Source organism: Pollachius pollachius (assembly GCF_949987615.1).
Source record: "Pollachius pollachius genome assembly, chromosome: 3".
Classification (NCBI taxonomy): domain Eukaryota; kingdom Metazoa; phylum Chordata; class Actinopteri; order Gadiformes; family Gadidae; genus Pollachius; species Pollachius pollachius.
The window spans coordinates 24,948,336-25,020,424 of record NC_136936.1 but is presented as its reverse complement, the minus strand read 5'-3'; the positions used below and the strand labels follow the sequence as shown (position 1 = coordinate 25,020,424).

The following is a 72,089-nucleotide window of genomic DNA, read 5'->3' as shown; positions in this document are numbered from 1 at the left end:
TTTGTTTGGACCCCGTTAATCACTGCTTGCGGTTATATTTTATCTTTATTTTTTGTACTTGATGGAAGCATGTTTTCTTTCCCTATGAGAGTTTTGCACTATGTTATTGCATAATAATTAAAAAATATTTATTAAAAAGCATATATATATTTTTTTTTTTTATACATTGGTAGCCAAGGCGGGGCCCTACTGTTGTTAAGGCCTTAACCATACAGTACTGGGGGAAACACTGAGCAGTATACGGTGAATAATTAGCAGAATTATAAAAAGTATCCAACATATTAAATTCCAGTTGTAAATACCGTCCGTAAGAAGAGGAAAGAGGGACTGAAAAAGTCTTTCAGTGATGATGGGTAAAGCTAAACATGGAAGCGGTAGGATGGGTGTGTTTGTTTCAGTGGTCTAGACTCACAGCCAGAGGAAGAGCGAGAAGCCAGAGATGTAAAGGTTCCGCTGGGCTCCGAAAAGCTTCATGTACACGTGGTCGTACCGGACCGCGCTGACCTTTGGATCTCTGCTAGGCTCCATGTTGGAGTACTTCCTAACTTCTCGCACGGCGTCTGAAGGGACAAATAATGGGAATATACAACTTTAACATAACGTAATGCAACATTTGTTTGTACAGGAACGTTTTCTCAAAGCAATACCAGTAGTAAAACGAATTACAACAAAACGGCAACATTCAAAGAACAAGATTTGTCAAGACCATCCGGTACATTTCCATTGAACGTCAGTGGTTAGGACATGGCAACCAACAACTGGATATAAACCAACAAGGTTAACTGTTCCTTGATGTCAACCAATCTGATGCAACGGTATAGTACCGTGCAAAAAAGGCAGAGTTACCATGCTCTCCAAAGAGGTGAAATGAACCATGGTGTTGATGACAGATTTAGTGAACAATGCTAAGGGGACATGGCATCTCTGATTACCACACATCACTCTTTGCCGAGCACGATGGACTGAAGTTGTAGCAGCGGTGGCTAGAAATGCCTTGGCTGACATATGTATACATTTTAAGAATGGATTTTAACCTGAGAATATATGCAGTTATACAACCAATCCCAAAAAACAGTGACAAAGCACTCCCACTCGCAGTTCATTCAGAGAACTGGGGACCTATGAAAAATCGGATTGGTTTCTTACCAAGGAAGAGAACAATAAGAAAGATGATCATGGCCAAAAACCCCTTGTTCCAGAACCTTGCCACACCGTTCCAAATGTTCAGCTTGAGTATTCTCTGCCATCTGTAACATATGATAACCACACAATAAGATTCATAACCAACTGATAACTCATACACAATTGATCAAACTAAGACAAACACACACACACACACACACCTTACCTTGTAGCAGAAATAAAGGGCAAACATAGCAGGATAACAATGCCAATCTCCCCATAAAGGAACAGGGCCACGGCTTTCCACTGTAGAGTCATATCTCTAGTGGCAGATTCTGAAGAAAGGGGAAAAACAAGTCTATTAGAGCCACAACGCTAAACACGACAACATTATAATTAAAGGTCAGCTCCCACCGTTAACGTTTGCTGTTGACACAGAAACCCAAGTTATTCATGTAATACTCAATTACAGCCAGGTGTACAAGGCACTCATGTAATACTCTATGAGAGCCAGGTGTACAAGGCGTACATGTAACACTCAATGAGAGCCAGGTGTACAAGGCGTACATGTAACACTCAATGAGAGCCAGGTGTACAAGGCGTACATGTAACACTCAATGAGAGCCAGTTGTACAAGGCGTACATGTAACACTCAATGAGAGCCAGGTGTACAAGGCATACAAGTAACACTCAGTTAGAGCCAGGTGTACAAGGCACTCATGTAATACTCAGTTAGAGCCAGGTGTACAAGGCATACAAGTAACACTCATTTAGAGCCAGGTGTACAAGGCACTCATGTAATACTCTATGAGAGCCAGGTGTACAAGGTGTACATGTAACACTCAATGAGAGCCAGGTGTACAAGGCATACAAGTAACACTCAATTAGAGCCAGGTGTACAAGGCATACATGTAACACTCAATAGCCAATTCTACAAGCCAGGTGTACGTCCAGAATCAGAATTACTTTTAATACATCTTATTGTACACAACAGGAAAATTCTTAGGCTTGGTTCCTCAACAGCCATAGCAGCAACAATACAAGATAAAGTCAAAATATTTGTATATATCATTTTGATAAGTCAAAATAAAAATATGTAAAAAAATAAGTGGCAGCATAGATCACAATAATATATATTTATAATGAAATAAAGTAATTCATAAAAAGAGAAACTAAAACAGTGGAAGTTAATAATAAAAAATAAAAATAAAAATTAAAGCTGCAAGCAGCATTTTACGGGGGCCAAGCCTAAAGCCGACCAATAAGACCCCGTCATTAAGACCCTAACAGACCATTAAGACGCAGACCATGAAGACCCTGTCAGACCATTAAGACTGTGACGCAGACCATTAAGACCCTGACAAAGACAATTAAGACCTTTTTTGTTTGCATACGGTTGACAACGCTGGGATAGCATCAGCTTGGATCTGTTGATTGGCGAAACAAAATTTCATAAACGTACGTCAAAAGGCTGAGGAGTTATGATTCTTTAAAGTTTTCAATTGATCGCTTTACGGTCCTATTTTGATGAACTTTAACCTTGACCTATGCTTCTTTAAATACACCAAGTTTGGTGATGATTGACTCAAGTTAACCCCACCTTTAGTCACCTATCATTAAATGGGCTAATGTGGATGTTCAGCCGCCAATTTGTTACAGGTTCTGGGTTTCCTCGGCACATTTGCTCAACATGGAGGTGCACATTTCTACAGGATTTCCTGACTGTAGAATAAAAAGGTCAGATAATATGTCCGTTCAAAGTCTGCAGCTATGTTAATTGAGCTCCCCCTATCGCCCGATCTGGGTACAATTTGGAGAGGTTGCATTTTCAGTTAATTGATTTACTGCTCCCTATAGCCCGATGTGGATACAATTTGGAGAGGATTTGATGAGGATTGGTTTAAGTTAACCTTGCCTTTTGCCATTAAGTTAATTTTGGACGATTTTAAGCCTCTGGCGGCCATGTTGTTTTGTCAATCAACTTGATTTGACTTAAAGCGTTGGAACTTTGGTCCCAAACAGCCAATGAGGTGGTCCCGCTCAAATCAAACATTCCGTCTATGAACTGCGGCGATTTTAGTCACAGGCCACGCCCATTTCGATGCCACGCCCTAATTGGAAATATGTTGACTGTACCTTGTTCAGAATTTGATTTTCAAACAACTTTTGTATTGGACTCAAGATCATAGGAGTCCATTTTGATGTTGATATAAGCATTCATGTATTTTTTGTTTTAAACCACACCCTTTTTAGAAGTCAATGGCTCCTTGGTGCTTTAATCTTTGTTGTACAGACTTCGCTTTATGTCAGACTGAAGACATTGGTCCATAGATGATATATGCTAATAAGGATTTTTTTCTAAGTGAAAAAACCTAGGATCCTTAGGGTGTGTTTTTAACATAGTTCAAGATAGTCTTAAATCCATCCAAATAAAGTCATAGGTTCTTGAGGCATATTTGCTCAGCATGAGGATATGCATGTGTGGGCAAAGTTGCATGACTCTACATCAAAGCAGTTGTGAGATATGTTTGTTCAAAGTTTGCATTTTTGGACTGTTGCTATAGCGCCACCTTTGGGCCAGTGTAATATTTGCTCTCTGTTAACCTTGAGTCAGCCTCTACAGCTGTAGTAAGTTTCATAAAAAACTGTACGAGCGGTTTAGGCTGTGTAAGCCAAACGTGGCGGGATAATAATAATAATAAAAACACTAAAAATTACAATAGGTTGCCTTCGCACTCTGTGCTTGGCACCCTAATAATAATAATATTATATATATATATATATATCTTACTACTATATAATAGCAGGCCTGTCGGACGAGTTAATCAGGTTGGTCAGTGTGCATGTGCAAAGAAGCCTGCAGCTCACACACACACAGCACGTGCGAACGCACACATACGCCACATGCATACACATACACACCTCATACACACACGCACAAAGACCCACGCATGCGCTGACGCACACGTTTCAAAACAAAGGCAGCGCAGGACACGCATACACACACACCACACACACACGCACGCAAACATGCGCGCGTTGAAAACCTGGCAAGATCGATCCCGCATCCCGTAATGTCCCGCGATATTGATATCCCCCCTCCTCCCCCTTTCCGTCTGTTTTAACGGCATCGCCGTCGACAACCTCTCCCAGGTAAGACGGTCTGTCTATAGACTGTAGAAAGTGCGATAAAAGAAGTGAAGGGACAATTTCTCACGTCGACAAGCAACGGCACGTCGTCATTTTGTCATATAAAAACCGTTAAATTCAAACATCGCGGCGATTGGCAAATCAACACACAAGTCACGTGATCTTAAAGAGACAGCGTTCCTATAACGCAGAACAAAATCATGTCAATAACACAGTACAGTGACTAAAGTCTATAGAGTCCAACCCAAGACTACGCTTTGTTGCTCAAATCTAATATTACTCTCCTCCTTGAGCCACCCGAAATGTCTTGCGATATTGATATCCCCCCTCCCCCCTGCAAACTGTTTTAGTTGTTTTATTTTTCTTATGTTTTGTGTGTATGCTATGCGTGACTGTAGGCTACTGCTGCCTGTCTTGCCCAGGACACTTGAAGAGATGTTTAATCTCAATGATGATTATTATTTTCAACAAACCAATAGTAGTTGCCATGCATTTTAAAATGTCAATGCACTTCTCAGCCCTGAATAACAGTGAAAGCTATTTATTAATTGATTTGCATGCATAGCATACTACACTTTCCATTGAACAATTACCCGTTAACCATAAATTGACAATCAATTTAGGAGTAATTTGTTATGTTAGATTTTATAACAGTTTATTTTATAACATTATATAATAGTACATGTTACAATGTAAGCATTTGATTGCCTTATACAATGAGTCAATGACTCATTTTATAATGTAATCAAATGCTCACTAGCTGCTTTCAGACATGATGGTAAGTCCTGATGTTCTCCTGATGGGCCGTATGTGTGAACAACATATCCTGATATTTGTACCCTGAAAATCCCTTAAATAAAACTACCCCTGAGGTAGTATTTTCTCTGTAGGAAATGTAAATGACCTTATATGTGAATGAGTAGAAAGTCTGTATTTCTCACACCACTACAGTGGACGTGTTGACGCTTCTGCATGTCATTGAGTGGCCCCCTAAATGATAATCAGCATGTTGCGTTTTATTCGTTGAATGGCTACATTTTTTTTTAATGTTGGCTTTGCTTTTTATTCATTTGTGGTAAACGTTTAAAGATAGGTCTTTTCATAACCCTAAAAGTACACATCATACAATAAATGACAATAATTTAGTTCACAGCTGCACGTGTATAGAAAACGTTTTCGTTATTATTACTGAAAACAGTCAGCTGAACATTATAGGGTCCCGTCCTTCCACTCCCTGTTTTCTCAGTTAAACACGGAAATCAACTTCATTTGTCCAAGTTTTAGTTACTTGTGAAATGAAGCAAAAAAATACACTCCTTTTCTCCGGTATCGCAGTCGTTCGCGATGCCTTTCTTCTCTGTCGTTTCTTCTATTTGTCTTTAACTCATGCTCCAATCTTTCATCGATCAAGTGCTTCGGATTTTGTGGATGAAACGGAATATATGATGCATCACTTTACAATGCATCATATATTCCGCGATGAGTTCTGCCTCAATTTTGTCTATGGTCAAATCAAAATAAACTACAGTGACAGCGGCCACACATATCCCGCCCCTTGCAAGCCAACCCCCCTAAACCCCGCTTATTCTACTGATGTGTAAACGACATCAATGTCTGCATACAAAGCATCAAGTGTGAATCACCCTCAAGCTCGAATCTCCTTATATACAAATGCGGCAAAAATGTTTGAAACTAGCTTATAAGTAGAGAATTATTTTGCTTGCTTCATAACATAAGGAGGAAATAATTATGCTTGCTTCATTACGTTATAGGTGAACCAAAATGTTATACGTTGTAACATTATAAGCAAAATGTTATATTATGCGCTCAGAAATTTGTTACATTATCGACTGGGGTTTCCACATTATTGCTATGGGTTTAATTACAACTAGAGGTTGAGCGCGCACAGAAACGAATAAACTGTGATGGTTAACATAATTCACCCACCGAACTATGGGTGGGGGGCTTGTTTAGCACGGACTCTTTTAGCAGACAGAACGACCGTCTCAGTTCAGTCCTGTTTGTTTTAGGAATGTACTGGTTTTCAAGTTGTTAATTAAAACTGAGTGCTGGATACTCCGCCTCCGACTCCCGTCTCTCGGCACTACACTGGTGACCCCGACGTAGGTCTCGCTGAAGCTTCAGGGACCAAAACGAACATGGCGAATAACGCTTTTATCAAGTTGCCAGAGTTGTGGGAGTTTTCACCGACGGCGTGGTTCGCGCAAACGGAGGCGCAGTTCGCCATCCGTGACGTCACGGACGACACCGCACGCTATTACCACGCCGTATCGGCGCTGGGGAGATCCACTGCGACCCTCCCGAACCAGGGCAAGTACAGAGACCTCAAAGCCTTCCTCTTGAAGACATTTGAGCTGTCGCAGTCAGAGCGGGCCCAACGGTTGTCTATTCGGGGCCTCGGGGACAGCAAACCCTCTGAGCATATGGAGATGATGTTCAACCTGCTGGGTGCGGAAGAGCCAAACTTCCTCTTCATAGAGCTGTTCCTCCAACACATGCCACCGCAGGTCCGGATGGCGCTCGCGGGCACGAGGATAACTGAGCCACGCGCGTTGGCAGAAGAAGCCGACTGGTTTTTCCAGGCTGCTCGGAGTTTCGTACCCGAGGTGCTAGCCCCAACACGCAGTGTCTATCCCCCGGACAATGACGGACTACCTAACAGAGCCCCAGTGGCCGCCAAAGGCCGCGCCAGCACAGGTATGTGCTATTTTCACGCGGCACTAAGGCAAAGAGGTTCCAGTCCCCGTGCAATTTCAAACCGACGGGAAACGCCAAGGCTTGCGCTCATTAGTGGCCGTAAGTGCAGGCACGTCAACCCGGCTATTGTTCATCAGGGACACTCTCTCCGGCTGCAAGTTTCTTTGCGCCATCGGCGCTCAGAGAAGCGTCCTGCCGGCTACGGTGGTGGCGTCCACGGTGCACAGTTGAGGTCCACTAACGACACACTCATCCGCACGTATGGTAAAAAGACTGCGAACCTGTGCTTTGGAGGCCAGCGATTCAGGTGGGATTTCGTCATGGCCGACATCTCCATTCCCCTCCATGGCGAGGATTTCCATTGTGCGCACGAACTGCTAGTAGACGTCAAAAACAACCGCCTGGTGGACGCACGGACGTTCTCCTCGTTTGCATGTGCCCGCGGTCAAGCAGCTTACGGGGGGCTCTCCAGCTCCCTCTCAGAGGGGGACGAATATCAACGCCTGCTCAGGGAGTTCCCCATTATAACCCGACCTACCTTTTCCGCGGCCAGGGCGAAACATGGCGTGGAGCATCATATAGACACCAAAGGCCCACCCGTCTATGCTAGGGCCCGACGACTTAACCCCGGCAGGCTGAAGGTCGCTAGGTCGGAGTTCGCCAACATGGAGCACCTGGGCATCATCCGCCGCTCAGACAGCCCCTGGGCCTCACCCCTCCACATCGTTCCCAAGCCAGACGGTGGGTGGCGACCTTGTGGGGATTACCGCCGCCTGAATGATGCTACCACGCCCGACCGCTACCCAATCCCGCACATCCAGGACTTCTCAGCACACCTGGCGGGCAAGCCGGTCTTCTCGAAGGTGGACCTGGTGCGCGGTTACCACCAGGTGCCAGTGCATCCCTCGGACATCGCCAAGACGGCGGTAGTTACACCTTTCGGGTTTTTAGGCGTTGCATGGCCTTTCCCACCCCGGCAGGAAGTCGTCGGTGAAATTGGTTTCCCAGAGGTTTGTGTGGCAGGGGCTTAGAAAGGAGGTTAGTGCTTGGGTCAGCTCATGCGTTGACTGTCAACGGTCCAAGGCGCACCGCCATATTAAGGCCCCCTTTGGAGAGTTTACTGTTTCCGAGAGGAGGTTCGAACACGTCAACGTCGACCTGGTTGGACCGCTTCCCTCCTCTCAAGGGTTTACCTACCTCTTCACCATGGTCGACACGACGACCCGCTGGCCTGAAGCTGTTCCCCTCTCCTCGACGTCGGCTTCTGATGTGGCGCACGCGTTCATCGGCACGTGGGTCGCGTGCTTTGGGACTCCTTCAGACCTCTCCTCAGACCGTGGCTCGCAGTTCACCTCAGAGCTTTGGAACGCGGTGGCTGAGGGGTTGGGTGTCAAGCTGCACCGCACTACCGCCTATCACCCCCAGGCAAACGGCTTGTGAGAACGTTTCCACCGTTCCATGAAGGCGGCCCTACGGGCCAGCTTGAAGGACGGCGACTGGGTGGATAGGCTGCCATGGGTGATGCTCGGCCTCAGGTGCGCCCCTAAGGAGGACCTGCAGTCCTCATCGGCGGAGCTGGTCTACGGGCAGGCCCTACGAGTGCCAGGGGATTTTATTCCTGATGCCTCGGTTCCATGGTCGGCGGCTAAACAACGTTCCTCCCTCCTGCAAACCGCCAAGGTTTTCACGCCCGTTCCCACGTCGCAACACGGCACCCCCACTTTCCGCCTGCCCCCCGATCTGCGCGCGGTGTACTATGTCTTTATTCGCCATGACACCCACCGGGCGTCGCCACCGGGCAATACTGCTCCGTAGGCTTCTAGCTCCGTTTTCCCCATGGACTTTCACTGTAGGCGCGTTCATTCTCCTGGTGATAACGTTGGCCCGCCAGTGATGACGGCTCATGCTTATGCTGCTTTCACACCGCCCGCGGCAACTCGCCGCCTCCATTCATTTCAATGAGGGAAGGGCGGCAGAGGGGAGGCGGTTACAAAAGCGGCTGAAAACCAGGAAGCAGTTGCCGCCCACATGAACGCGCACAGATTTTGCCCCCCGTGTTGAAACTTTCGGCGGCAGCAGCAGCAGCAGCCGCTTTTGAAAACGCCAGGCCCTTCACACCGCCGCGCTGTACCCTCCGGCAGTGAGGCTGTTATAAGGGCGGTTGCCGCGCGGCGGTGTGCAAGCACCTTTACGCCTGATTTCCACCGGGGGCGTAAGCGCCGCGATCACCGCTGCTTATCGCTGCCATGAGGGAAGGGCGGCAGAGGGGAGGCGGTTACAAAAGTGGCTGAAAACTAGGAAGCGGTTGCCGCCCACGTGAACGCACATAGATTTTGCCCTACCGCTCAGCTTTCCTTGTGTTGAAACTTTTTTTTTTTTTTTGAAATGTTAGTGCGCTTAGTATCCAGCAGAGTGCGCTCCTACTCCATTCGACTTAAGAAAGGCTCTCAGTCTCACCCACCGCACTTATTTTTGGACACAACACCCGAGCGCATGTAGCTTGAATGTGCTGAGCTCATTGGATAAACCGAGCAGAGTTTCCCCCCACGGTAAGTTTATAACTAGTTTGTGTAATGAACAATTGGTCCTTTTAAACGTGTAGGTCATGCTTAAAAAAAGGAAAAGTACACCTAACCCCCCACTACCCTTCAAATACAGTAAAGCTAACCTAGCCTTGCTAACTAGCAACTTTAGCCGGAGTAAAAAAGAGGAGATTGAATTTTACCGTACAACATGAAAACACGCTCGCTCAGGCAGCTGCGCGCTCACCTCACCAATGTACACAAGACGCGTTGTTTGAGCATGTTGTGCCTGTTTTTCTTTAGGTCCGAGGCCATGTTAATTTGTTATACTGTAGACTCTAACGGTGAGACGATACTGCTCAGTGCGCACGTGTTAGTCACTGCTCACGAGCGCAGCACATTGGGAGGTACAGATGTCAGATAAGACTCATAGCAAGGTTTGGGACTACTTCACCAAGGGGCCTACTGGTGAAGCAGTTTGTAATGCTTTTTTTTTTTTTATAATCGGCCGATTAAATCGTTATCGTAATTTTTCTCTGAAAATAATCGGCATCGGCATCGGCACTCAAAAATCAATATCGGTCGGGCCCTATTCAGGATCAATTCAGATGTTCAACTGTTCGGGATCCATTTTGCTTAGCCAGTGAAAGTGATCAGCTGTAGATTGCACACTATTAAAAATACTTCACTACAAGTTACCTATAAGTCCTATAAGCTTTGTTACATTTCCCTGCTATGGTTTGCTAGTATAATCTACAGCAATACATCAAATTATGTATTGCTGTATATGTCCGTTGCGTGGCTGTCCTGTGAGAGCCGTACGCATTTTAAAAACACCTGTAATCAGCGTGACTATGACTTTCCCAGCTGATCCAGGGGGGCTCTTCAATAATTTATTTAGGAGGATTTTCTACCATCATCCTCCAGTTTATCACAAACATCTGGCGATAACTCGGTTTAATTAAAAACTCAAGTGAAATACAAGTACCTCCAAGTTGTAATTACTGTTCGGTACTTCAGTGAGGGCAGTTACAATCCATCACTAAAGATTTTATAGAGTATTCTGATTCAGTGGATTTAATATTTATTCATAGAATCTTCACAACTCACAGCAATGAAATGTTAATTTATCATCATGGGAAATAGCATATAAACAAGCTTCATAAAATATAATTTCTAAGCAGTACAGAACAGCTGAATTGATCCTGAAAGCCTATTTCCTAGAATAATTCATTTGTATTCCGTTTTAGGCTCACTTATGGTCTCACTTATGGTCACTTATGGTCACTTGTTGTGCATCTCACTTATGTCACAATGTTTTTAAGCTCACCATGTCCAGTATTCAGAGTTCAAAACATTTATTCACAAATGTGTTCTATTTTTTTGCCAAGCGGAGCCAGACAGTCCTGTGCAAATATTAAAATTAGCCATGTGCGCCAAACAGAAGATAGACGCAATGTAAATAACTGATCGGTGTGCATTGTTGTGTAGGCCTACTGCAGGGTTAGTTGTGGTTGGTTGTGGTCTTAGTGATACAGCCTAGCCTTGGAGTTGGAGTAGTTGGAGTGATTGTTTGATTGTGCGAGAGAGAGCGCACCTGCCGTGGTGATGTTTGGCTTGCTGTGGGCTTTGCGTATGTGTTCAATGATGTATCTCTCTGATCGTATTAGCGATAGATAGATGGTTAAATAATGTCACAAGATCGGACATACTGCAGGCTCTCATTTGCAAGTGCACTGATTGTGTGATCGTCTCCGATATGCTATATACCTGGCATTTATTCAGTTCATTGTTCTTCTGAGTGCGCCAGAATGTTGCCAATTATTGTCGTGTTTGCATTGTAATGCACAAATTTGCCTCTCCCTGTTATAAAATAACATGCATCCCAACAACTTGCCAATGCAGGCTCCTATGTCAGTGTTGCTTTACGAGTGTGCTTTAATTGTGTGTGTGTGTGTGTGTGTGTGTGTGTGTGTGTGTGTGTGTGTGTGTGTGTGTGTTGTCACGTAGGCTATAGATATAGACTGATTGTCTTGGCTTGCATCCATGGAATATTGTAATGTTTGGCCTAGGCTACTGCATATTGAGAACATTTATATCGGTGTTGCGCAACAATCTGGGGATGAGGACATCCCCGAATATTGACGGGGATTTTGCACACTGCCATCTCAATATATAGCCTAACATATAAAAATATAACACTGTACTAGACACAAATGTATTTTCCACTTGCTAGTGGTGGTGAAGACATTGTAGTGTATTATACTGTAGAGAAATACAGCTTCTCTACAGTATAAGTCAACACAGCTTTATGTTACGGCGTAACATGGCAGGCACAGCAGCTCTCGACAATGCATTACTTTAGTCTGGCATTTCTCTTCACTGATTGGTTAGAAATCTTTCAAACTTAGTGGTCAAGTAAAAAAGAGGGAGGGGCTCGTTTTGCATACCTAATAGCTGCCGCTATGCGGTATGCAAAATAGGCTAATCTTCTGCGGCTAAATGCGTCTAAGCCGCGGCTAAGAGCGTTAAAACCGGCCGGTTTCCGTACGGATTCCTGCCGGTTTAGTCCTTTTACCTCGCCATTCTAGGGCCGGATTATGGCCCTCTTGGCTTTCCATAGGTTTAGCCCTTTTACCGCGCCATTCTAGGGCCGGATTATGGCCTTCTTGGCAATCCATAGAGTTTGCAGCCGTTCTGCGTACGTCCCCGGTGGAAATCAGGCGTTACGCATGTTCCTGACAGCGACCGTTCATGTGCACTTGGGAAACAGCCGGTTGGGAATCTAAAAGTTCTTCACAGCAGGGTTTTTGATCCGATAAAAAACAGTCAGAACTAAACAGAACTTAGTAGGTTCAGTTTCAGGTTTGCATGCCTTCATTTCCTTGATGCCTATCACCTACTATCCTTTAGCTTTTATTTATGAGAAGCACATACAGTATTGCCACTGTATGGAAGGCAACACTTCCCCTTATCTAGAGCTGGTTTACCAGTACACAACGTTTAAAACTGAGCAAAGTCATGCCACAGACGTTACAACCTCAATCAATAGTAAAGTATGTGATATGATGGTTGATTCTTTTATATTGAGTAAAACCTTCATGTTCCGCCTTGTTTATGCGCGTCACTAGTAAACCATACGTCACCAACTGGGCAACTCTGTGCGTTTTAGTATTCTCTGCGAACCGACTCGGACCTCGGATGTGACGTCACGCCCACCCTTCTGGTGCGTTTTAGTATTCTCTGCGAACCGACTCGGACCTCGGATGTGACGTCACGCCCACCCTTCAACCGTTTAATTATGTTTTGCTCGGTCGTTGGAGGAAAACATGGACGCCACCCGGAAAGCTGTTGTCGCGGTAGCATTGGCAGAGTACCAGGCGCAAAATAGGCCATAGGCAGAGATACTGACGCAGTAAGGTATTGCAGTAATACGAGTGATTGAAATTGCCATTTAAACCACCAAAGCGGTCCAAGCACAATGAAAACAGTTCATACTTCAAGTCACACTGGGCGCAGCCATCTTGAATTCTGTCTCGGAATTTTGCTCGGCCTCCTCTGAGTTCATCCGAGCAAGCAAGTTAACCGTCCGAGGAAAAGGGGCGTGTTCATGAGTGTCTTGGCAACGTCCTCGGACCTCCGAGACGGATGGCTAATAAAACGCACCATCTGTTATCAAAATTTGGCCCGAGTTGCCAAACGGAGGTAGAATCATAACAACAGCGTCGTGAGGTGTCGTTCACGCGAACTTTCCGACGTGGCGAAAATGTTTCCCCATAGTTTCCAGCAATGACCACCAAAAGACACATTTGTCATCCGTTCGCGTTATCGCCCAAGTTTTGTCGCGCGACAAATCATAAAATGTCGCTGTGCAAGTTTTGTCAGGCAAATATATAATCACCATTGCATGTCCTTTACCTGTTGTGGAATAGGGAGAGACATCGGGAACCCGACCCAGTCTATTCATTATATTGTATAGACCATGGAAGAGGCAGTGAATGAAGCATTGATTAGACAGCGATTTATTAGATACCTAATAAACCGTTGGAACACACAAGACCGGTAACCGTAGCAATGCCGGTAAACAAACCCCGCAAAGCCCAATCCCTACGAGAGCTCCCCGCGCTACGGCCATCCGGAGGCGCACAGAGTTTTGGGCCGTGATATTATATATAAAATAATATTATATACTATTACATATAGAGCTCCGGGAGTAGCAAATGACAACAATCACTTTCTCCTCCATGCTGTGGTTCACCCCGGACTGCACTGCAGAGTACAACGGTTGGCCGGTTGAACGCTGATTGGCTGTTACGTTACGCAGGTCACTCAGTGGCCATGCTGTTGAACGCTGATTGGCTGTCATCACGCGAATGTCGTGGCAAAGTTGAAATATTTTATATTTTATTTGTCGCGCTGCCTCGTGAATCCGCTCGCCTGTGCAGGGCGAAAGTGTCGCGCGACAAATCAAAACTTGTCGCAAGTTTTCACTAGCGAAAAATTCGCCTGATTCACGTCTCTACGTTGACTTTGTATGGAGTCGTGTCGCCCCTTAGCATTTGGTGGGAACGCACCTTGAAGGTTTTCCCTTGCATAATGTCACTACTTCTGACGTCATGACTCAACGGAAGCCCTACGGGTCCATGCTAATATGCAATTTTAATAATTGTCATATAGGCCTACAATACAAAAACAATAGCTCAAAATATGCAAAATAGACATATGCTACAATGCCATGCAAACATAGCCCGTGCTCGCTACTAGTTTAACCTACATTTTAACCCGTGTTACGTGCTGGCCAGGCTCTGAGTCTTTGCGATGTTCTGGTCGACATAAGATGAATTAGATGTACAGGTAACTACTAACCAAAGGAACCATATTGGTGTGTTCCTGAATCCTCGAACGCCAGACTTCCGAGTCGAATGTCGAAGATCTCCAAGCTTTCTTGCGGCAATTCTCGAAGGCCCGCCGCCTTTTTGTGTTCATCTTTGAAAATCTGAGAGTAGACCGAGAGCAGTGATGACGCTCTCAAAAAAATGGCTGCGCCAGTGAGGAGTACCTCATTTTATTGTCGATTTTAAATGCTCTTACACACTTGATTACATTGCTACTTTATTCCGGTCACCAATGTATACGTTGCATGGTCTTGCTGTGCGTGCAATACAATGTAAAGTTGTGTTTGTTTTCGGACTGGTTTGCTAAAGAGGCTAATGTAGCTAATAATAAACAACGACTAGCCAATTTCATGCCACAATCACAAAGACGAACAGGAACGCTATGAATGCTCCGAGACCGGAAGTGAAGTCAAACGTGCAACTCGGAAGGCTGGCGTCCGAGGATTCAGGAACACACCATAAGTCATCAAAACTAGACACAAACCCTACTTCAACACATACCTCTAAATATGAACACAGAACACGTCCTTTACAACGTCTACAATGCAACATCAAAACTGCGACTATCTCCCTAGAAATAAGAATATGATTATGTCTTCAGCTGATAATATTATTATCTCTATAATAAAACGGTATTATCTGGTATCTGTATGGGGCCTGTGGAGAACCCAGAAGATCTAACTCGAAGGTATAACTCGTCTAACTAGTATTACTTACCTTAACTATTTCAAACGATATCTGCAAGGAGTTGATCACAAAGTCTCCAACGTGTTATGCTGTCTTAAATAACCCGTGTGCTAACTATTTCACTAGTGTTCACTTTAGTAACAACGATCACCAACACAAGTTTACAGCTAGGTCCATGGTTTACAAGGGGCTTCAGTCTGTTATCACTTCCGCGTTGGCCTCCGACCACTAGGATCTCATAGAGTGGCGAAGTCACGCCTCTTCCGGGGGAGCCCATGGGACCAATGAGATCGAAAAATATGTATGGGTTTCAATGGAGAGAAAGTAATTATCTTCTGGTCCCAGTCTTTATATGCCCAGGATTACACATATGTTGTTTGTGGATTTAAATGATAATTTTTCATGTCAAGAGTTTGACCGTTTATTGTGCAATGTTTTAGTTAAAGGCTGTAGAGATGGGCATAACTGAAACTCTCCACATGCCCCAATTTATAATGGTTTTCACCTCTTTTGATGCTTTTATCCTCCCCTTGGAAACCTAACATTATCAAACTTCTTCACGAAAATGTTTATTTTTCTTTGCATTAAAAATTATCATATATATATATATATATGCCGCCTTCAAAATGGTCAGAGTTTCCGGGAGGTTCGGACCTTAAGCTCGGAGGAAAGTGCTTTGAACAATCTGTTGGGTCGGAGTGTGGAAGTAGAGCTACCCGAGTCAACAATGGCTGCCCATTTCATTGATAGACTAAAGTGAACTTGCAGCAAGCACTAAGAGGCAAACTTAAAGGTTCCGAGGCATGCTACTTTATGGATGCTTTAATATAGATATTAGTGGGCCCCTAACACAGAATTTAAAGACGTTCCCGAAATTCAGCCGTGGTGCAGAATTACAGCCACTACGAGCCAGTCGCACATTGAGCTTTCCCCAAACGCACCGTTTCGGTGTCTGTAGCTTTAATGCAAATGAGGAGGAGAGAGGCGGGTCAAGGAGGAGGGTGGGGGTGTGGCCTTGAGCAGCTTGCGGCCACGGTACCATGCGCTCTGTTTACAGTGGATGTATCGCAATGGCGAGGCCACACAGCCTTTGGCCGTGTTCTTTAAACATTCTAGAACACTCCGGGTGCTCCGGCGGGAGCCCTGGAGTTCTATAATATCATATTATACATATTATAATATCTATATCATATAATATATATTATCACGGCCAAAAGCTATGTGCGCCTCAAGACGATATTATGAATCACAAACAACGTGTGTCGGGTTCTCTGACATCTCTGGTTCTTCCACTTCCACATCAATCTGAAGTAGACTGGCTGCCGGGCGGTTGTGTTTTGTGGTGGTGGTGCCTCGCGGCAGCGGGCAGCGGTGCTCAACGATGGCTGAGATAACCCCAACTACAGCCTCGTTGTGGAAATACCATAGACGTCAAAGAACCGACGTGTCAAGCCGGCCACACACCGGGGCCGAAGCGCAGCGATGCGCATTTCACGCGGGTCAATTGCCGCCCCTAGCACCAATAGGAAGCGGCGCGCTGCAGCACCGTTGTGATATGTTTTGAAAGCAGCAGACCAACAAGCTAAGTCGGTATAGGCTACCATAAAGTTATACCAGTTGTTTAATGACTACATATATGGCACTGATGCCAATGGTCATCTGTTTGTGCTTACAATGATAGTCACATTAATTCATAGTTACTTTATGTACTGTCGGGCACTTTGTTTACAGTTTAGTCAATTTACACACTTTATTCAATTTCATTGCTCATTCTTTTTGCATTGTGGAATTATTCATCTAGTGCGTCAACAATCTCCATATGTACAGGACCTTGTATCAAGCCGGGATGTACCAAACAGCTTTAAAAAAGCGCTTTTTCAGGGGCGGTGACGCTAGGGAATAGAACAGTGGCGTGAAGCCTAGTGGGGCGGCGCGCTGCGCTGCCGCACGTCTAGCCGGCGCCTGTGTGGGCTTGTACGTCCAAAATAATGGGGCTGTTCCTTTGACGCACTGCTTCGGCGCCGGTGTGTGTTGGGCTTTATGCGCCATATCACCAACAGCAGAACGGTTATCCAAATAACAAAAAAGTGTACTACACTTGCGTTACAGTGTGTGTAATCATACACACACACACACACACACACACACACACACACACACACACACACGTGACGCTCGCACGGTCATAGTTCATTGGCGGGCCGAATTCTCTGGGCTGGCAAGGCAGAGAAAGGGGAGGTAGCATCTCCCCTTATGACGACATACGGGGAAAATTCCAAAACGTCGCATCTGAGCTTCGTTTTTTCAAAGGCGGAGCAGAATGCCTAGTGCTCGTTTTACACCCAACGGAATTTGTAGCTCCTGGGGAATAATAGGTAGGCTAGGGGAACTCATATTAATGTTAGAAAACTTCAGAAAGTTAAATTTTCATGCCATGGGATCTTTAACACCCATTCCAACATTTGCATTACGATACATTAGCTTACAATTATAAACATCACCTGATAAATTCTCGCTCATGTTCAACCATCGCAAGCAGTTCTAATAACTGATTCAGCAAAGAAGCGCAAAGAGGTCCCTGCAGGAATACACACTAGTAGGCTAGTTGTTATGAAGTCTAGTCTCCAGAACGACCTGTTTTCCGGTTTTATGTCATAGCCTACAAACTTCTGAGGGGCGTTTCCTGAACACTCTTATTTCGAAGAAGGGAGGTTTACGTTAAGAAACATAAGAGCTTCCGAACCTCCGGGGTGTTTTGAAGGCGGCATAAAACCCATGCCCTGCTGTCATCAATGGTCTAATTTATCAGATATTAGTCTGAGAGACAAATTCACTCATACAGACAATGCCTCATGTGATGTACAAATTCATACACACTTGTTATGTGTAACATATTGCTTTAGTTATCGCACTTCAAAGACAGTGCTCATTTCCTTCAATATGCCTTTTTTTTATATTTTTCTTTTATATTTTTTACAATAGTTACAACTAAAGGGGGGCCATGAATAACAATAATAGAAACACAATGTCTGAAATGTTTCAATCTATTTAATATATACATGAAATACAATTTAAATACAAATATACATTTTAAAATACAGCATGTTAAATTTAGGGTAAAGAAAGACATTGGATACAAAAAACATTGTCCTAATACTTTTGCGATGCGTGGAAAAAAAGGTAAGTCGCAGCCTTTATACCACTGATACTCCAGGGACTATAGCATATAACCGCGTTGTCTGATTAGTTTAAATCATTTTTCACAATTTACCAGCTCTCGTTTTGAAGACTATTCTCCGCGCCATTCGTTTCAATGGGAATCGCGACCGTCTATACTTACAAAATAAAGTGTATATATTTATAATTTGAAATTCGCCCCAGCCTTTATACCACATATACTATAGGGTCTACAGCATATAACTGCGTTTTCTGATTACAGTTTAATGCATTTTCCACAATTTACCAGCTCTCGTTTTGAAGGCTGAACAGACAATTTGACTGGAATTATTTAGTAGGTGTACATATATCAGGGATTAATGGACACGGTATAATTAAAGGATATACAAACGTAGACTTCCTATATCATATATATGACATAGGATGTCTATGTATACAAACGCTTTAAATATATATATATATATATATATATATATATATATTGACGCTACAACTTGATGTCGGCAGGGTTGCTATGGCCGGTCGTTATGCAGAAATTGGAAAGACGTAGTCAGTCCTGTGTTCAATGTTCGCTACGTCACAGCTGTTTCGAAAAGTGTGTTTCCGTCTTCCATTTTGCGCATTTACTCTCTTTCGCATAAGTCAAAAACCACCTCAAGCGAGCGGAAAAAACTTTTCTGCGAATTAGAGGATTTTTATGCAATTTTTGGTGTTTCCATCACCGTTTACTGATTCAATACTTCAAAATTCGCATAAAAGCAGGTGGATGGAAACGCAACTAATGTTGGCTCTGATCTGGTCATTTAACGGAACGAGCAGGCTGGACAAACTATATACAATATGCTATATTGATAGTGTAGCCTGGTCCGAATCCGTCCTGATAAGGAAATAGTGTTTCTGGTAAGTCTTATATTGCTGCTTGCCAGACCAAGGTGATGAAGCATTTTTAAAATGAAAATTATACTTATCCAGCCATCAGTCCATCACTCATGTACCTTGCAGTTGATCACCTATACCCCCTGACCAAGAATATGATACACTGACTTAATAATAATCTTGTAAGTTTGTTGCTTAATTAATTTGACAAAATACTGTTCTTCAGCACAATAAATAAAAATCAGGCAAAAAGTAAAATTTTATTAACTACCAAAAGCAAAACATATATATATATATATACTTTTCATAAAATGTATTTAAAAACAAAAAACAAACTTAAGTTGACATCCCGCAATCTTGGACTGGCCCGTATGTTTCATGCAGGTAGTCGATTACTGCTGCAGTACCGTAGAGAGAGTTGAACACTTTTCTCTCTGGCTGAGAACAGACCCTCTCCAGCATGTACATTAGATGGTGGTGGAAGCAGGTGAAAGGGGTGCCTTGCTCTGTTGCAATGTCTACCCAGTCCCAGACACACTGCAGCGGGGTGCCCTCGTAGCCGGCAAACATAGCAGGGTTAGCTAGTAGACCCCGGGCGGCCATGACACCTTATAAAGAAAGAAGAAAAGAAGGGGGAAAAAATGAAGTGGTCTCTCAGATTGTAGGAACATAGACTTTAGACGTTTATTGTATATAAATACAATAAACTGTGAGTTCTCTTGTCTGAGACACATCTTCGTGCACACAGTATGAATAGAGTTGCCAACAGCTTAAATCCTTTTGATTTGTTCCATTCCTATAACTCTATAGCCTAATTAAAAAAGGTTAATGAAGGTTTCGACACAAGCTGACCGCAGTGGTTTTTGTCTGACGATATTCTCTTCCAAAACAATTGGATTTTTGAACACATTGGACAATACATGTGAAACCTTGTCCAATGTGTAAACAAGACATCAGCTCTCAATGGCTACTGAGATTTGGAAGCAAAAAAGGGGCAACATTGAACGTCCAGCTGAATTCATCATAGCAGAGATCATTGTGGTTTCCGTCTGTCTAAAACAAACCTATTTCAATAAAAGTCTTCTAAACTAATGAATGTAATTTTATAATATTAAACAAAAAGGCTACAAATAAGTATGCATCAACAGATAAAAACACACTCAAGTGGGGAGCCCGATTGCAGTGGAAAAACAACTGCTGCTGGGTCGAGAATAACAGCAGTATAGTATAGTAAAATATAGTATAGTGGAGACACGCCAATTTTATCCAAAGCAACTTACAACCATTCTTTCACACATTCATACACCGACGGCAGTGTCAACCACACAGGACGAAAGCCAGCTCGTCAGGAGCAGTCAGGGTGATGTATCTTACTCAGGGACACCTCGACACTCAGCGAGGATGAGCCGGGGATCAAAATAGCAACCTTTTGGATATCAGTCAACCCGATCTATCTCCTGAGCTACTGCCGCCCCCTTAATAACATGTTTCTGTATCCAGGATAACACTTTGGATAACAGCTGCCAATCTATAAAGTTAAGAAAGCAATGAAAACCTACCATCCACACCAGTGAGCCGGTGCATGGCCTCCATGTCCCGGAGGTTCCTTACATCTCCGTTGGCAATAACAGGCACCGAGACGCTGTCCTTGATGGTCTGTATGGCGTTGTAATTGACCGGCTGGTGGCGCTCGTCCGCGGTGCGCCCGTGGACCGTGATCCAGGACGCGCCGGCGGCCTCGGCCTGCTGGCACAGGTCTACGGTCCGCCTCAGGTCCTTGTGGATCCTGCAAAGTAGAGATACTCATGATGGAGGCGCAAGACAATAAGATGAGTGAGTCTTGTTTGCACAATGAACTTGTCTGGCGGGTTATAAATGTAAATGAATTGTGAATTGCAACCGGTTTGTGCAGGCACCCACATTTTTTTTGTAAAACATATACACTCTGTACTCAGCAATGACCATTAAGCAAGTATACCTTATTTTTATAGAGGTTGAATAGTTGGGTTTTGCTACTTGGTTTCGGACTAGGCGAACCATGTCTCGGACCAGATCGGGCTTATTGATGAGGCATGCACCGTACCCCTCAGCCATGGCCCACCTGAGATTGGTTAAAAGGAAATATATGGTTAAAATGTGCTACTGTTCGTTGCGTTTATTTTATGACAATCAAAGAACACATTATACACAAACGCTGTGGCCTATCCATTCGGTGCCGTGTTGTTTTAACAATGACAAAACCTTGAACAGAGCACATGAATGGTCAACGGTTTCAGCACCTCTGGGGACAGCCACAGTTGAGGTCAACTCCATCCGAGAAAGGAGCGACCGTACAGGCTGCATCAGCCAGGGTCTGGGCATCACTGGAGGCAAACTGCACTATCAATGGTCGGTCCGCTGAAAATAAATAATGATAAAGTATCATGTGCACTAATAGCTTCTTAACAACACGTTATATATTGCTTCAAATATGTTGCGTTCTGCAACATTCAATCCACTGATAATTCAACGTCATTGTGTTTAAAGAGCAAAAGATAGTTACAGTCATTGGTGGTGAATTCACTGTCTCTGGCCTTGTTGGAACGCATGAAGTCTGCAGCCACTATCATGGGAGTGAAGCAGATATCGCAGTCATATCTCCTCACCAAACACCTGAATGGCAGCCTAAAACCGATTGAATTGAACACTGAAGTTAGTGAGAATCAGAATGACTTTTACTACATCTTATTGTACAAGTAGGCTACACAGGAGTACAATTATTAGGCTTGGTTTCTTAACAGCCACATAGCAGCAACAATACAAGACAAAGTAAATAAAGATAGGTCAAAATAAAATTAAGCAAACAAATAAGTAAAGATCGGTAGCAGCATAGATTCACAATAATAAATAATTATAAAATAAAGTAATAAGATAAACTAAGACGGTGGTATAACTACTTCTAGTCAAATCTAAACTTATGTTTTCTACTTCACAGCGGTAACGCACAGCATCCCCGCACCTGTACAAACCAATAACACCCGATTAATGTTAATAAAGCTTACTTTGAGTATCGAACCATGGGGGCGCAGATCTTGAGGACCTTTCCCTCCTCGAACATGTCCATTATGTTAGTCTCCATGTTATAGATGGACCACTGACGAGCCTACCTTAGTGTCAGAGCTCATGTTATAGCTGGACCACAGACAACACTTTATTAAGTGCTAGAGCTCATGATACGGATGGACCAGCACACAACCCTCCCGTGGTGTTACAGATCTCGGTACTTGGCAGAAGCTGGAATGACGCGGCGGCGGTGCGGAGGAATGACGCGGCGACCGTGCGGTGGAAGTGGGCGCGTCCGGATGACGTCACTAGCTCGCACCAGAACTGAACAACGCTTTTATAATAGTTCTCCATTTGGTTGACATTTAATTTTTTCTTATTTTTTTTCTTAATCTTATTTGAAATTCTGAACACAAACACTTCGTATCTTTGAATTTGTCCCCACTATTAAATACATTAGTAAAAAGTTCTTATCGATCATAGGTTGATGATATTCGACAGATATTCCCCGCGTCACAGTTCGCTCATTTATGCTTGAGGGAAAAATAAAATGACCATTACATATTGATTAAATCCGACAGAAATCGTACTTAGAAATCACTCATTCTATTGAATGTATGGAATGTGAACGTTGCATTACACTAAAAGACATACTCTATATTTAGTTTTATTTAGACCTACTGTCCACTAGAGGGCGTAGTCGTTCTACTCCTAAAGCATTCTGCATCACCCATGCAACATAAACCCATAACATTACACTACAAACATTTAGGTCCCCAAAATGCTTTTTACATTAACGCAATAAATAATGATCACATTTAATTAAAACAAAGTTTATTTTTGCAATAAACAATTAGAAAATAACTAAAAGATCAATTTAAAACATCAAAAGATACATTTTGGATATCTGAATAATGCAAAGGCCTGTTTCGGTAGCCAATAACCTCTAGTAAAGCACATGTGTAGAGAATAAATAGATCAACTTTACTCTGATCAGGTGAACAGTAATCTAGCTTGTTTGATTCGTCTTTCCTTCTCAGTAAAAATGGACACATTAGGTTCAATTAATAGGTTTCTCCTTCAGCAGTTTGTTTCCGCTGATGTTCATCCAACGTAAGTGCCTGCAAGCTCACTTCTGACCGAAAAACTATGAACTAAGAGCGAACATAGTTCAACAAATGGGATTTTGTTCATGTTGTGCAGTGTTTTCTAATAATACTTGATATTTGCAATGCACTATGTGTACGTTCATTAGTATGTGTGACTCGCAATATGCAAACCAACAACTGATTTGTTTGAATCTGACAAGACTGAAGATGTAAAATATAAAATTGAGTTGTATTTAAAACATTCCATATCCTTCATCCTCTTCTGAATACTTCAACATTAACATCCTTTTAAACAAATCTTGGACCCACTGTATACATATTTGAAGTATAATTTAACTAGTGCCTACAAGTTAAGAACATGGTGAACACTATGACAATACCAATACGTCTTCAACAAGGGGGCACCACAATGGCGCCCGGACAACGATCCAGAACGAAAGCGTTCCTGTTCATCTGTACACAGCGCCGGAGTCCCCTGCAGGTCCATCAGAGGGACCCACCTGGGCTTCCTTCCTTCCATCAAATCAAACACACAAAAGGCACACACAAGGTCCTCCTCCGGAACAACACACGGTCGTCACGTCCTCACTGGGGGAGTCGACACATGCGGTCCACCGCCTCCAGCTCCACACTGGCCAGGAAGCGCCGGGCAAGCCTATGGCAGTCGTAGCTCAGCTCCGTGGTGAACACGGCGTGGGCGTGCTTGGGGTACACGATGATGGTGCTCCGGAAGCGCTGGCTGCGCTGGCGCTGCTGGAAGTCCAGCTTGGTCTTGTAGCGCCGCCAGGTGCTGTGGGGCAGGGCCATCACCGTCTGGCTGCAGAGCTCCAGGCCCTGGACGCCCGGCTGCATGGACACGTCCTGGATGAAGTGCCGCTCCGAGTGGTACTGCAGCGACGAGGTGTATCTACAAGGGGGGAGGTCACATAAGTATAGAGATACATACGTTTCATATCAGGTATACTGGATAGGTAGTGAGGCTGTAGGTATGGTGATGATCCAGGTCAAGTCACATAATTTTCCCCTTGCAAATAGTTTGCTGCACTCCACTGGCCAGTGCTCAGCGCTATTTTATTGGGTCAACTAGTACCCTTACCTTATTTCCTTGGGTGGCAGGGGGTCAAGCTCAATTCCCTCTCCATAGGACAACGGATGACGCTGAGGAAAAGGTCCGACACGTAAACTTGGAGGCTGCAAAGTAAGCAGAAGGTGATTCCTGTGGGGACTGGAAAAGGCCTCATGGCTCATTGGTTCCATTCAGGATAAAGCCACTTCTTCTCATCAACGTGGACATAAAGCAAGTCATTCTAGAGATACACAACTTTAATGCATTACAACTCAAATAGACCCCACAGGCTTAGGATTTTGTAAACACTTGGGGAAAACAATTTTTTCAGGTTGATCAAGTCGACAACAACTTTACACATGCGTCCATCGAATTGTAATGCAATACATACCATGATACATAAATCCCTGCCTTCATCTTCAGACACCGGACTCATGCCCCCTTTATCAGTGGAGAGGGGCAGCAGCCAGGCACTGGGGCTGGGGCTGGGGGGGAGCCCCGAGTCGGGACTATCCAGGACTCGGTCCGCCCTACAGCTCATACCCAGTGGATCGGTGTCACATAGATTTGGCAAGTTTAACCTGCCCACCATGTCTGATTAAAAGTTGCACAATGTTGCTCAACTACCAAAAGTGGCTTTAGACTGATGAAAGGGCCACTTCCAGATGACTGAGGTTCCTGAAGTCCTCCAATGGTCCAGGGTTTTTTGCGTTAAGCCTGATAGAACTGAACGTTACCGACCGTTGATTCCCCGCAGTGGTGAAGGTCTGCGTGCCGCTGGATAGATCCTGCAGCTGTATCGATTCTGCAGCTTCACGTTTCTGCAGCGGACAAGCCACTTCACTTACACGTTACTCTCGGGCAGCACACATCTGTCTCAGTAAAATTATGTACTTTGTCCCACGGTCACATCCCACTTAGTGACGTTAAGCTGGAAGAAGCCTCTCGCAGAACTCGGAAACGGACTAAAAAGACCGCTACGGCTGTCCGACCCTCTACTCTCTACTCTCAGATTTCGTCTCATCGAAAGGCCTCGTTGTTGTTCAACAGATCTAGGAAAGGAAACGCCCATCAAAGCATTTCCTCGCTGCTGATTGGAAGACGGGATAATAGTATGATAATAGGGTTGCACAAGCGCAACATAACACATATTTCATGCTTCAGTTTAACCCTTAAAAGGTGTTCGGGTCTGTGGGACCCGTTTTCAGTTTTTAGCTTAATCAAAGTGATACAAATAATTATTTTTTTGAACTAAGATTCATTGGCTTTGGCTCATTTTCTGTGAGGAACATGAATCAGAAAACATTTTCAATGACCCCCCCCTGTATACCCCCCCATCACATTTATATTACACACAGGGTGTTCGGGTCCAGTTGACCCGGAGCTAGTTTAAGTGTGGAAATCAAAGGTCCTGTGCACCCAAATTTCCCTTCCTCCTCTGTGTGTGTGTGTGTGTGTGTGTGTGTGTGTGTGTGTGTGTGTGTGTGTGTGTGTGTGTGTGAGAGAGGAGAGTAAAGCAGGTTCTCGTACCCTTGGTGCGAGAACCCACAGTGGGCGCCCACTGTTCCCGCACAAGGTTGCAACATTGTGTCAAAATTGGAGAACCCAACACTATCTTCACCCATATTCCCACACATTTCACCCTCTGACTTGCGGGAACCAAGTTTGGGGACCTGACACTATAAAAAGGCTCTGTCAGCGTCTTATCACGTTGCCATCTTATCACGACTGATCAAGATGGCAAAGCGATTCTCTGTTCAGACTGCCTTACAGATGTTTTTTGAAGAGACAGAGGGATTTGATGGTGATGCAGAGGAAATAGTGTCAGAAAGTGAGGACAACATTTCCGAAAATTCCGAGTCTGACACTGAGTTTGAAGAGGAGGATCAGAATCAGCCAGCTCCCAAACGTAGAAGAGCCTCAGGGCTAGCCCTTCAGCAGCCAGGACAAGCCTGCGAGCAGCCAGCCCCAGGACCATCCCATGAGCAGGCAGGACCAGCCCGCAAGCAGCCAGCCCCAGGACCAACTCGCAAGCAGCCAGCCTCAGGAGCAGCCCGCAAGCAGCTAGCCCCAGGACCAGCCCGCCAGCAGCCAGCCCCAGGACCAGCCGATGCGCAGCAAGCCGCAGGACCAGCCGGTGAGCAGCCAGCCATAGAACCAGCCATTGAGCAGCCAGACATTGGACTAGACTGTCAGCAGCTTGCAAAATGACAACATATGGATGTCAAAAAATGGCAGAATTGAATGGTCTACCTGCTCAAGAAATGAACCCCCCCGCATGGCTGCCAATGTGATTCGGATGCTACCAGGACCTACACGCTTGGCAGTCACTCATGCACAAGACATCAAGTCTTCTTTTGACCTTTTCATGCCATCCCCTATCAAAAGAATCATCCTGGATTGCACCAATTTAGAAGGGAGCAAAGTTTTTGGAGAGAGGTGGAAGGTTATGGACGAAACCGGTTTGGATGCTTACTTTGGGGTTCTCATCCTTGCTGGTGTTTTCAGGTCCAATGGGGAGGCCACTGAATCCCTGTGGGATGAAGAAACTGGCAGAGAACTTTTCCGGTCGACGATGTCTCTGGAAACGTTCAAAATAATTTCCAGGACCATCCGTTTTGATGACCGTGATGATAGACCAGCTCGACGGCAAAGAGACAAGCTAGCTACCATCAGGATGGTGTGGGACAAGTTGGTGGCCCGTCTCCCCCTGTTTTACAATCCTGGGCCAAATGTCACAGTTGATGAGCAGCTGATGCCATTTCGGGGCCGCTGCCCATTTCGGCAGTATATACCATCTAAGCCTGCCAAGTATGGAATTAAGATTTGGGCTGCCTGTGGTGCTGCGTCATCTTATGCATGGAACTTGCAGGTCTACACAGGGAAACGCCATGGAGGAGCCCCTGAGAAAAATCAAGGCATGAGAGCGGTCCTCGATTTGGCTCAAGGACTTTCTGGACACAATATCACGTGCGACAATTTCTTCACATCACACGAGCTGGGACAGGAGCTGCTAAAGCGGAAGCTGACTATGTTGGGAACAGTGCGCAAAAACAGGACTGAGCTCCCTCCCCAGCTGCTGAAAAAAGAGGACAGGCCTGTCCAGTCATCGAAGTTTGCATACATGGCTGACACGACCCTGGCATCGTATGTTCCAAAGAAAGGAAAAAATGTGGTGCTCATGAGTACACTGCACAGGGACGGGAGAATCTGTGGCCAGGAGCATCAAAAGCCCGAAATGATCATGGACTATAATGCCACAAAAGGAGGGGTGGACAACCTCGATAAGCTGGTGACAGCTTACAGCTGCAAAAGGAAGACCCTACGATGGCCTCTGGTGATATTTTTTGATATGTTGGATATCTCCGCGTACAACGCCTTCGTCATTTGGAGAGCCCAAAGCCCAGAGTGGAATAGGGGAAAGCTGCAGAAGAGGCGTCTCTTTCTCGAGGAATTGGGGAAAACGTCGGTGAGACCTCACATTGCAAGGAGACGAAACCTTCCAAGAACTCCAGTCTCTGCAGCCATTGTGAGGAGGATTCAGGAGGAACATGATGGTGCCCCATCCTGCCAAATTACAGAACCACCATCTGCAGAGCCTGAGGTAAGTGCGTGATGAGGTTGTAGTATAATAATTCATGTTTCTGAGAAGAGGAGTGTTAGTAAATATCCTTATCTTTTCATTATTCTAGATTGTGGCCGGCAGCACCAAAAAGAAACGCTGTGAAGCGTGTGGACCCATGATGGACAGAAAAACCCAATATACATGCAAGCAGTGCAAAACATACATATGCAATGCACATACAGTGAGACTCTGCCCCTCATGTGTGGTATAGTCTGATATAAGTATAATTGCCATGTTCAAATGCCTTAATTTGTTGTTCAGACAGATGTTATTGAGTATGTTTATGTTTGTTTCCCAGTTATGCCTGTTTATGATGCATTTCCTTATTTTGTTACATTTTAATAAAAAAATAAAGAAAAACGAGTGGCACCTCTATTCATAAATGTGATTTAACAAAGGGAAAGGGAACAAATTTAACATATGTGTTGTTTATATTTCTTGCAATTGGGTTGAAGTACCCATCTGGTGAGTATTCTAAAAAAAAAGTTTGATTATGTTGAATTAAAAGGCAACCAATGTTTGGTTATGATTTTAATAGTGTTCAACAATTGCCTAGCACCGGCACATTCAAGCAAGAGACATAAAGATCAACAAATGAGGAATGTGTACACTTACATGAAGATCATATATGAATTTGATTGATATACTGACTTGTAAAACAGTTTACACACTGTTGCATTTTTGAATGAGCAATTTCACAATACATCCGTGGAATATTAGTGATTGAAGAGATATAATGCTAAATATTTAAATATTGAGCGTTAATAGGACATTTGCAAACGAATAATTCCAAATCGCCTCTCAATCTTCCAGTGTAAAGATGAACAGTGTGGTCTAACTCTCCCTTGATGAGTGTCGAAATCTGTGAAGACAGCATCGTATCCATGTCCCAAATGTTGAGCAAACCAATCTCTCACACACACCCACCCACCCACCCACCCACCCACCCACCCACCCACACACACACTTCCAAAAAAGAGACATTATCTTGATCTTGTACCATTCTGAAGGTGACATGGGACAAACTAAAGGCCTGGTGATCTGTTTGCAGGACTGCATGAGGAACCAGCAATGTTGTTTATAGCTTCATGTTACAGTCAAACAATGTTGCTTCTCAACCCAACTTCACGTCTGCGTACTAATAATATTATCCGTCAAAGAAAACCTAAAGGTTCACCATTCACTCATTCATCTTCAACAGCACCCTCCACAGTGAGATGAGAGTCTGGGGTGTGTAACTGAAGCATGACAAGACATGGGGGGGGGGAGATCCACTCCTCACAGCCGCTTCTTGATGAGCTTCTCCAGCCTGCGGATGCGCGAGGACTCCTGCTCAGGTGTGGGAGCACTGAAGGACAGGCTGGGCCCACCGTCAGACCCCGAGGGGGGGGTGGGCAGCCTCTGCCTGAAGAGGTCCAGCATGTTGCTCTGCTCACTGCGCTTCAGACCCTGCATGGCACAGTCACACACAAGGAGATCAATCCAACACCGACATATTGCCAGTGAATCCACCATAATAAATACTCATAAAGGCCTAATTTCATTCTCTGAGACAGGGTGATGTAAATCACCACATCACATAAAAATCATCAGCTCGATTAAATGGGGAGAGAGAGAGAGAGAGAGAGAGAGAGAGAGAGAGAGAGAGAGAGAGAGAGAGAGAGAGAGAGAGAGAGAGAGAGAGAGAGAGAGAGAGAGAGAGAGAGAGAGAGAGAGAGAGAGAGACATGTTTGTGTAAGCTGACCTTCATGTCCAGGATTTTCTGGAAGGTCTCAGGGTTTCCGTCAGCCAGTAGCTTGATGTAGTTGTCAACAAACACCACCGCTGGTTCATGAGGGGCCATCACTACCTGAGGAGGTGGAGGAAGAGGAGAGTTTAAAGCTGCTCCAATCCAGCCTTCCTGTGAACCAGCCTCGGCCAGAGTAGGAAAGCCTTAAATGATCCCATATGGGCTGTCCCAGGCAGCCTGGGACTGAAATGTGTGGGGAGCGGCAGGTTGGGGGGTAACAGATAGCACGCAATTGGTTCAAGCTGTAAGCAAAATATCAGGAGTATAGGACTATATTTAGGCCTCTCTCTCTTTCTCTCTACCAATTAGTCTGCGCATGACTGGATGTGAATTAGCTTCACCGGTGATTATTTTGCAAGGATAATTGAGTCTTTGCAAAAAAAATAGAATAATTTGCATTGCTCCGACATAAGGAGGGCAGGATACACAATATGGTATTCATTTGCTCCTCGGTATGCATTGTGATCCGCGGTGCCGTGTGAAGCGCTCTCTTGTTTGTGTTGGACACCTTGTCTTATTGTGTTAATGTATAATCCTTACAGACTTCTGTACCTTTTAGCGTGTTGCATATGCGTGGCAATTACCCAATCTCAAGTTGTAGCACATCAAATCCAAATAATATTTGCTGCATAATCACAACCGCATGTTTGTAAGTTAAAGTGAAAGCAGCATTATGGACGAACCCATGAGCAGAGGACTTCCAAGGACTATCGTCACGGTTGCGGTCACTACAGAAGCGCAATTGTTTACCAATATATGTAAGGGTTAGGGTCTTAACATTTACTTCCGCTACTATGTTAAAATTCCCGGAAAACAGTATAGGAGTAGGAAACGCTGCTGATAATAGATTAATAAGAACATGTGTGTACAATTTTTCGAAGGGCGATAATTAGTAGCACGGAACAACATGGATTAAGCATTGATTCTCCAGTGGTCTCAGGGCAGGCGAGCCAAAACACATGGCCCACAGATATGTCTTTGAGAGGGGGAAGCCCTCCACTTCCTCGCATGACATCTCTCTCCTGCTCCATGACAAAAGCACACCAATCAATCCATTCCCCCTCCATTCCCTGCAGGCTGGCCAGAAACGCTCAGGATTGTGTGGAATTCTTTAGTTCCTTCCAACAAGTGCCCAACTGAGAGATTTACTTAGCAACTGTCTTGGAGTGAGGCCAAGGAGAAGGCCTCGGCTAGATGGACCTTGTAAGAAAAACCGGAGGAGGCTGGGAGAGAGACAAACAGAAAGAGAGACCCTCAGAATGAAATGAGCAGCAGAATGGGAATGGGAGAAAGCAGTACGTTGAGTAAACATAAAGACAGGGCCTGGGCACTATCTAACAGGTCCCATGTTAGGCCTCTTTACAGAGGGCGGGCAGTGCTGGGACGAGCCTGACATAGGCCAAGAGGATGCCATCTTATGAACGCCATAAAGTAGCCTACACACTCAGACCCACCATGGTGCCTCTGGTTTGCATTGTGGGAAAATCACCGCCCATCCGTCAAACTCAGTTCTGCTTAAAGTTCACTCAACCCAGGAGAGCTCAACACAGATAGAACCAAAATCTCAGTGAGAGTAATTGTGAATTGTTCATCCTGACTCACTCAGTGGAGGAGTTCCTAAATTGACCCCAGCTCTGTGCGCCTGAAAGCAGACATGTCTTTAACAGGCATTGGGTCTCGGCAGCTGTGACAGAGTTTGGCTCATTACTTCCTGGTAGCACGGCGCTGTTTCAAAGTGGAAGCAGGGGCTGGGTGCAGCTCACTGCGACTGCTTCAAACATCAAGGCCTGCCCTACTTCACAAACACCAGGAAGGAAGAACCGGTCTCAGGGGACTCGGAAAGACGGAAAAACAAAGGGAGGAACAGACAGCGTGAACCGTGCGTGCGTCTGTAAGTAAACACATGGGGGTAAATGTGGAGGAGGAAACCAGCAACAGGTCATAAGGGTGGGGTAGGAATCCATTAGTTACATACAACCCGCCTCTTGGGTACTATCAGTAAATCTGTGAATGAGGCCCATTAGCCGAATCCCATTTGCAATTATTAATGCAGATTCAATGTTGCATGCATCTAGGGCAGCGACCGGGTGCTGGTGGTGGTCGTACTGGTGGTGGTTGTGGTACTGGTGGTGGTGGTGATGAGTCAGAATAATGTAAACATTTCCTACCATGTGCCGGAGTAATGGACATAGACATACAGTACAGCAATACAGCAATATGTTGGAAAAGGAGGGAATGCACAGATGTGTGCATTCCCTCATTTTCCAACATATTGCTTTCCTGTGTGCGTGCGTTGTAAACTAATGTGAAGGGGCCCGGTTTGTGGAAAAATGCTCATTAAAAAAGGTCCACTTCATGCAGTGTGGGGTGAATCCATAATTGAGGAGTTATTCCTCCTACAAACAAACTGATGTGTGTGATGATGCATTGTGCATTGCTTTACCGTCAGCCACACGAGTCAAACCACAAACACTCACACAATAGGGTTGATTGAGCATATTGTTTCTTAGACCCGCAGATTCTTGTCTCTATGGAAAAAGTGGTGAGCTGCAGACTGGACCAGCGGACTGTTGGCCAGAGCTCAGAACAGCCACGTTTGTGTTTTAAAGGACTATGTAAGGACTTATACATTCAACTCATTCGCTGAACTCTGTGCAGACAGACAAACATATTAATTTGTTAGCTGTGAGAGAGAGGGGCTGAGTAGACAAATCCAACATGAAGGTCTTCCCAATCAGGGTCTTGGTATTGAACTTGAATCCTCCTTTTGGGTTCCTCTGCTTGTAGCCTCACCAGTCTCTCCCCCTATTACCCTCGTGAAGAGACAAACAGAAACCTATGTTTCTTTATGTATTGCATTCAACTCATTCGCTAAACTCTTTGCAGACTTTTATTTCAAGCAAAGCTATATACTAACAATTGAAACAGTTTAAAAGCAGTCGAGTGGTTTTACTTTGATTGGGACTTAATCATTTGACTGTTTGAATTAGTTTGCATTCAGTATGCCCATACTGAGTAGTGATAATAGTCACCGAGTTCATCCATACACCCACTAGCTGGGAAGGCATATGGCCCACCGCAGGCATAAATCAACTGTTGTAGAAGCTCAAGGCCGCCCCACACTGTGTGACTCACAAGAACTACGACGACTCATCACACCTGATGTTATTCTCAAAATAAGTCACACTAAAAAAGCTTATGGTAGAATGTCCCTGAAAACATACAACTTGTTCAAGACTCACAGCGCAAACAATAGTTTTGAAGTATGATTATGCTTCACTCTGATTAAATAATAAAAAAGTCCCTATGTAGGTGAACTGTAATATCTAGTAACTATTTCAAATGTAAAGTAGATCATTTTGTTATTTAATCCAATTTTGCATCCATTTTATGGCACTTTCAAATCCCATGATACACCATTATATCAATAGTACAACACTACAAACTGCAGGTAGTGGAAATTAACGATAAAGTCTTGCAAAGATTTACCTCAAAAATACAGACTCCCTTAACACACACTCAAGTGCATTCTCTGTTTCAATTCCGAATTCCAGCATACTACACTTTCAGAGATCCAAACGGCGTTAGGAAACAGAAATCTAGGGAAGGTTCCCGGGAAATCCGTGGCTCTCACCTTCAGGATCATCTCGGCCCTGGTCATGCCCTTCACCACGATCTTGGTGTAGCTGGCGGGGGCCTTACGGTGGACCTGGGAGCCAATAGAGGGCAGGTCCAGCAGGACCGTCTTCAGGGAGTGGGTGTCCAGGAGTAGCTGGTGGAGGGAGCACACAGGTGGTCGGCCGTTACAGGAGGTTCTCCTAAGAGACCACCTCAGGTATGAGGTTCATGACCTCGCAGACCTCCGGAGTCAATCTAACACAACACCGGGACCGTGGCAACAAGTGCAACATGATGTGTTTGTTAGCCGAGTTTTATATAATGTATTACGTTGTTTTTCTTTGTGGATATGTGTAACACAGGCTAGTGGCCGTATGTGGAACAATATGGACAGGGCTCGGCTAGGTAGGTAGAGCAGGTTGACTTGTAACCAGAAGTTGGCTGCATGGTTGACTCCACCGTCGGTGTGTCAATATGTTTATTAATCGTAATAAGTCGCTCTGGATAAAAATGTAAAATGTAAATGCAAATGTAAATGATCTCTGTTACCTGTTCAGCACCAACCATGCTGATTGGCTTACACCTGAACAGGTGGTTGATGAACTTGGGAATGAAAGAGCTGGAGACGAGAGACAGAAGAGAGCAGATCAGGTCAGCTTCATGGTTCATAACGGCCGCAGGGGAGTCGGCTTGAACTGCTTCAGAGTATTGACTTGGGAAACATGTTTGAATTAAAATGATCGATTTAGTGACAAGGCGAGTGCGACCAGTGTCGGAAACATAAGCTGTGTGTATGAGTAGGGGACTTGTAAACCGTCCCTGTTGTACATGTGTTATTCTCTCTGAGCACCGTAACTTTATTGTACTTTGTGAACTTGATGCAGAACTGTGTGAAGTATTTGCGCGTTGAGGCCAGGTTGTCCCGGATGATGGGCACATTCTGCTTGATGTGCATGATGACCGACGTGACGTAGGGACTCTGGTCCCCCACGTGCTCCACACTCTGCCAGGGCATCTGGAGGGACAGGGGAGCCGATGGAGAGCAACTCATTAGGCTGGATGTAGACATAAGTTACACACATACACACACACACACACACACACACAACTACCTCACATGCACGGATTTCTTAAGCTCGTATTTAGGTCGGGCGAAATTAGGGATACGCTTTGTTGAGATGCACATATTTTTTCTAAGCACTGTGGTCACTGAAATATTTCACAGTTAAACTAGACAAACAGATTCACATTCCTTTCGAGGGTGGCGTCGACCATGCGGGACACAAGCATCTGACCACACACGGTTAGGAGGAGGAGGAGGAGGAGGAGGAGCAGGAGGAGCAGGAGGTGAAGATCAAACCATCCAACCCCCCTAGTGCCCAAGCAAGCAGTATTTACACAAAGAGCCGAGAGACCTCCTTTTTGACATTCTGTGTGGGTTGGGTTTGTGTGGGTGTCTGTGTGCCGGGTGGGGCGGCCCTCGGCTACCTTGCTCATGGCTGTGAGAGCTGGGTCACAGGCAGCATCCAGGTCCTGTACTAGCAGCTGAATGCTGTTGGAGATCACCCTGAGGACCCAAGAGGAGACCACGTCGGCTTAGATGTAAACACTGGACTGGTTGAAAGGGCGGCAATGGCTCAGGAGATAGAGCGGGTTGACTGGTAAACGGAAGGTTGTAATTTTGATTCCCGGCTCCTCCTAGCCTGAGGTTTCCCTGAGTAAGGCACCCTGACTGCTCCCGATGAGCTGGCTGTGTCCCTGGGTGGTTGACTCCGCCGTAGGTGTGTGAATTTGTCAATGAATGGTTGTAAGTCGCTTTGGATAAAAGCGTCAGCAAAATGCCCAAAATGTAAAATGTAAATGGTTGTTCAAGGGAGTGGGCTTGAGGGTGCACTGTATGGAGCCAGGTGTTGAGAGAGGGAGACAGTGAAACAATGGAGTGAACAGGGAAGGGATTAAGGGCTCTTACGTGCTGAAGGTATCCATCTCCCCTGTCAGGTTAATCCTCTCCACCAGGACTTTGTCCACCTTTTCTTTGAGCTTCTCCTCCAGCTAGAGGACACACACATACACACACCCACACACACCCCCCCCCCCCCCCCACACACACACACACACACACACACACACACACACACACAATTAGATTGAAAAAAGTATTGTATTGAGTGGATACCCATGATTATACAGAACAATTATTAATCAGCACAAGTGGACATTTAGAATTCTCCTCTGTGTGTTTATGTTGTAAAATGAAGCAGTTGAATGTTGCATTGTATTCCACATGAGTTGACAACATCCAGGCTGTGTGTTGCATGTTGAGTGGGGACACAATCAGTCAGGACACTCTCAGAGTGCGGTCACATAGAGTTCCCTACAAGTCCTGAAGCAACAGGGGTTTCAATACATTCTCGTTCCATGAAGGAACAAGCAGGGGAGTGTGGTACATGCAATGCCTGTGAGTATACTGCCTGCATTACATGTGAGCTGTGCCTGCTGCGTGTTGGGCAGTCAGACTGCCCAACACAGTGAATGCAGTGAATGTGTAGTGAATGTGTAGTGAATGTGTAGTGAATGTGTAGCAAGTGTGTGGTGAATGTGTAATGAATGTGTGGTGAATGTGTGGTGAATGTGTGCTGAATGTGTGGGGAATGTGTGATGAATGTATGGTGAATTTGTGCTGAATGTGTGCTGAATGTGAGATGACTGTGTGGTGAATGTGAGATGAATGTGTGGTGAATGTGTGGTGAATGTGTAGTGAATGTGAGGTGAATGTGTACTGAAGGTCCACCCTGCCTGCTGCGTGGTGGCCAGGCAGTACTCGGCGGTGCTGAGGATGCTACAGATGAGGCAGAGCTCGTCCACAGTAAACTTGGCTGCCTCCGATCCCTCCTTCTCCTTCAGCAGACTGCTGATGGTGAGTCCTCCGCTGCTGCTGCTGGTCCTGATGGGAGGGAGGGGGAGGGCAGAGAGGGTCCAGGGTGATTTCCCACATGACAGAGAAACCAATATTGGCTAAAGAACCAGCAGCAGATATGAGGAACTTCTGCATGATTGTAAATGTGAAATATATTAGTGTGTGTGTGTGTGTGTGTGTGTGTGTGTGTGTGTGTGTGTGTGTGTGTGTGTGTGTGTGTGTGTGTGTGTGTGTGTGTGTGTGATGAAAACAAGGCTTCTAATCAAAAACACTGCCTGGTCTGTGATACGGGCCATACTTATATGATAGGATTATTGTTATGGCTACATCTGTGTTTTGCTTAGTGCAAGATGTAATTACCCCCCCACATACATATTTGAGGGAGATATTTCTGCCCACGTGTGTGTCTAAAAGAGAGGGACACAAACACACAGAAAGAGACAGAGACAGACGGAGAGATAGAGAGATGTACAGCTGCTGGTGCCGCAGCCAAACCAGCTCCAGACCCCCATAGCATGCAAGCGCTCTGAACTTGAGACTTAAGACATTAGCCGTTAGACGGAAACCTCAGAATCACAAAGGGCTTCCTGGGAAGGTGAAAAGCTTGGGGTGTGGCATACTTATTCGTCAAAAGTTGTCAAAACACCAACAAACTGTTATGTATCAAAACAGATGTACACCGATTAGACTCAGGAAGCCAATAACATGGGCTGGCTTCCACGCCAGGCTTTGCTCCCCACTGATAACTATTCATAGAAAGTTTTCTTTGGTAGCCGAGGGGCTGAATGGAGCAAAACGGGATGTTTAATGTTGCTTTGATAGATGTTCCCTTTCCATTACCCTTCATTCTCATATACTTTATCTTCAAAGGCAGCCTTTCTGTTGAAATTGTGCAAATAAAAAATTCTAACCAGGCCACAATTCTTGAATGTGTGAATGGGATGCTGCTCGTCTTATTGTACCACTAACGGCCTGGCCTGAATCACAGTTCGCTATTCTGTTGCCAATTTCATCACATCTTTTACTCATCATGCACAAAATGTGTCTGACTGCATGTTTGAATCAATAGGCAGCATGGCCACCAATCCCTACTGAAAAGGTCTCCATTCGACGACCTCGTCCCATTCCATCAGAGGTTTCAAACCTGCCCCCGTACAGTGCTGCATGTCCTTGCTCATGGGCATCTTACTTGGGCAGGTTGCCGGAAAGGATCTTCCATGCGTACTCGCGCAGGTACTTCTGGAAGATGGTGGAGAGAGCGATCATGGGCTCCCCGGTGCTCAGCTGGGAGCACTGCACCATGCACTTCTTGTAGTAGACAAAGAGGTCGGCGCAGCTGGGTAGCACCGCGCCCCCCTCCTCGGGCCCCGCCTTGGGGGGCCCCTGGGCCCGGAGGTCCGCCACGAAGCGGTCAATCAGCTCGCCCAGGTTCCTGTGTGGAGGGGGAGAGATGATGGAGGGGGGCAGACAGATATACAGATGTACACACACACACACACACACACACAATTACATGAACAGAAATACACATGAGCATGCACACACACAAGTGAAGATATAGACACACACATCCAGGCGCGTATGTAGACACAGAAGTACACACAAAATCAGACACGTGTACACATATACACACACACACACACACACACGTATATATCCACGCACATAAACACTCATAAATCCATTAAAATAAAGTGCCCCTATAAAAAATGCACTAGCCCGTAGATACCTTTAAAAACATCAACATTCATAATAACACATTGTTACATGGTATCCTCCCGAGTATCCACCCTCCCTACAACCAGCACAGGCCACAACCTTGTGACTGGCCGGCCTCCAGCAGGGCCCGGGCAGACCCACGGCCAAGAACACAACAAGCCGGCCACTGTTCTCCCCTGTCCTGTTCTGTTCCCTGGGTCTGGCTGGGGAGCCGTCTCTGTGCGGGGCTTGAAAAGGCTCCAGTGGCAGAATAGTTCAGCTCACTGTTCCCCGAGTCCCAAGGAAACCAACAGAGAAGAAAAAAGGGCCAACCCGTGCACATACACACACACACACACACACACACACACACACAGGCTAGAAAGAGCACTACAGTTGAGAGATCCAAGAAGTTGCAAGGAAAGCAATCCCACGCCTGTGCCCTCGTTCCTGGGGACACGACCGTGACTAAGAGGGAAAGGTCAAGAGGGTGGAAGAGATCATAAAACCAAAAGATTGCAGAAAAGAAAAAATAAAAGTTACAAAGAAAGAAAGAAATACAGAGGATGAAAAGGTTTGAAAATAGGGAGAAAGAGGGAGACATGAGATGACCAAAATAAAAGAGGAAGGAAAAAAGGAGGGGAGGGGGAGAAATCAGGGGGATCCTCTCTCTCTCTCTCTCTCTCTCTCTCTCTCTCTCTCCTGGAGAGACACAAGACAGAGATGGGGACATACACATGCACATATCACCTTGTGTGTGTACACATAAAAACATAAGTGTGCGTTTGGTTAGCCTGTGAACTGGTGACTCACCTGTCCTGGGACTCGATGTAGACGTAGAGGTGGGGTTCAAAGCACTTGGACACAATGCCGTGGAAGGGATTGTCCGGGGCCTTGGGCTTCCTGGGCTGGGTGTGGGGAGGAAGAATCGCCAGCGGGTTAAACAATGTGCATTGTTCCGTCTGCTGTTGCACTGTAAACCCATTCGCACATTCACAGATTGCTGCACACTCTCCCTTTAGCAATCGGATGGGGAAAAGGTCATGAGAGATGGAAGAGATGTTGAGGAGCGGTGGAAGAGGTCGAGGGAGGATTCTCTTTTAAAACACGATGGAATCTGTGGCCCATTGGACTGCAACTGGAACCGGATGACCTTATCTAATCTGACCCAATCTAGTCCAGTCTTACACAACCAAATCTAATCTAAACCAATACTATCTAACCTTACTTGACCTCATCTGACCTATCCTAACGAAACTGAATAGAATCAAACAAAATTTATCCTGGTCTAATATAATTAAACCTAATGTATTTTAATTTACTCTCAGCTAAATCGGATGTTACCTAATCTAATTTAACCTACTATAATAAAATGTATCTATTTTAATTTGCCTACAGATTGCCTACTGATTGCCTACAGAGTGGTTCTTGTAAATACTGGATAAAAAGAGTGAACAAAGCTTAAAGCTTCACTTTAAATCAGTAGATGTATTGACCTGGCTGGAATACAAAAAAGATTGCAAGCTTTACTATGAATCAGTGTGTCGTCGTATCGCTCTGGGAGGAACACACACAGGAAACATTCAAAGGTTATCAAAGGTCAGAGGAGGCCAGGGGGGTCAGGGGTGGTCCACTCACACGGTCCAGGTCCTCCTCTTTCTCGAAGCCCGGGTCGTCCGCAGCCTCGTCCTCCAGGAAGGGGTTGGTGGACTGCAGCGGGCTGTCGGCCTTCTTCTGCTTTCCAGACCAACAAGGGGATTGTCAGAATGACAAGCTTCAACCAGTAAATGTGAAACAGACTGCATTTATACAGCGCTATTCAAACCAGAGGCCACTGTAAGTGCTTTACAATATTGCCTCACATTCACCCATTCATGCACAAATTCAAACACTGACGGTGGTGTCAACCACGGAGGGCGACAGCCATTCGGGAACAGTTAGGGTGAGGTGCCTCGCTCAGGGACACCTCGACGCTCTCGGGTATCACACTAGCAACCTCCCGGTTACCAGCCAACCCGCTCTACCTCCTGAGCTACATGCCACATGCCGTGGGATGAGCATGGCTCAATGTTAAGCATTGGACTCGATTGCAAGATCAACCCTACCCCAACCCCCGACCAACAGGCACTTTTATACAACAGCATGGACAGACCTTCTGTGCCATGTGGGTTTCACTGTAATTAAAGATTGCCTAAAAAATTGTTGGCATTAAGGGATAGGTATTTACATTTTGTATCTTGAGTGTGAGAGGCTGCATGAGCATGTGTGTTCTTACCCCTGGGACGTCGGTCAGGGTGCATCCGGTGAAGCGCTTGGCCAGCAGGCCCTCGAAGTTGGTGGTCCTCTGGATGGCGAAAAGCAGCAGCTTCACCTCGATCTCTTTAGCCCGCGTCCGCATCACTTTGGCCAGCTCCACCCTGAGGGACACACACACACACAAGTGCAAGATTGCTTCAAATGTTGTATTTTCTTTGTATATACTGTATGCATACTATTTGTGAACAACTATTCCCAAATGCCCCATCTTTGATGTATAAGGTACATCTTTTCTCTATTTTTACCAAGTTAGCCGCAGATCACTAATCAGTATCATGCACGTAACACTATTTCTATTTCCATTGTGATTGAGTGAGAGAACGAGAGCGAGTGGGAGAGCAAGAGCGAGAGTCCACCTGGTGATGTGGCAGAACTCCACGGCGATGCGCTCCGTCATGCACCACTCCTCGGGGAACATGTGTCCGTACTTTTCCTCATAGTCCACCAGCTGCCGCTTGAGCCATGCGTAGCGCCGGTCGATCTTGTCCAGCCATGCCACCTGCACCCCCACCCCATTGGAGAGGGGAGAGAGACAGGGAAAGACACTAATGGAGCTGTAGCAGGTCATCAGGCCGGCTGATAGAGGAAGGCTGAAGGGGATTTATAATGTCTATGTAACGGAGCTTGTCCCCATCATATATATTATATATTGTGATGGTTCATTTTTATGAACTTGGATGGCACATGACATGTTATTTGTATAATCCAGTGTTTCCCCTAGGATGGAGTTGCAGAAGCAGAGGTGAATGTTTTTTTCCCGCTCGCAATTTTTTTTGTGTGCTCACAAAGCACACCCTGCCGGGAGGTTTCTATGTGTCTGCCGGCACCAGAAGGGTGTACATACAGTACATTATTGCACAGTTATGAGCAGGGGAAATATGGAGAGATTGAACATAAGTATAATCTTTAAAACAATTATTTACATATATTTAACAAAAAATATATTATATCAAAAACCACCCTATACAGTAAAATCACATAACACAAATACTACAACAATCAAAAAGGTCTGTGCCTCAAACCAATGCACCTTCCCACTCCCTCCCCTCTCCCCATCACAAAGGTTGTAGTAGGACCAAAAGAGCCCATGCCTCTATTGAACAAGTTTTGGGGATCTAGAGTCAATAATGGTGATGCTACTGAAATTGTTGCAAAAAAAAAAGTACGTTGACATTTTTGCTAAAACTAAATTCCTTAAAATAAGTAGAGATATATTTTTCAAAACTAAAGGTTGCAGTAAGACCATAAAGAGCCAATGCCTATATGGAAACATTTTGGGGCTCTAGAGTCAATAATAGCATCGCTATTGAAATTGTTCCTAAATAAAAAACCTCCAAAATAAGAAGAGCTATATTTTTCAAAACTAAAGGTTGTAGTAGGACCATAAAGAGGCCATGCCTCTATGGAACGAGTTTTGGGGCTCTAGAGTCAATAATGGCGACGCTATTGAAATTGTTGCTAAATAAAAAATCCTAAACAATAAGAAAGATATATATTTTCAAAACTAAAGGTTGTAGTATTACCATAAAGAGGCCATACCTATATGGAACAAGTTTTGGGGCTCTAGAGTCAATAATGGCGATGCTATGAATTTTTACCATTGTGGTCGTTTTCAGTTTTGCACTTTGCAGACGGTCCCTAAGCTCGCGGCTGAAAGCCGACAGCTCACAGAAGCCAATGCAATTCACCGTACGCTAAAGACGACTCATTTGGATGAAAACAATGTTGTAGCTGGTTCTCTAGGTTACTACATTTAGCTAGAGGTGTCAATTGTGTCGCAACGATGTTTCACTGATGATCTAGTGAACCGCTAACTCAGAATCTGCCAATTTATTTCCAACTTTACGGAAGTTCCTCTCTGTTTATATGCTTTACACACAGGTGTGTGAATTTACCTGGATATGAAGCGTCCGTAGCGCAAAATAATATTTGTTTCTAAAGAGAAGACAGAGCTCTGCTCTCCTCTCCGTTGATATGCTTTACTCAGGTGTGTGAATTGACCTTGATGTGAAGAGTCCGTAGCGCAAAATAATATAACATTATTTTTTTAAATCAATAAGACGGAGCTCTCCTCTCCTCTCTGTTTATATGCTTTACTCACAAGTGTGTGAATTGACCTGGATATGAAGCGCATATCCAGCGTCCATACCGCACGGAATGTTATATTATTTTGCGTAGCACAAAACAACATAACATTTGTATTTAAAAGAGATAAGCTGAGGCTCTCCTGAAGAAATTCAGCTGAAATTCAGCTAAATTTACCGTACCGCCGCTGCTAGGTGCATATAGGGGAAACACTGTTATCACATACAAGATTCATACTATTCAACCTTCTAAGTAGGAATCATTTAGCTAATTATAGTCGGATCTTGGAAAATGGTTTCCAATTAAAAAAGTCTATCTAGACATGTCCCTCACGGAGACGACTTTAACTAAGTGTGACTCCTAATTTTCCAGTTCCTTCCATGCTTCCCTAACTGAGCTCTAAAGACCATCTAATCTGTTATCTGGGGGGCTGCCAGTTGCCCCGATCCAGCTCACATCCTCCCATTATGCCCCGTACTCACGTCCTGGTTCTCCTGGAAGAGCACCAGGTACTCTGAAAGGTGTTGCCGGATGAACTTCTTGATGATTTCCTGTCGAATTCGGGGGTCCAGCACGTTAGCCACCAGACAGGCGTCCCTCAGCACATTACTGGGACCCCCACTTCTCTGTCCAGAGGGGAGGAATGCAGTAGATGGTGGGTTTAGATCACAGCTCTGCTGGGCTTTTTGTGATGGCTTTCCAGATGCGATAGTGCATCAAATCCAGCCGGTAAAGCAGTAGCAAACACGAGGAAGTATCAACATGAATAAAAGATTGTGATGTTTGCAGATGGCACATCAGTTTGTTTACCTTGGACCCTTGGGAGGGGAAAGCCTCTTCAAAATCAGCCAGGATTTGTGTTCCCAGCTCACTCTGTGCTGCCTTCACTCTGAACAGATCAGGGACAGAATGATCAGACACACTGGTGTCCTTCCCAGGAAACCACGCTTTGCGGCAAAAGCGCCAGTTAGGATGTGCAGGTATATGATGTGCTGGTCTGGGAAGTGTTTGTCTACGATGTGCTGGTCTATGATGTGCTGTCCGGTGTTTCCCCTAGGATGGAGTTGCAGCAGTTGAGGTGAAAGGTTTTTTTTTTCCGCTCAAAGATTTTTTGGTTTGCTTGCAAAGCGCACCCTGCTGGGAGGTTTCTATGTGTCTGCCGGCAACATACATACAGTACATTTGTGCACAGTAATGAGCAGGGGAAATATGGAGAGATTGAACATATTACAAGTATCATCTTTAAAACCATAATTTACATTTATTTAACAAAAAATATATTATATCAACAACCACCCTATACAGTAAAATCACATAACCCAAAAACTACAACAATCGAAAAGGTCTGTGCCTCAAACCAATGCATCTTCCCACTCCCTCCCCTCTCCCCATCACAAAGGTTGTAGTAGGACCATAAAGAGGGCATGCCTCTATTGAACAAGTTTTGGGGCTCTAGAGTCAATAATGGCGATGGTACTGAAATTGTTGCTAAAAAAAAAAGTATATTGACATTTTTGCTAAAAAGGAATTCATTAAAAATAAGTAGAGATATATTTTTCAAAACTTAAGGTTGCAGTTAGACCATAAAGAGCCCATGCATATGTAAAACGTTTTGGGGATCTAGAGTCAATAATGCCAACGCTATTGAAATTGTTCCTAAATAAAAAATCCTCAAAAATAAGAAGATATATTTTTCAGAACTAAAGGTTGTAGTAGGACCATAAAGAGGCCTTGCCTCTATGGAACGAGTTTTGGGGCTCTAGAGTCAATAATGGCGACGCTATTGAAATTGTTGCTAAATAAAAAATCCTCAAAAATAAGAAGAGATATATTTTTCAAAACTAAAGGTTGTAGTAGGACCATAAAGAGGCCATACCTCTATGGAACAAGTTTTGGGGCTCTAGAGTCAATAATGGCGACGCTATTGAAATTTTACCATTGTGGTCGTTTTCAGTTTTGCAGACGGTCCCTAACTTCGCGGCTGAAAGTCGACAGCTCATAGAAGCCAATACAATTCACTGTTCGCTAAAGACAGCTCGTTTGAATGAAAACAATGTTGTAGCTGGTTCTCTGGGTTACTACACTCAATTTTGTCGCAACGATGATCTATTGAACCGCAAACAATGAATCTGCCAATTTATTTCCAATTTACGGAAGTTCCTCTCCGTTTATGCTTTGCTCACAGCGTGAATTGACCTGGATATAAAGCGTCCGTAGCACAAAATAACATGTTTCTAAAGAGAAGACGGAGCTCTCCTCGCCGTTTATATGCTTTACTCAGGTGTGTGAATTAACCTTGATATGAAGCGTCCGTAGCGCAAAATAATATAAAATTCGTAATTTAAAGAGATAAGCTGAAGCTCTCCTCTCCTCTTGTTAAAAGAAAGATTCAGCAGCGGCGGTCATATTTCAGCAGCGGCGTAACGCCGCTGCTAGGTGCATATAGGGGAAACACTGCTGTCTATGATGTGCTGGTCTACGATGTAATGGTCTAGGATGTGCTGGTCTAAGGTGTGCTGGTCTATGATGTGCTGGTCTATGATGTGTTGTTCTATGATGTGCTGGTCTATGATGTGGTGGTCTATGATGTTTTGGTCTATGATGTTCTGGTCTATGAAGTGCAACCAGTGCACGCACACAATAATGCCACCACTCATCTCAACACAACCACTACAAGAGTTATTCTATTTGTGCCCCCTTTTGTGTGTGTGTGCGTGCGTGCGTGCGCGCGTGTCTATGATGATGCCCACAGCACTGGCTGTTAGAGACAGGGAGTTCTTTATGTGAAGCGAGGCCTCTTGTCTATTTCCTGGTGTGCCAGTCCTGGGCCAGGGGCCCGGTGTGTGGCTCCAGACGGCTGGGCGGCCCCCTAGATCAGCCAGGGCCAGCGGGAACACCACTAGAATAAACACGTGGGCGGAGGAGCCCCGGTGAGGTGGGGGGGAGATTGATGTGGAGACAGATGCCAACGGCTTGGCAGAGACCTCTGGCCTGTCCCTCTCTCTGCCTCTCTCTCGGTGAGGGCTCTCAAGGCCTGCGTCGGGTTCATTATGTCGTTAGTGTGCCTGTGTGCATTATGAAACGTTGAGGAGGCTGCTTATTATCCAGCGCTAATGTATTGTGTCTAATACCCAGTTTTGTGTGACTAATACACATGCTAATATCCAGGCCGTTGTGGTTAACGTACACGCTAAATGGCTTCTCCCTCTGCGGGCTCGGCTGATGGTTGCTCATTAACTCTTTAAGCACTTGTCCTGCACGGACACATCCCCACCTCCACTCCAGGCTCATCACTGTGTGGGTCGCTGTACGTTACTGTGGGTGTGGACCTCTGTACGCGACTGTAGGTGCTTATCTCACTGTAAGTGACTCGGCGTGCGTGCCGGGTTTATACCGGGTGGGGTCAGTGAGCCTGGTCGCAAAACGGGCCCGACAGGCTCCTGACTGATTACTTCTTGGAAGGGGGAAGAAATAATGAGCACAAACAACACTGAGGAAGCGGTCCGAGTCTTGGAAAAGCGTGGTCGACCAAAGGTGTGTATTTGATCTGTTGTAGGGTCACATTGATAGTGAGAATATTCTTAGGTTTATTCCTTCCTCAGTGGAAAAAATAACTCACTGCTGTAATATATCCTGGTAGATACTGATGCAATGTGCCAAGTACAAACTGCAATCTACGACAATCATCTGGACACATTCTTAGTACTCACATAAACTCAAATTGATACGTTTACATCACATTAGTGGGCTCCCTGAAGGGAACCCAGTCTAGACCATTCCTTCCATTCACGTATTTGTATGCATGTAGGCGCTTATTTGTGTCTGTGTCGCTCTATGTGTGTGTCGCTCTCTTTTCTTGTGTGCTTGTGTGTGCGTAAAGAGAAAGTAAGTTAAAATATAAACAGGAAGCAATTTTCTAAATAACTCTTGATTCCCTGCCATATAATAGATTTGGGAGCAGACCACCTGAAGAGGAGCCTATTATATAATTTGTGAAACCACATTTTGTGAAAGCATTGTGCTTCGGGTGGAACCTCCGGGGCCCACCAACAGGCTGCTTGCACGAAGACAGCAAACTAAAATATTCCACCTTTTATCGTTTAGCGTGTAGATTGAATTAGTTTCGCCAACCTTAGGCATTGAACTCAATCAAACAACTGTGTGTGTATGTGTATGTAAGTTATGGTGTGTGTATTATGGTGTTTGTGCGGGGGGTTATTATGGTGAGTAGATTGGTGTGTGTGTGTGTGTGTGTGTGTGTTAAAGCACCAACCTCTCAGACAGCTGTCTGATCTGGGGTATTCCCATGTACTTGTGGAAGTGTTCGAGCACGTTGACCACTCCTTGCAGAAGGTTGGCCACCTCGCCGTACTGCCGCTTCCTGGTCATCGCCCTGGACACACACACACACACACACACACACACACACACACACACACACACACACACACACACACACACACACACACACACACACACACACACACACACACACACACACACACACGTATTACAGAGCGCGGTGCTAGGTCCACATTGATTGCAGAGCAAATCCCCAGCCTTGGAAACTAAATGGCTGCCTCTTCTAATTTCCAAGAATGGATCGTGGAAATGACAGAGGAGGGGAACCTGTCTACACGCTCAAAATAATAACACTAATAGGGCTTGAAGAAAACAAATTGAACAAATGTAAATATTTGAGCATTTATTGTTCACAGGCGTGCGTGTCATTTCCAGGAAAGAGCTTGTTGCAGGCTTATATTGGAAGTTGAACTGGCGTCCCACTGTGATGTTGTTCCCCCATGACCAAAATAGCAGATAGGTATCTGCTATTATATATACCATATATATATATATATATATATTTATATATATATATATATATATATATATATATATATATATATATATATATATATATATATATATATATATATATATATATATATATATATATATATATATATGTGTGTATATGTGTGTGTGTGCGCACTCTAAGGAGTCCACGCCCCCGGCCAGCATGTGCAGGTGGTTGAGTGTGGTGATGGAGGTGGTGAGATGGCGCTTGGCGTGGTCCAGCTGTTTGATGTCCCTGGTAATCTCCTTGACCTATACACACGCAAACACACACACAATGGGCCAAAGGACGCATTGTTGGGAGAGAGAGAGAAAAATGTAATCAGACACACAACAAAAATAACTGTTAGAGAGCAGAAAAAGACACACCCGTTTGTTGGTGAGATAATGAGTTAAACATGCCAGTTGAGGGTGTGCCTGCTACTGTTCGCTAGAATCACTCAACCAAAACGGCCTTCATGGGACCCCCCCTCCACAAACACATGCTTATGCACTCATGTACACAAATCCATCACACACACACACACGTACACTGTAAACCTGCATCGTTTGGGACTTCCTTCAACCATCAAGGATATGGCATTACTTGGGTGCTGGCATGGGCACACACAATGAAACAAACACACGTGCAAAAATGACCCACACACACACACACACACACACTCACTCACATCCACTCAGGAGATGAAGGCTGTCCGCTATTGGAAATATTACACAAGGGTTTTTAGGAGCCCAACCAAATGTGTGCGTTCACCATTTGTTCAGACTTCTCTGCCTTGTCCTTGATGTCTTTGATTTTGCCAAATAGTTGCTGGATGGCATTCTGGGCCTCCTCCAGAGCCTGAGAGAGAGCGATATAGACAGAGAGAGACAAGAAAGACAGAGACAGAGAGAGAAAGAGAGAGAGAGAGAGAGAGAGAGAGAGAGAGGGAGAGAGAGAGAGAGAGAGAGACCGAGAGAGAGAGTGACAGAGAGAGAGAAGAGAGAGACACACAGGAACAAGAGAACAGCCAAGTGTTAGATGAGCAAATTAGATGACAACAGATTACCTATACTGATACCAAACCACAGTGCATTGGTACATGTATTTTCTACAGGTCATTACTGTGAAGTTGGCATCAATATACATTTGTATAATATCAGTTAGATTTGAAATATTGAGACGATATAATTAAAGATAATTTCAGATGAAATGGAAAAACATGTTATCCATGCCATCAGCTCCAACTGCACAACAGACTAAAAGGCTGATTATGGTCCCACGTCACGCAACGCAAGGACCACGCAGACGCATTGACGCAGTCGTGAACCTGTTTTGGTTCTGCGTCGGGTTTTAGTGAGCGGACCAATCACAGCCATTGCTGCTGCGTTGCCTCGATGGAGGGTTAAAGGTCCCATGGCATGCTACTTTATGGATGCTTTAATATACATATTAGTAGGCCCCAAACACAGTATTTGAAGAGAGGCGGGTCACGGAGGAGGGTGGGGGTGTGGCCCTGAGCAGCTTGCAGCCACTGTACCATGTGCTCTGTTTACAGTGGGTGTATCGCAATGGCGAGGCGCACACAGCCTTTAGCCATGTTCTGTAAATATTCTAGAACACATGGGAGTCCTGGAGCTCTATATCTAAATAATATCATATAATACATAGATATCTATATCATCTAATACATATTATCACGGCCAAAAGCTGTTTGCGCCGCCAGACGACATTATGAATCACAAACAACTTCGTCGGGTTCTCCGTCGTCTCTGGTTCTTCCACTTCTATATCAATCTGAAGTAGACTGAACCGCACGCTGCCTGCTGCCGGCTGCCCGCTGCCGGCTGCCCGCTGCCGGCTGCCCGCTGCCGGCTGCCCGCTGCTGGGCGGTGGTGCTTCGCGGCGGTGGTGCCTCGCGGCAACCGGCGGCAGGCAGCATGTCGCAGGCAGCATGTCGCATGGCTGAGATAACCCCAACTACAGTCTCGTTGTGGAAATACAAGAGACGTCAAAGAACCGACGTGTTATGCCTCGGAACACCAACAGCAAACACTTGCGTTACAATGTGTGTAATCACACACACACACGAGGTCTCTCATTGGCGGGCCAAATTCTCTGGGCGGGCAAGGTAGAGAAAGAAGAGGAGCTTAGATCCTTTTTGACGACATATGGGACGACATTCCAAATCTGGGCGCTTGAGTCTCCGTTTTTTCAAAGGCGAGCCGAACGCAAGTTTTAGCCACTGGGGGACCATAGGCAGGCTAGGGAACTCATATTTATGTTAGAAAACCTCATAAAGTGAGATTTTTTTTTCTGTGAGGATGTAACGGGTCCGTAACCCCCTTGCGTTGCGTGAACGTGGGACCATAATCAGCCCTTAACATGTTGATGTTTACAGCCGATGCACCATGACCCCACTGCTGGCCCGAGATACTCAACTCAATCTCAAACGACTACGAACGACCCTCAGGAACACACACAGAGTCACTGTGTGGCAGGCCAACATGACCCAACTGTTTTATGCTCGCATCCCATGGGGGGACATATTAAGGTGCGTTACTGACTCAGGTCCACGTGAAAAACCATAAGGCCATCGCCCCGACGCCTTCTAACGGAAACGGAGCCGTGTCCACTTGTAACGCATTAGATGGACTAATGAAGTGTACCGCTGGATATTTGATATTGTCAAGCCGTGAATTGGCATTTAAACCATTAGTGTTAAGCTCCAACATATTCCATGGAACAACCAGAGTCTGTTTTAACCAACATGTGGATGAAGGCGGGCCCGGTGAGATGCCACTGAAGTCCTCCATTAAGATATGGTAATTGTGCTGTTCTAACAGTCCCCACACCACCCAACCTGACAGCTGTTTGCTTGCTGGTGCCGGCTGAAGCTTTTGCACTGTCATCCGATGCCAGGGTAATTGGCGAACAAAGTTGTGGCAGCACAGACACAAGTTTGGCTCTTGCCTTTTCCATGGAGACACACGCATACACTCAAGCTTGAGTGCACGCAAACGCACACAAACACACACATGCATGCACATAGAATGCTAACAGCTGGCACCAGCTGTGCGAGGTATTTACCACTTTTACAAGCTTCTTCTAGACCACGGTCACAGAGAAACACACACCCGAACAACCACCCACCCACCCACACCCACACCCACACACACACATATTGGATTCCTACACTGGTTGCCTAGCAATCTCTATAGGATACGCTCTTTCAGTATGTTTACGGGCTGTGATGAATGCCAATGGATGTGTCACTTACAAATCACTAGTGCTCGATGGTGCGGGGACAATATAATACCACCCATCCCATACTATCGCTAGCACTGGCCAACACTTTCCATGGTCATCCATAGCCTCCAGAGACCAGAGTGAGGTGGCAACTCATCTACACGAGCCCATAGGGGCCTTCTTCTCCAACCTGAGGCGGAGGAGAGTTCAGGTCTTCACCACGTCCATCCCTATGCACATCTGTTCTGATGACTCACTGGACAGGAGGAAAGCGAGTCCCAGGAGAAACACAACGAATAAAGGAGATTGGGGAAGCAGGCAGGGCACAGGTGGATTTGTCTCAACAAGGTCGGTAGTAGGCCCCCGAATATTTTGGTGTTTACACTGTGTCTTCAGGCAGGGTGCTATTCAACATGAAGGTGAGATACCCGTTATTCCTTCAAGAGAAGACCCTGATCAGAGATTTACACGGGACGGCAGCACGTCGCCCTGGAGCTGTGGAGGGTAGAGCTGCTACTGTTTCTACCACTGGTACAAATTACTCTAATTTCAGGGTTTTTTCTGACAAGTGATTAAATTCCTCTGAAAAGATGTGATAAGATCAGATAACTTCAAGATGCCCTCGTCACTGTGCAATCAAATCCTCGCCCCCTGAGCTCCCCTATGACCAGGGAGTGATTGCAGTGTTGGGCAAAACAATACAGAGCACATGAACCGGGTGCTCAAGTGTGCTATGATGAGCTCTAGTTAATGAGGAAGATGGCTCCTGTCACTGATCAATACATCCTGTCTCCTTTACTTCTTTGTAGCGGCTAAAATCAAGACTGTAGAGTCGCTCACCAGCTTCTGCAAATGACTCAAGACTCACTTCACAAAAAAGAATACACGTACTTGCTACACAACTAAGTACTTACATACTTAGTTGTGTAGCATCTTATCCTAGTTATCTTTGTTGCATACGGGGAATGGGTTAACCTTGTGATTGTTAGTGCTTGGCACTTGGTTCTATTAAAATCCTTACTGTACCGACAGCGGCATATTGTTGTTCCTCCTTCTTCGAACAAATGCACTTATTGTAAGTCAATATTGAAAGTTGTTTTTTTTAATTATTTGCCATGGTATCCATGTGATTATGGTAATAGGGTTACCCGTGGATAACACACTGATAGGAAGGTCGGTTGGCAGATCACAGCTGTCAGTCATGCATATTTACTGAGAATGTGTGGAAATGTGTTACAACACACATTTCCGAAGACACCCAATCTGCACCTGACCCTCCATTTTCTGTATCTGTCTCTTTACAGCTCCCTCCTTCTCTCTCGCCATCCGTCTCTCTCTCTCACATTCTGTCATTTAATCCCATCTCAACAACTTTGTATTTTAATAAACGTTTCACTTTCCACCTCCCAAAAAATAGAAAGAAGAACTTTTACCGCAGAAAAGAGTTTGTAAAAGCTCGGGTTTTTGTCGAGGAAATGGAAAAATTAATGTGTGATGAGTGTGTGAGACTGCATAATGTCCGCCGTCTGTGGGGGATTAAGTCGGTCTCAGCAACCAAACAGTAGCTAAGCGGGACTGACAGGACCACTGGACCAGACACACTGTGACAATATGTAGCCTGCCCTCCTCTCCATTCATAAACACCCACGGCTCTCATCTCTCCCTAGGCCCAGCCCCATCAGGTGTCATATTACCCGGAACCGTCGCTCCCTTCTGACACACCAGCACTGAGGAAAAGAGGCAAGACGTTGTGAGGCCCGGATTTAGAAAAGGGATTCTCTGTATATTTACGGCAGGGAATTCGGTTCCCTGCCTGTGGTTTCCATACACAAGGGCGGCCTGACATGATGGCATATATCTGAGTCATCTCGTCCTTTTCCATGGCACTGGTGTGCAAGACGGAAAGAGATTCTGCAGGAGAAAGAGCGAGCGTTGTCTGGGTCAAAGGAAACCGTTGACGCCGTTTGTTTTTAACCGTCACACAAATACAAGGTTTGTTCTATGAGGCACAGACATCGAGTCTGTTGGCGTGCGTCTGTGTGGACGCAACGATCAGGCATTTTCATTGTCATAGGTTTATTACTTCGTTCAACAGATCTTTGAGTCTATAAAATGTCATGAATATGTAAAACATATAGGCAAATGCACGTTACAAGTTTATTATAAGTTCAGCCTAATGTGGTGTCTTAAGTTGGACTGTTTGGTCTGACTCGAAGCCAAGAAAAGGTAAAGTATTAATCATCAAAAACAGAGGAAACCAACTAAATATGTTTCATTTATGAAGCCAAGAACAGCTTATTCTACTTGATGAACTTATTCTACCTGATAAGGGACGAAAGTTATTGAGTATTCTAAAAGTTATAACCAACATTTTTAATTTTTTAACAAATCAATTATATACACATTATTGCAGCATTAATATCAACGAAATAAAATCATTGCAGAGGAACTATTTATCGCCAATGATGTATGAGGCAATCGTTATATATTGATATTAAGTTCCCAGTACAAAAAAAAGAAACAGGCAGGCTATAATGTTATCCTGCCTAATTAGTGATGTTTGGCTAATTAGCGACTTGCAGCTTAGCTCACCTGTCTTCCATCTTGTCCCACGTTGGTCTGGCCTCTCACCACTGTCCTGATGTTGTCATCTAGACGTCTACCAAGTTCAAAATAAAAAGAATATCACACAACATGCTGTCTAAAATACCAGATCCAGGCATGGATAATAATCAGGGATAAAGACTCACCGAATTTTGAGACGAATTTTGTTCACTACATCGTCAATATTAGCAAGGGACTGTGAAGAGATAGATAGATGATTATCAGAAAAATAACACAGACAGAGGTACGCAAGCTTTCCTCTTAAATCTGCCCTGAGAGCTTGGAGACACCCTGCCAAGGTGGTCTATCACACTGTTAAGAGATATTACCAAATCATACAGAAGCACATATGACTATACATTACAATTAGTGATTTGGATGAAAGCTGACGCTTTTATCCAAAGCAACTTACAACCATTCATTCACACATTCCCACACCGACGGCGGAGTCAACCAAGCAGGGCGACAGCCAGCTCGTCAGGAGCAGTCAGGGTGAGGCGTCTTGCTCGGATCGAACTAGCAACCTTCATGTTACCAGCCAACCAGCTCTCCCTCCTGATCCACTGCCTCACCACTATAAAAATGACATTATTATTTCTTTGTTGTAATGAATGATAGAAAATAGGGCTGGACTGGACTATATTGAAAATTGTTTTATGATGATAATTATGAGGAATTTACACAATATCATTACATTCTAAATGGTCTGACTGTTCCCAGTGTAGCGAACTAGCATCGAATTATGTCCATATATAATATATATATATATATATATATATATATATATATATAATTATTCCCGCACCCTAATACAATAGTATTAGGGTGATTAACAACAATAGTCAAAAGGTTGAGAATCCTCGACAACTTTAACTCTGTCAGTAGGATGAAAGCAGCGCAAAGGAAAGCAGCACCTCCCCGTGTTGGTAAACATCAGCATGTTTTAGTGAGCAGCAACTAAAAAGTTCATGAGCATTCAGTCTCTTTCAGTTCACGACAAATCACAAAGTTTAAAGTAATTAGAGTGACTTGTAAACCTGAACTACAAAAAAAAAACGGACATACATACCAGCATCAATTTATATCACATGACGATTAAACCATAGTTTTGAATATCATTAGATATCTGTTGCACACTATTAGATCTAGGATTCAGATATTGGCTAATGGGGAAAAACCTGCTACCAAAAACAACCAGGGCTGTGTTTGACTCACAGCTGAAAGGTACTGGGTTGGATTCCGCAGAACCTTTAGTAATCCCTGAGCACATCGCCTCACCTGTCCACTAACCGCCTGCGTGTCTTAATGAGGAGAACGCTGAGTATTTTGGATAACGTGTCTATTAAATAGATAGTTAACAGTCAATTACTGGAAAGATTGTATATTGTAGTGATGCTTTAGTAGTGATAGCAAAAGTGAAATAGTAGTAGTCATAGTGTAGTACTCTATGACTACTGCTTCTAATACTACTTCTACTACTAGTAATACTACTATACACTAGTATTACTGTCTCTTCTACTAAGTAGTAGTAGAGGCAGTACTTGTGTAGTAGTAGTATGGGAAGCAGTAGTAATAGTGTAGTAGTAAAAGTAATAATGAAGTAGTACTAGTAGCAGCAGTAATAGAAGCAGTAGTAGTAGTAGTAGTAGCAGCAGTAGTAGTAGTCAGGTAAAATTAGAAGCAACAATACTATTAGGATTGTAGTAGTAGTAGTAGCAGCAGCAGTAGTAGTAGTAGAAGTATAATCAGTAGTAATAGTGTAGCAGTAGAAGTAGAGTCAGTAGTAATAGTGTAGTAGTAAAAAATAAATTGAACATATTACACCAATTCATAAATCGTTACATTGGCTCCTTGTATGTCAGAGAATTGATTGATTTTTTTAAATCATGCTGCTAACCTATAAATCCCTACATGATTTAGGGCCAAAGTATATAACTGATATGCTTCCACTACATAAGCCTTATAGCCCACTAACATAGTAGTAAACACGAAACATAGCAGGATTTAATTACTATGCAACAAATAGCTGAAATACACTCCCTGAGGATTTAAGACTTGGCCCAACTCTGACCACTTTAAAACAGGACTGAAGACTTTTATGTTTGCAATAGCTTTCTGGTAAATCTTAAATAAATTGCACTTTCTAATATGTTTTTTTTTTTTACTTTGCCTTTATTTTCTCTTACGTATCTATTTTATTTCATTACTTCATATTATTGTATGTTTGCTTTTGCTTTCTGCTAAATATTAAATACATTGCACTTTCTACAATACAATGCAATTTTTTACTTTGCCTTTGTTTTCATTTACTTATTAATTTTATTTTATTATTTTATGACAATGTTTAAGTGTGAAGCACTTTGAGTCTGCCTCGTGCTATATAAATAAAGTGGCCTTGCGTTGCCTAGTAATAGAAGTAGAGCAGTAGTAATAGTGCAATATTAGTAGGTGTCTAGTAAAAGTAGAAACAGCAATTGTATTAGCATTCTAGTAGTAGTAGTAGTAGTAGTAGTAGTAGTATTAGTAGTAGCAGCAGTACTATAAGTCTTACCTGTTCGGTGGGGAACAGTGTATTAATGTACTCCACAGCATTGAAGTCCACCCTGTCCAGTGGGTCTTGGCTTGGGAAAACCTTTAAAACAGAAACAGTTCAAAATGTTAGAGCACTGATAGAATATGTGATAAGACTGGTCTGATGTGTAACAGAAAAGGGACACCTTTAAATATGTGACATTTGACATTATCAGTGAATGACGTGGTTCTAGTCTGTGGTTCTAGTCTGTGGTTCTCTAGACTATTGTTCTAGACTATGGTTATAGTCTATGGTTCGAGTGAGGCCATCTGGTAAGTACTGGTGCTGGACACTACAACCACATAACGGTACAAGGAATGCATTGCTTGTACATTAATAAAGGCTTCGGTTCGTTTTTATAACAGCTTGTTGTGAGATGCCTGGATCCACTGGGAACACACATCAGACACCAGGTGAGAGGGGTGGCGGACCTAAGACTGCTCTGGGAACACTGTGAACACATCAGACACCAGGTGAGATGGGTGGTGGACCTGAGGCTACACTGGGAACACATCAGACACCAGGTGACATGTTGTGGTGGACCTAAGGCTGCTCTGGTCACGCCACTACAAGGTGTTCATGTGACACACACACACGGGTCGAAGATCACTCACTCACCTGTTCAATCGCTAATTGCACCTCAGGAGTAAGATGCAAAATAGCCTCAAGATCCTCAGAAAACTCTAATTCTTCCTCCTCCATCATCATCCTCAAAACAACACCAGACGGGTCGACTTCCACTTCCTTATTCCCAGACTTTACGAAACAACGCGAGCGTAGGAACTGTCACGTGGGTTCGCAGACTGAACATGAAGTGCGATACCGCTGCCTGCTGGCCTCTTTAGGCAATGGAAACTAATTTAGAGGACAGAATTTGAGGAATATAATAATATAAAAACATATAATATATTATAATAATATATTATTATAATATAAAATAATATAGATAATAATATAATAATTATATTATAAAAAATAATATACAAATATAACATATATATTTTTAAATATCGATAATATATATATATATGATTCCGTTTACTGATGTGAAGTTCATGAACATCACCCCCTCATTCCGCCATTCTTTGGGCTCAACACTGAGCAATTATCACAATCTGAGGAACAGGTAGCACAGGAACACTAGTTGCTTAGAATGAAAAAGATGTGCAACTCAAAACTTCAAAAGATACATAAACTGTCTGGCTGTGTGTGTGTGTGTGTGTGTGTGTGTGTTTGTGTGTGTGTGTGTGTGTGTGCCTGTGAGTGTGTTTGTGTACCTGTGTGTGTGGGTGAGTGTATGTATGGGTAAATGTGTGCATGTGATTTTTTGTAGTCATTCATCCAGTTGGCTGTACAACAACAGCATGCAATAGCCTTTAAAGATCTGTGTAAAACCCAAAAGTTAAGAAAGGAACTGGATGCAAACAGGATAGGAAGGTTTTTATGTACATATTATATATATGGAAAGGTATTGGTATTGATTCTATATTATATATAGATAGAAAGGTATTGATATTGATACTATATTATGATATATAGATGGAAATGTATTGATATTGATACAATATATATTATATATAGATAGAATGGAATTGATATTGATACAATTCAATATATATAGATGGAAAAGTATTGTTATTGACATATACATATAGAAAGAAAGGTATTGATATTGCATATATTATATATAGATGGAAGGGTATTGATATCAATATTATATATAAAGGTATGGATATTAATAGGAAGGTATTAATGTTGATATTATATATATTATGTATAGATATAACTGTATTGATATTGATATTATATATAAAGGTATTTATTTTAATATTATATATAAAGGTATTGATATTAATAAGAAGCTATTTATGTTGATAGTATAGTATATATAGATAGCTATTAGAATCAACCCGGAGCCTGTTTATTGGAGAAAGAAGAGTAAGAGACAGAACAAGAGAAGGTAGGGAAATGTAGGAAAAAGCAAATATGCAAAAAACAAACAAGCAGACATTATAATTTACCAAAGAACATTTATTAATTAATTCTGAAATATTTATATTGCGTGACTGAGTCAAAATGTTGACGTTAGTGTTCATGAGTGTGTTGGGAGCCCCATTATGAAGAGAAGGACTGAGGGTAGTCAGTATATAGCAACAAAGAACCCCATAGCAGCAACAGGTGTGTGTAGCTTTACACTCTGTGAGTGTGTGTGGGTGTGTGTGTGTGTTTGTGTGTGTGAGAGAGAGAAAGACAGCCTCTCATTGGCCTCTCTTCAGAGAGAGAGAGAGAGAGAGAGAGAGTGAGAGAGAGTGAGAGAGAGAAGCGGAAAGAGAGAGAAAGTGTGTGTCTTAGTTGTAGTTCGCCTTTGGGCTCTCATGTGTGTGTGTGTGCATGCGTGTGTTCGCAATTGTATGATTGCAGGAGGTCGCGTTTGTATCAATCTTTAAATATTTAATATTATTAAATATTAATATTAATATTTTAATGCTAAAATTTTACAACAGTAACAATAACATTCAGAGATCAGCTGCCACTTCAATTGGCAAGGTTAGATTTATTGTTATTAACAATAACAACACCACTTTATTAAATAGAACATATAAAACACAAATACAACAAACCTCACTGGACCACCTTAACACTGCAACAAAAACTGAACCATCGTTAACAATCGATTACATTAGTTTTGCCCAGGCCGTTTAAATATTTTTCCCAAGTGGGTTTTCTGACGGAACCTAACTCATCTTAGCAACACGCTATACACAGCATGCCATGATCCCAGCCAACAATCTGTCTGGCTCAGGGGAAGGTTAGCATGCTGACATGCTATAGAACGCTGCAGACGGCCTCACTGGGTATTGGGCATCCTTTGACAACAGAGGAATCCAACATCTGTTTGTCTGGCAACATAGGTACAGCTCTATCAGCAGACTATTAGACGTCTACTTCGACTTTAAACTTTCTGTAATTTCCCTGGAATGTTTATATGTTTGTGTGTGCGTGTGTGTGTTTTGGGAAAAAACATTTTTAAATATTTGACATGAAATAATGGACATGGAATAAGTGTGCGTGTGTGTTTGTGTGTGTGCCTGTGATTTTTGTGAAATAAGGGACATCAAATAAGTGTGTATGTATGTGTGAGAGGTGTGTGCAAGTTTGTGCATGTGTGCATGCTTGTGTGAGTGTATGCGTGTGCGTGTGTCTGTATATGTGTGTGTTGGTGTGTATGTGTGTGTGTGTGTGTGTGTGTGTGTGTGTGTGTGTGTGTGTGTGTGTGTGTGTGTGTGTGTATCCACGACTTGGATAAAGACGGTCATTTTATAAAACCTAGCAATATGGTTTCCTTTAAACTTGGTCGGGGAGGGAATGAGAAGCTTGACCTTACTGTATATACATAACCTCAAAGATACATCCTGTTGTACACCGGAGATAAAAATCCATTCACAGCAGTATGTTGTACACTCTCAATGAAGTCTTGAGGATGGCCAATAACACATTTACCTTACGTTATCTTCGCCAAAATGAGCTAGGCAAAGATAACACATGGTAAGCATAGATCAACTCATTCAACCTTAGCTGAGCTAAACTGAACTAAACTAAACTAATCTTAAGTACAGAAAGGTACTGCCGTGCTTTGACTTGTCTTTCTGAGACGTATCTTCCTGATCCATAATTAAGCTCCTGTCCTCCCACATTTTTTTTATTTTTATTTTAGCCCTGAAACATTCAATGCAAAACAAGGATTTGGTGCCTTTCAACCAATGCTAAGATAAGGGCATATGGGCGCCTTGGATGACATTATGTTCTCAAACAGTCCGACTCTACTCCCTCAGTGTTAGATGTTGACAAGTCTCCAGGTCCCCATTAGTCATAAACGGGTGCGTGGACCTTCTCCTCTGGCCCTCGTTACGGGCAGCTCATCTCCGAGCGTGCTGTTTCATTGGTGGAGCATAATTGCCTGGATCTGGTCCCCTCCAGCATGTTGACAGCAGGTCTTACGTCAGTCTCCATCTGTAGGCGGCTGTTTGTTCGAGCATTACCGCAACAGAATACTCCTGTGTTGAAGAAACCCGTTCTCTGTCTCACCCGCTCCCTCTCTCTCAAAGCCTTTCTATATTTATCATGTGTTACCCGGTCGCTGGTAACTCTGTGATTAACTGTTAATATTGATGAGCACATCACAGGGCTGGAATTGCCTCACTGGCCTAATCAGTTTCCTCTGCCTGGCAAATCTGCCCGCTGGTTGTTTCACACACACGCATGCACGCACGCACACACACACACTTACACACATGCATGTTCACAGAAATGTACGAAAAGCATACACACTAGACATGTATACACTATGTGTTTGTGCACACACACACAGACACACACACACATGCATACATATACACATTACAGCAGTATTGCTAACTTTCATTTTAATGTTAAGTACTGATAGTACATGCATATACTATGGTGTAGTACTGATAGTAAAGTGGCTTATGTTCAATGCACTCATTTAAATCTGGCTGAGGAATAATGCTGTGCCCTCCCTGTTGTTTTATCCCAGCATACCTGAGACGTGGTTTCAGGAGTTTCGGTGTATATAACGTTGTGATACGCAGTCCCGTACCCCTTCTTCACACTAAGTGGTAATCTGGGTTTGTGTGGAACAACAGAATGTCAGTGGTTGCCGGATTACTGGCCGCCTGCGACCCAGTGATAATGATATGTGCGTGGAGAACTGTCTTTCTGTGTTGTGGTATTTGCGGTCTAAGTGTGTCGTTGTCTGTTTGTTGGGTGTTTTTATGGATAAGTGAGTGATCAAGAAAGACCAATTCTATTTCCCCTGCTCTTTGCATGATTGCCTTTTGAGTGTCAAGCATTTTAGTCACTGTCTGACAAAGAGCATTTCTTGTTGAAATCAGAGAGGATGAAAGAGACATGCAAGTCACGTTAAAGAGCATATGGAGGAAGGCCAGTGGGACAGAGAGAAGAAGGGATAGGAGGAGAGCTAAATGAAACAATACAGAAAGAAATAAGGAAAAATAAAGGAAGGACGATATCAAATATGGAAGGCAGGAAGGAAGGAAGGAAGGAAGGAAGGAAGGAAGGAAGGAAGGAAGGAAGGAAGAACAGAAAGAAAGTGCTTAAAAAGCTAGATAAGCAAGTGATAAATGTTTTGGTTGATTATAATTACAGTTAATATTTTTTCTGTGGCTAGGGTGGTAAAGTTTGGACACTACATAAAAGCTAGAGCTCAATAATGCCAAGCCACAGAGAAGTAGGCACTCTGGGCACAGAGTTTATTCTGTCAAGAAAACAAAAAAGGAAAAAAAATCAATGTAGGAAATAAAAAAGAAAAACACCTACATAAAATAATTCAAAATTTAACAACTTGGGAAATGCCTGTAGGAAATTCTTTTTAACAGAACAAGCACTCCAGATTATACATACACACACACACACACACACACACACACACACACACACACACACACACACACACACACACACACACACACACACACACACACACACACACACAAACACACACAGCAGATAATACACACACAGAAATATAATGATTGGTACTCATTAAATGCAGGGTTATTAGCCCTCAGAGCTAATTACAATGTTAGAGGCCTCAGGCACAATAACAAGATCCCCACTTCCTCCTCCTTGTTTCTGTTTTCCCTCATTTCCACCTCCTACACCTGCTGTCCCCTACCTGCTAACCTTCCACTGTAGCCCTCCATGTTATCACCTTGAATCTCCTGCTCCTCGTACACTGGCCGCCCCCTCCTTTTCTCCTCCCTCTCCCCCACAGCAGCTCTTCTTCTGAGATGCTCCCTTCTACCTCATCAATTGTTTCATGTGTCTCCCCCATCTCGATTTGTCATCATGGCTCCCCCTGCCATATCACAGTATATGACAAGACGAATTGTAAGGCGGAAGAATTGCAGCGTGTCCGACAGCTTTGGTTTGTGACATATCGTTTGTGTGTATCTTAGAGGATTTCTTTATGGTCTTCCATGAAATATTATGGTTTGTGTGGATTTATTGTATTGTACGATCTGTGGTTGAACAGTGGCAGTTTCATAGTTGTTCTTTCCAGCTAAACTGCTTCTTTGGCAGTCCTTATAGGTCAAAGATTAGACAGCAAGAAATATCTCTCCCATTCTCTCTCTCGCCCACGTACCCGCACAGGCACACTCTCACTCACACACACACGCACGCACACACACACACCCACACATATAATTACACACACCCACACACACTGGGGATAGATAGAGGGAGGAGAAAGAGTTGGAGAGAGGGAGAAATCACTTAGCTTCAGTATTTGACCTGATCAAGTTCAGCTGTAACCTGATTTGTTCTGCTCCGTCCAACTCTGCTGCAATCTATTGTACTCTGATTAAGTCTTGTTCTATTGTCTGCTGCTGTCCACTGCCTTCTTCCGCTTGATGCCGGGCTGGCCTTCATGTGATGTACATTGGCCTTTACCAAACGGTTCAATGAAAGCCTTTGAACGTTGTTTAGGAATGTTGATCGTAAGAATTGATTGTTGTTCCTTCATGATTATCTCCTCTCCTCCCTTTCCCATTAGAGGTCTCCCTCCTCTTCCCGTCAGCCGGGGTCTCCACCTTCTCATCCTGACCATCATGTTCTACACCTCCTCCAACATGTGTGACAGTTTTCAGTCTGCTTGTCTGTCTTCCCCCTGTCAGCCCATCTTCTCTGCCCCACACCCCCCTCCCCCCACCCTGTCTGTCAGTTTATCCCCAGGGGCCCTATGGGCTCTGAAAGAAACCGTTTCAGATAACAGACAATAAGGCCACCTAATCAAGCCCAAGGCAAAGAGAGAGAGAGAGACAAAAACAAGACAGACAGAGAGACTTGCAGACTTGCTGGTGCAATAGCACCAGCGGCGTTGTGAAGTTGTCAACCCCAAGTGAAAGCATCTCTTTATTTCCAGTGAACCGCTAATCTGCTTTACCCTTGATGAGTAATTCTGATGGAATTGAAACAATTCGCTCTGCCGTCTGATAATATCCTCGGAAGCTATTACCTTTGAATGAAATGCCGCTGCAACCCTTGATATCTGACAAAGCGGAGCATTTGGGTTGCCAGTTGACAAAGTAAAACATTAAAGGGCAGATTCAGATTCAGAAGATTTTTATTATTGTTTCTGTAACGTTTTTTTTAATACCGTAAGTCGAAAACTCTTGAAATTTTCAGGTATTGTTACCAATAACCCCCAATACCCAAACCCATATTTGTGGTACTGCACCTAAAGGTGGCGCTATTGTAAAAAATCATGGATTAGGCTTATTTCTCCTCACCAGATTGACCTGGTCTCAGAATTCTTTCAGAATATTAATCTCTAGAATCAGATGCATTTATAAAACCTGGGTCTTATGCCCTAAAAATGTTAACTTTTCCCACAGTTTCATATTAAAGCTAAACATGATAAAAAGATTCACGGGCTACAAAAATAATCAAAAATGCACCAAAATTGCCACATAAAATCTTTAGACCAAGCCACAAAAAAAATGATCAAACATAATTTGTTTTATTTAGTCCCATTTGAGAAATATTGGAGCAGTTAGCCCATCTTTCTTATATGACCATTTTGTTATTGTATTAAAATACATATGACTATTATTAGGTGGATACCAATACCCCCCCTACCCATACACCCAAATTGTGGTAGCGTGTCTATGTTCCCCGGGTCCTATGTTCCCTGGGTCCTATGTTCCCCTCTTTGCATGAGACTGTGGAACATAGGACCCTTTTTTTTAAAAAGGGTCCCACATTTACTGAAATTTTAAAGAAAAATAGGCCCCAAGTTCCCACAGCCCAATGGTCCCACAGCCCGATGATCCCACATTTCTGAGGATTTTTTCTTTTTCACAGAAAAATTAGTCCCTATGTTCACACATTTCTAAGAATATTTTGAAAATTAGGCCCTATGTTCCCACATTTCTAAGGGCTGTGGGAACATAGGGAAAAAAAAACAACATTCTTTTTTCTTTTCCTCTTAAGCCTGGTGGTGGCCTATCCTAACCTCTGGAAATGCTCATGAATTTGCTTGAAGCCTATGAAATCACTTTACTGTTAAAGTGTGGGCATATTTTTTGTTGTGTGGCTCGCAAGAGTGGATGAGGTTTGTTTTCGGCTCTTCATGCTGGACCGGTTAGCCACCCCCGTCATAGGCCTGAGCTAGTTTATCACCAAGGAGGAGAGACCATGGCAAAGTTAATGACGGGAAACCGGGGAGGAAAAGATTTGGTTCTGGACGAATTCAGATACCACAGGCACCACACCAACCAACAAATATCAGATGGAGATGCTGGAGAGAGAACTGCAGGGCAGTACTCCGGACCAACATCTTTGATGTTGAGGAAGAGGATCCTAACATCATTTTGCATGAGGTCGGTAAACATGTGCAACCCCCTGATAGAGTAAGGGTGCACAATGTAGATTTCCGCAAAGAGGTAATTGGAGAAGTCGAGAGGGAACCCACAGTACCCATCAGAAGGGTCTACAATGCCCGGCGAGTAGCTCTGCAGCGGCAACGTACACTCCAGGGTGGAGGAGACAGAGAACCACCACAAGACTTCCCGTCAGTGAGGTCAGTTATGGCCAGAGCAAAGGAACAACAACCATGTTGAATGTAAGTGATTAAAACTGATTTTCTGATTAATTGAATAATCGCCAAGCCCACATTGTTTTTGATGTGTAGGCCTAAGCCACACTCAACATTTTTATGTAAAACCAATAGCCTTTATGATATTATTATGTTTGTGATTGGTGTTGCTGTTATTATTAATATTATTATTTCAAAGCATAACATAGCCTACATTAAGGGTGGACATTACATTAGCCTACATTAACACTGTCATTATTTTCATGCAACCAATCAACCAATATACAGGATAAAAAGTAAAAAATATATTTTTTGCAGCTTACCATCGCACTCTGAACGATGCTGTTCAAGTGCGCCACCCATCGCTGTGGATGTTTCTTCGCCACCTGAAAGACCAACAGCAGCTTGCTGAGGAGAAGCTGGAGATGGCAGACCGGGGTGATCTTCCCCCAATAAGGAGACGCAAGTGGAGGGAGTTGGAGGCCCGTCTCCAGATGCTCAGGGAGCAGTACATTGCAGGTCTCAGAGATCTGGCATCTTACTGGAAGGCTGTCAGCTGCAATGTTTTCCTGTAGGCTAAGGGAAAGGGCTTAGCTTCTCCTTTTTCTGAGAAAAAAGCTAGAAGTTTTCAGTTTTGGGCCTGTTACTCTTTAATTCGTCACTGCCGGATTCAGAATCTTAATGTGTATATATATGTATTTTTTCATGTTACCTGTATTATTATTGTTTTTGTTGCTGTTATTATTTTGATTAATATTATTAGCATTTTTCTTTGTTATCTTGCAAAGTGTAGTCATTTTTCAGACCTTTTTCTGGATGGGTTGCTTGCCTATGAAGTAGGAGCCCCATCTGCCTTATTGAGATACCTATGTTGTGTTGTTCCTGTGTTCCCCTCCTGATGTCCAATACAAGACTAAGTTCACAATTAAATATATGTTTTGTAAATAAAGTGTACCAGTGATTATTCAATAGATCAGCGACGCAATAGTTTCCGTTCTTTAGCCTATTAACATACATGATTGTTGGTCGCTTTATGTGTCTTTCTAATGAAGGTAGTTGGGTTCTTGTTCTGCCTTGATGTAGCCTATTATATATCTTTACATTTGTATAGCACTTTATATCTGAACCAGATATTTATACATTTCGTAAAGCACTCATATCTGAAACAGATCTAATTAAACAAATTAAACAAAACGTTATTAGAGGTGAATGTATAATGACATTTTGTCATTATACATTCACAGGGAACATAGGACCCGGGGAACATAGGGATGACCCCTTTGTTTTCATGGTTGTTTTGCTGTTCTTCTGTCTTCCAAGATACAGGCTAAATCCCTGAATCCAGGTTCTTGTTTATTTAGATCACTAGACCGCTTATTGAATGCCTCATATTTTTGTGTATATTGTGTATAGTAGAGTGTATAGCCTATATCATGTGATATGTTCGGCTGGCCATATAATGCAGTACCCTGAACGAGAGCTGCTAGTTAGCACATATTCGTTGGGAACTGTTACGATACGTGAACCTCCATTATAGCTTTAGCCATGTTATAGCTTTGGTGTAGTTCCCCGCTTGTAAACATGTTTGTAAAAAGATTGCTTTGTATTTTTTCTTAGTTACAAGCGATGGCAAACAGCATTGTTATGAGGCTTGATGAATACTTTAAGAAATAAAGTGAGTTAAAAGCGACCCGGATTGAACTACTTTCTTCAAGAACACGACAGCGGGTACAAGTGTCACGAAGAAATCCAGAGAACCCTCAAGAAGATGTTACACAATAGCCGTAAGGCAAAAAACAAACCATGAAGAACTGTCACTTGCATTTCTTTCAATATTCAAAATAAATATTTTTCTAACCAATAAGTGTGTATTATTGAACAAATGAAAGAAAGGTGGTGCAAACACCCGTTTTTTTTAAAAAAATGGAAACATTTTAAAACCATATACAATTATATTTATTTACAATGTTTATTTGCAGGCATTTACAAGTAAATGTAAATGTGTCCCTAATCTTCCAGACACAGCATCTGCCTATGACAACTCTCCTGCGGGGACTAGCGACAGCATACCGTCTCGACCTCTGAATCCAACTCCCTGCAATTCCGCAAACAAGTGACGTACTTGAGCCGATACATAAATGTACCTTTGCTGCGCAAATTGTTCATGCTATCGTTATGTATTATGTTGGCCAACACTCTTACACTGATCGTTCTGTTCAACAACCAAAGATAAAACAATTCTTATCTCTGATATAACATCTCCCCGTCAACTATAAAAAAGGACGGGTTTATTGTAACACATATACCCTTTCAAAATATATAACCTTGTCTACTCTTTATGAACATCTACCTCGGACATGGCTCCACGCATTCGCCGGCTTCTTTGAAAACAAATGCACATGGCTAGCGTAGAAGTGGATGGGGAAGGGTCGTCAAAGAGTTGTTACGACAGTGTTGTAAAATATCTCCTCCAAAGTTGTAGGGGGAGCTCAATGCGAGCGCAAACCAAGAAAACAGCGAAGAAGTGGCCAAAGTTGCATGTTCCCCTTTAAAGCTGCAGACACTAAAACGGCGCGTTTGGGGAAATGTCAATGTGCGACTAGCTTGTAGTGGCTGTAATTCTGCACCACGGCTGAATTTCGGGAACGTATTCAAATACTGTGTTAGGGGCCAACTAATATCTATATTAAAGCATCCATAAAGTAGCATGCCATGGGACCTTTAATACTAAACCCTGATCATGGTTTTGAATCTTTTGTCCTGTCTTTACGATCCTATGCTCATCCGTCAGGTCTTAAGGGGGTACCATTTTTTTTAAATAGACGAAAATCGCCTAAAGCTGAACATACAGCCTGTGACTCATCAAACCGACACAGTTCATATGTCACAGGAGCAACTTATGCTCTGGTTTTCATTAGTTTCAGCTCACCAGCATGCCTCTGTTTGGCTGTGGGATGATTTGTGATATGTTGTGAGATTGTTAATGAATAATCACAATGATGTGTTTTTTTTAGTTCAGTTGCAGGCTTATAAGTATATCCTAAGTAAGGATAAAAGTACATCAGGGACATCAAGAAATTACTGGGCTATTTACTTTGTTTCTCTTTCATTTTAAGTTGTATTCATAATTTACTAAGAGTATGAATACCTGTTTGTGTGCTATATCATTCACGGAGCCCACATCACACATCATCGGACGTGGTTCAGTAGATGATAATTATATTGAACAAATTATCAGCATTGTTGTCATGACAATCCAATCGCCCCAGGAAGTAGAGCTCAGTGGTGGCGGTAAGAATGCATAATGATCTATAACTGGATTCATATTTAGCAACATTCAACGCATGGAGATTCTCAAGGTTAAACACAAAAAAGTAAGTATAAATGAAAATTAAAAGATTGCTCTTCTACAATTATTGAGGAAGACGTGTTTGTGGAGAGTTGGTTGAATTAAACTATGTTAGGGTCTACACATACACACTGTGTTATTCCATACATCTGTTTAAGGGTTAAGGTTTAAATTGTTCAGCCGACAACATGTTTTAAAACATTATGAACATGTCATAGAACAAGGTTGTGGTGAAAGGAATAAAGAAAACCGAAGAGAAAACAGCAAAATCTAGTGCACAGATGCTAAAAATCTCCCAAATGAAAGAAGAACTGGATTGTATAGTCTTTCTATTCAGTTCCTTGTGTCTGCGATTTGTCTTACACTCAGCTCTTCATGGCCATGTCCTCAACTAACCAGATTACAGTCAAAATTTTGACAGTTGTAATGCAATCTGAGGAGTAAATTTGTTTATGTTTTACTTCCTTTTGTCATGATGTAGAAAACAGCGACGAGGGTTGGATTTGTCTCTCTAAACAAACAAACCAACACAAAGCAAGGCAAACCACGCGCACACACACACACAAACACACACTCAATGGATTGATTGAAGTCTGTTTTTTGAGGATCTGAATCAATGGATGATGGATGATTCTGTTGCTTCTTGTATGCTTTGGTGCACGTGTGTCTATACCTATCAGATTGTGTTTCCAAGTGTTAGTTTCAGGTTTCTACATGTGTATGTGTGTGTGTGTGAGAGTGTGTGTGTGTGTGTTTGTGTGTGTGTGTTTGCTTTTATGTGCGTCTAAGACACATTCAAGTCAATCTTCAGTGGCCAGAGATGCGTCACTCGAGACTGAAATCCCCAGAAGGCTGTTTTTAGAAACAACAACAGAATGACAGGCGTGGGATGCCTCTCTATTATTGTCCTCCATTATTCTTTCTCTCGATCTGTCTTTGCTCCTATTTCTCTCCATGGGCTTTAACTCCTGATCTTGCTCTCATATCATCCCCTCTGATGTGTGGCCACGGGCCCTCCTCTCTGCTTCGGTTCCCGTTTTTTTCATAATTTTTTTGTATCCCATGGACCGATGCCATCTCGCTTATCAAGCTTATATGCCTCCTGTCTGTTCATCGCTTTTCCTCTCTCCTCATTTCTGTTCACCAGTGCCTGAAATGTCAAACACACGATGAGCACCTTTTCTTCTGAGCATCCTCTTTACCTTCACCCACTCCCTGATTGGTGTTTTACTGATGAGATAAAATCAACCCCCCCCTTCCCCCAAATCTTATGTTTGAATAATTAATATCAATGCTGTTATATGAGGAGAGATAATGTGTTTTCGAGTAAAGGTGTTTTTTATGAATGTGTTCCTCTAATAAGTATTTCTCATCATGAAAGCTGACACTCTTTAATTTCTCTTTTTTTTCTTTTATCTGCCGATCCTTTCTTTGAAAATGCAAACAGCCGTTGGTCAGTCATTCATTCTTTCTTCTTCAAGTTGTTCACGGCGGGGTATTCTTTGAAGCAAGCTGTTTCCCTAATCAACACCTGATAAGGCTTTTCAGGCATTCCCTTTGAATAACTCAACCCATACACTTGCTATTGTATTTTATAATTTTTTTAATTTATTGCATTTGCCTGTCATTCTGCTGCTGTGAACACCGAAAATCTCCCGCCTGGGGATCAATAAAGTGTTATTTTATCTGAATCTTAAACAGCACAATAAAGCTAATAACATAGCATTCAAACTGTTCCATCAACATTTCAGAGAGATGAGGTATTAAGAAACCACCAATTACTAGCAAGATTGATTTGGGACGGCAAAAGAAAAGCAAAAGCAGAAGAAAAGCAGAAAATATATTTTGGCTAAAGAATGTCCATCAACCCTGTCCTCTAGAGAAGGATCCATTTACACATCCATGCATTTGGCTGACAGACACATGCGTTGCGGTTGATCCTGATCCAATGTATAAGGCAATGGGCCTCCTCAGTCAACACACTTACTACTCGGCTGGATTGACAGCCTTGCTCATTGCATCAGAGAACTCGGGGTATAACTGCAAAACAAAGTAGCCTTTTCTCAACAGAGCTAGCAGAAACAAAATGGTCAACTTCTCATGCACACAGTAATGGGAATACTTGACATACATCAAATCATCTGTACGATAGCGGGGGTGGTGGGTCAATGGCTAGACGGTGTCATGGGTACGGGATTCTCCTCACCAAAGTCTGTAACAGTTTGATGTTGGGTTGGCAAAAGAAAACAGGTAATTATTTGCTGTACAGTTTATTTGTCTCTGTCTGCCAGTCTGTCAGACTCTACGCCTGTCTCTCATTGCTAGCTAGCTAGGATGTTTAGTTACTTTTATCTGTTCACACATGCACACACATACACACTAGTGCACATACACACTCTCTGTTAAATGAAGGTGAAACTGCTAGTTTGGGAAATGCTTTTTGTCCCATGCATATCCATGCATGTTTTTCTTCACCTCCCTCTTTGCAACACGCTTCGTGATCAGCAGCTGTGATTTCATAATGACACAGCCCCAATTCTACTCAGACAACTATGGCCAAACTTTCAATAAAGTATGAGACACCTGAGATGAGAGATAGTGGGAGATCTTAAGATGGAGATATGTAGTGACGGCTAAAAGGATTTTTAGATGACTTAAGACAAAAACAGAGACGAAAACAAACAAAATAAACATGGGAATAGGATTGTCACTGAAGCACACCGAGACAAGATCAAATGAATGACTTTAGAGACAGACATGGTTTGTCAAGCATTTTGTCAGACAGGGAGATGAAGTTGAAGGCATAAATACATAAATGCAAGACAAGGCATCCTAAAAATGAAAAAAATAAGGAGAAAAGAATGTCTCCTTTGTTCGATCCCTACAAGAGAAACTCTACTTTTTCCCGAGGCTAGGAAGGCAGAGACCAAGCAATCCAATATCTTTCCCCATCAGAATACAACACCTGTGCCAACTTAACTGATGTGGCTGTCTGAATATCAATTTACAAAGATTTTCCGTGAATTCTTTCTGTTCTCTGAATACATCAGTGTGTTTAAAGGTTAAATTCGGTTGAATCAAAGGAAAGACAACAAATGCATGATCATTCATGAACCAACTGAAATCAAAATAGGGACAATCATGGCCCTGTAAACCCTAAAAGGCTTATCTGCTGTTCTTAGTGAAGGCTTTTCTGTTCTTTGTGATGTTTTTTTGTTACTGTTGGCTGTCATGAGGGTTGGGTCATTGTCTTAAGAACATCTTTTCTATTTCGGTACCCGCAATGCTATTTTGAGTGCAGATTAAGGGGATTTTTCTGCATCTATAGAGGAGTTTTTTGAATGTGTTAAAATAGGAAGGTTAGGTGTGTGCGATGGGTGATTTAATAGGGATAAATAGAACTCAACGGTATGACTTGCTGCTCGGAGCCTGATTATGTACCGCCAAAATAAAATAAAATACGTAAAAACCTTCAGAAACCACTTCTGGTCATGCTGCACTTCACCAGTTTTCAGTGTAACAGAGTGTTTATTTTGCAAAACATGCACAAAAACGCAGAAAATAGACATTTCTTATTCTGATTATACTTATTTTCCTGTGTTGCTGGGCGTGAAAGAAAAGTACATGCAAATTGATCCATTTGGAAGTGTGTGTGTGTGTGTGCGTGTGCGTGTGTGGAACAGTTCTTTGAGGTGGTGTAGAAAAAAGAAAAAAATCCATTAATCGTTAGCCGGGCAAAATTGCTGTCAGTCGTTATTTCAGCACTTTTACAGCGTTTTAGTTTGGATACAATTGGTTACACAAAAAACACACACCACCCCCTCACCTAATCGGAACCCACATTATTAGTGCTATTTAAATGATGAAGAGGACGCCTAATACACTGTTTGGGGGTGTATATATTTACGTGTGTTTTATGTATGTGCCCAGGCTGATTGTGGGGGATGTGTCTGATCGGTATGGGCTCTGCCTAAAGTCTGATGTTCACCATGAAGCCCCAGAGGAGGAGAACGGGAAGGGGGAGACTTCAGATAGAAAGATACAGAAGGGAAGAATCTCAGCAGGATGAAATACATGAAGGTGAGCGAAGTGTTGAGTTCTTCCAGTATAACCACAAAAAGCAATATTTGATTTGCAAAGTTCTGTTTCTTTGGGCTTCTTAGTTACTGTATATATATGCGAGACTTCTGAGATTGTTGTGCCTTCAGCTAGCCAAGCTGATACCAGTAGAAAAGCCCAAAGCCCTGGTAAGTCTTTGAGATTGTAACTTGACAATTCTGTCAGGGAACTTCCATGTGACAGTGTTTTTCGTTGAGGAGTTTTAAGGTATATTTCATTCAAATTCTCCCGACCTCTTCTGAGAACACAGAGGTATTAGACCTTCTCATTCAAGTTCAAGGTGCATGGTAACACCCCTCCCCAACA

The 72,089-nt window shown here is 43.5% G+C and overlaps 4 protein-coding genes across 6 annotated transcripts in view; all 4 read right to left on the bottom strand.

Annotated features, from left to right (window-relative positions):
- Positions 1-15,286, bottom strand: part of bcap29 (B cell receptor associated protein 29) — a 26,042-nt gene extending 10,756 nt beyond the window's left edge. The window contains exons 1-4 of the mRNA XM_079733234.1: positions 15,125-15,286; positions 1,349-1,457; positions 1,147-1,247; positions 413-560 (exon numbers count right to left, since the gene is read on the bottom strand). Of these exons, the coding sequence (XP_079589360.1) occupies positions 413-560; positions 1,147-1,247; positions 1,349-1,440 (341 nt within the window). The 5' untranslated portion in view covers positions 1,441-1,457; positions 15,125-15,286. The remainder of the gene's footprint in view (positions 1-412; positions 561-1,146; positions 1,248-1,348; positions 1,458-15,124) is intronic.
- Positions 15,287-19,405: 4,119 nt separating this feature from the next.
- Positions 19,406-22,426, bottom strand: dus4l (dihydrouridine synthase 4-like). Of its 2 annotated transcripts, none has more exons than XM_079733231.1 (6): positions 22,189-22,426; positions 21,690-21,811; positions 21,427-21,544; positions 21,126-21,248; positions 20,707-20,933; positions 19,406-19,755 (listed from the first exon to the last, which is right to left on the bottom strand). In XM_079733231.1, exons 1-6 carry the CDS (start codon positions 22,263-22,265, stop codon positions 19,484-19,486), a joined length of 939 nt encoding a protein of 312 aa, XP_079589357.1. In that variant the 5' UTR covers positions 22,266-22,426; the 3' UTR covers positions 19,406-19,483. The 2 variants fall into 2 exon arrangements, with proteins under 2 accessions (XP_079589357.1, XP_079589358.1); XM_079733232.1 differs by having other exon boundaries at positions 21,690-21,749; positions 22,189-22,266.
- Positions 22,427-23,116: 690 nt separating this feature from the next.
- On the bottom strand, positions 23,117-25,245 carry rflnb (refilin B). Its single transcript, XM_079733400.1, has 3 exons — positions 24,756-25,245; positions 24,395-24,489; positions 23,117-24,205 (listed from the first exon to the last, which is right to left on the bottom strand). The coding sequence occupies exons 1-3, from the start codon at positions 24,954-24,956 to the stop codon at positions 23,884-23,886; spliced, it is 618 nt and encodes a 205-aa protein (XP_079589526.1). The 5' UTR covers positions 24,957-25,245; the 3' UTR covers positions 23,117-23,883.
- A 3,710-nt stretch (positions 25,246-28,955) lies between these two features.
- vps53 (VPS53 subunit of GARP complex) lies at positions 28,956-56,424 on the bottom strand. Of its 2 annotated transcripts, none has more exons than XM_079732672.1 (22): positions 56,293-56,424; positions 55,654-55,734; positions 53,249-53,298; positions 53,091-53,157; positions 48,024-48,110; positions 47,406-47,521; positions 46,686-46,805; positions 43,223-43,301; positions 42,895-43,038; positions 40,684-40,826; positions 40,287-40,428; positions 39,650-39,748; positions 38,825-38,919; positions 37,503-37,745; positions 36,193-36,340; positions 35,366-35,448; positions 34,885-34,963; positions 34,263-34,411; positions 33,946-34,015; positions 33,413-33,550; positions 29,734-29,838; positions 28,956-29,438 (listed from the first exon to the last, which is right to left on the bottom strand). In XM_079732672.1, exons 1-22 carry the CDS (start codon positions 56,380-56,382, stop codon positions 29,268-29,270), a joined length of 2,499 nt encoding a protein of 832 aa, XP_079588798.1. In that variant the 5' UTR covers positions 56,383-56,424; the 3' UTR covers positions 28,956-29,267. The 2 variants fall into 2 exon arrangements, with proteins under 2 accessions (XP_079588798.1, XP_079588799.1); XM_079732673.1 differs by having other exon boundaries at positions 39,650-39,745.
- Between the last annotated feature and the right edge of the window lie 15,665 nt (positions 56,425-72,089).

Bases quoted from the DNA above. Each gene is read 5' to 3' on its own strand.
- dus4l (XM_079733231.1), bottom strand. From the start codon at position 22,265: ATGGAGACTAACATAATGGACATGTTCGAGGAGGGAAAGGTCCTCAAG. The intron at 21,249-21,426 runs GTGCTGAAACCG...AACCAATCTCAG, and splicing joins AACTGTGGCTGTCCCCAGAG to GTGGGCCATGGCTGAGGGGT. The intron at 20,934-21,125 runs GTATACTTGCTT...TCTACTTTGCAG, and splicing joins TCAACCTCTATAAAAATAAG to GATCCACAAGGACCTGAGGC.
- rflnb (XM_079733400.1), bottom strand. From the start codon at position 24,956: ATGGTGGGCAGGTTAAACTTGCCAAATCTATGTGACACCGATCCACTG. The intron at 24,490-24,755 runs GTATGTATTGCA...CTTACTTTGCAG, and splicing joins GCAGGGATTTATGTATCATG to CCTCCAAGTTTACGTGTCGG. The intron at 24,206-24,394 runs GTAAGGGTACTA...CCCCCCTTGTAG, and splicing joins CTGCCACCCAAGGAAATAAG to ATACACCTCGTCGCTGCAGT.
- vps53 (XM_079732672.1), bottom strand. From the start codon at position 56,382: ATGATGATGGAGGAGGAAGAATTAGAGTTTTCTGAGGATCTTGAGGCT. The intron at 53,158-53,248 runs GTGAGTCTTTAT...TGAACTTGGTAG, and splicing joins AAAATTCGTCTCAAAATTCG to ACGTCTAGATGACAACATCA. The intron at 36,341-37,502 runs GTAAGATGCCCA...CCCTCCCATCAG, and splicing joins CTTTCCGGCAACCTGCCCAA to GACCAGCAGCAGCAGCGGAG.